The sequence below is a fragment of the Acartia tonsa genome, chromosome 7 (genome assembly GCF_053477335.1).
Source record: "Acartia tonsa isolate MP-2025a chromosome 7, ASM5347733v1, whole genome shotgun sequence".
NCBI classification, from domain to species: Eukaryota; Metazoa; Arthropoda; class Copepoda; order Calanoida; family Acartiidae; genus Acartia; species Acartia tonsa.
Window position 1 is genome coordinate 48046877 of NC_137266.1, and position 72089 is coordinate 48118965.

Genomic DNA, 72089 nt, shown 5'->3' on the forward strand with positions numbered 1-72089 from the left:
CAAGAGCAATTTCTTGTTTACTTAAACTTAACTTATTGAAGGATACCTTTAAATCAATATAAATTAAAGATATACGTGGATATTATGACAGGAGAAAAATTATCAGTAATTTAGTTTGCTTTTTTCCTGTCATCTATTAGTCCTTCACTCAGAAGGGGGGGAGGGATATGAGGTAAAAGAGGGAATGGGTAAGATCATTATTTAGCCTGCTATAGTGTTCACTTTATTAGAGAACATGAAAATCAGGTGTAAGATCCAAGTAATAATAAATCCATTATATAAATACACTAATAGTAGTCCACAAAAGCCTACTAGCCTGATATTATATTTTAATCTTGTGGCTGCGCCCCAGAATATAAGAAGCTTCCTTAAGATGGAAAAATGGTTAGCGATCTTAACAGACAGCCAAAAACTATTTAATCTTTGATATAGATAAAAACCTTCAAGGGATTTATATAAAGATTACTTTACTACTTTATCATTTTAGATATAGAACTATTTTGAATCTGTAGGAAATTTTAAATTGGGTTTACATGCCTATCAATTGACCGAATCATATATAGATATCAGATTCCTAGAAAGTTTCACAGAAAAGGGAAGTCATTCTTTCTATTTTACAATCCTTATCCGCAAATTTATTCCTTCATTCAAGCTATTTTATTAAACAAAGTTGTAAGCTTTTTCTGTCTGTAGCTTAAGATTTAGAAACTACTAAACCGATTATCTATTTAAAGGAAGTTTCACATAGGTCTTTGGAGGCTTTTAGGCTATTTTTGTGCCATTCCATAGAATTATAAATACAAAGCCCTGGGTAAAATAGCCGTTCCTAGTTTTTTTCCTCAATTTTCAGAAAGACATCTCCTTATTCCCTGATTATTAAATAGTTACATCAGAAACAAGATTAATAGCAGACTAGGGTTACATTTTTAGTTTAAGGGATAAGACAATGGACGATAATATAATATACATTTTACACCTTCAATTACCTTTTCTGTTTTTTACAATATAATCATGATAAATAATATTACCCAACGGATTCAGCGAATAAAATATCCTGTTTAAAAAACTTAACTTATATAACAGTAGAGTTCACATTCAAGTGTCATCTCCTTCTATTTTTTATAATGATGAAGCCTTCATTGGCCAATTAAAGCAAGAGGCCATAACATATTTTAATGCATATCCTTTTTATACGAATATAAGTCTATGTACAGTTAAAACACTATAAAATTATTAAAAACTAAATCTTAATTAATAAGGTTTACAGTTCGAAAATTCGCTACATGACTACATTTTATCCTTTGATAAGTTTCTGTAATTTTGTAATGTCAGCATTTTTGAGTAGAGCAGCTTCTCTTTAACATTAATATGTAATTGGTAATTTATTTTGTAAGAGACCACCCTTCCAATTTCCATTTATTAACCCCGGCAAATATCTGTTCAAGCTACTGGTTTTAAGCAGCTTATATTGCCTAATAAAAAATGACGTCATACAATACAAATGATCAATGATAGGTCAGTATACATTATACCATTGGTTAATACAAATGTATACTGGCCTATCATTGGTCATTTGTATTGTAATTATTAGGCACTCTAATGCGCTTTCTAATGCGATAACATAATTTTCCTTGTTATCACAATTCCTCATATATCTGAACAATAGATATATTTTCAATAGATGGATACTTCTTTTTTCACAATTCCTTTAATATAAAACCTTTCAAATTATGAATTGAAAATTTTATAAGAGAATTGTCATGGTCACTTTTTGTAATAATCTGCGTAAATGTAGTTTCCTTAATATTGTTAATTTTCGGCGGCTGCTAGTATAATAATGATAGGCTATTAATTGGCCTTGTTACTGCTCCTTTTTATTCAAACTAGGCTGGGCATGGCAGAAACATATCATAATAATCAAACAGCCTAAACCCATTCCAAACCGTTGAATCTTCTCTAAAATGATGAACTCAATAGGTTCAAAAAGCCTTAATACTTTTTTTAAAATGGTGATTTTAAATGAACCTCTATATCACATTTTTACTTCCCTTCACCCTTAACCTCTTTATTATTTGCCTCTTAATTCTCAGCTACAAGTCATACATACATTTTTTATGATCCTATAGTAACTTTGCTTATTCGTTTCACATATCAACAGCAAATTTCTTTTTTTTTTTATTCAAATAGAAAAAGAAATATATATTCCTTGTTTAGTAATTAATTTAAATTTATTAAAACAGATTGCTTAAATTTCAATATCATATTGTTTTATTTTAAATTGATTGGAAGAGTTATGCTACTGATGAACATAGCTACTCTTGTCAACTGAATATTTGTATAAATCTAGATCTATCTTAGTTGTTTTACAACTATTAAACTAAAAACTTCACGGAATGAACTTATTTTACAACAAATTTTACTAAAGTCTGAATGTTACTATCAAATTTTTATCATGCTTTCAGATCAGAACAGTAATTTGACACAGCAAAAATAAATCCTTTCTCGTAGCAAAGCTACTCTATGAATCATTTTATTTGATGTCACTTTGTTGGTATTATATTTAGTACTAACGGCTTCGCCAATAGCATCTTGTATTCAAAAGGTATTAAAAACCATCTCAAAACTATTTTTATGTGAGGCTTCATAAAAATGAAGAACTTAATCGTTTCAGTACTTATCAAAATCTTAAGGTTTAGACATAAAAATCTTATAATTGAAACAAAATGTAACAAGTTACATTAAAAAAAATATTTTCAAATTTATTTCAAAGTTAAACATCGACATTATGGCGTTTAAAGAACTATATTATCGATACGACAGTATATCATTCCAGTATAAAATATGACTAACATCCAAAGTCATCTTTTTTAAGCAACCATCTGTTTGAAAATCTGTGCTACAATGGAAGAAATACTTTTCAGCTTTTTTATCCGTTGCATGTTTATTTCATAATAAGATTTATTTTAAAGGATTCTTTGTATTATGTAAGAATTATTAAATTTTTAGATAAGAAGTTCATAATCTATAATAAGAAAATAAAGCAAAAATTATGTAAACCTTTATTGAATTTATGTTGATATATTTGTTTATGTCGACAATATGGCTATATGGTCAGTGCTGACATAATATCAGGGATCGGAAGCCTCACGTAAGCCGCGTGTAAGCCTCAGTGAAATCGTGATTTTATCACTATAAAATTCAGCTGGATGTATAAAACGGCTCTTTAGTAGACAATCCTTCTTTCTTAATTTTTTTTTTCTGCTCACAAGCAGGTTTAAAACTGAGGCTTATGCGCGGCTTACGTGAGGCTTCCGATCCCTGCATAATATCTACATATAATAACAAAAAAAATCAAAAGAATATTTCTTTTTATAGTAGTTTGTCTTTAGCTTCTTTAGTAAAGCAGTCTCTTTTTATAACCGCCTGTAAAACAGTCACTTCTTGGTCGTTTTTAACTTATTATGAGTGAAAAAGTAAAATATATTGATTAAGATAAATGGTTTTTAAATATTTCTTTTTTCTATTTCTAATTTTTCTAATTTTATTTTGCTATTTTTTATCAAACATTGGTTTCTAATGCTAGAAGCTTTTTATTATCTTTGTATTTATTGTATATCTTGAAAATAAAAAAAAATTTTGGCCCAACGAATATTCAAATTAAAATTTTAAACCTGAATAATTTAAGAAAACAGGCTTATAAATATATTGATTGCTAAGGTAGATTTAAGTATAGTCTCTAAAAGTTATCGAATATCTCCAACAATATATTGAAAAAAGGTCCTTTATAAAAATAATATTCAATATTCTCCCTGTAAAAGTGAATCAAGCAATTGTAGCGTGGTCGTTTTAGCCTCTATGAAAATTTATACTCAAATATATATTTCAAAATCCTCTTAGAATTATGAAAGTCTGTGGTGGTATTTGTATCCTGAGACCCCGTTGAAAAAAGTTACTCTATGAATGTATTCCTTGGCCTTGTTGCAATCTGAAGGCTGGATATATGCCATTTATAACCACAATATAACAGTAGGATTTCTATATCCTCTTGTCTGTTACTTTACTCTCTATATTTGTTTCTTCCAGGGTTCTAAAGGGATAAGACAATGGCCGATAAATTGATGTACATCCCCAATGATTATACACAAAATTAACTCTTCTGATTATTAGAGGTAATAAACGTTTGGACACTCTTAATGAATCTACCAATCAAAATTCATTAAAAGTTTCCAAAGTTTTTAGGCCAATAAATAAGAAAACGTTATTGTAAGACTTTGGGGACTAGTGTAATAGACAGCCCAATGACCCCTCCCTCCCTGTGTTTGTTGGTCCTTGTTGCAATGTTTATTTGTGTTTCTTGGTAAAACTTTACATGTCTATTGGGAGCAGGATTCAGGGACACTGTGGAATAAAAACAGAAAGTGGTATATTTTTTCGCGTATTTTTTTGTAAAGTTGGGTGTTGGGGTGTAGTCAAATGCTCTTATAAGGTCAAATTGTTCTTAATTAAGCTTTTACCTTTACTATGCATTTGATAAAAAAAAATTAATTCAATTTGACTTAATAAACGCACTTGACTGGAAGTTTTTACTAAAATTTACGGAATATTGCGAAAAAATAACGGTCTCTGTTCAAATAACATTGTACAAATTAAGATCTTTGTTTTATTAACACTGTACAAATCCAGCTTTAAATAGTTTTTTTTTGTCTGACCATTTAGATCTTGATAAACTTTAAACTGATTTAGAAATCCATATTAGGGAAATGTTACCTAGGTGCAAGGAGAATACTTTACATTTTAATAATTATGGGATGGTTTTAGGCTATTACTGTCCCCTTCAAATAGAGATACCATAGATGCCAGACTTAATCTATATTGGCTAATTTCAATTAAACTCAAGTACAGGGAAATTAAAGTGGAGTTACAAAATTCGATAATTATTTTATACATCAGTTCCATGAAATAAAAATTTTTTCCATTGTTCATATTGCAATGTCAGAGAAAATCTATATAAAATGAAAGAGAATACGAAACTAACACAAAATTAAAGAGATATTGATGGATAGAAAGAGAATAACAGAGAGAGAGAGAGAGAGAGAGAGAGAGAGAAAGAGAGATAGAGAATGAGAGGGGGAAAAAGAGAAAGGAAGTTAAAGAAATAGAGGGAGAAAAAAAGAATATTCAAAAATAAAATAGTTTTTTAAGCCAGACAAAGATATGAGCATTGAAATAGAAGCAAAATATCCAAATCTCTCCTTTTGACTTAAATTTCCATAATACTTGTCCTTAAATCTTGCATGAATGGGAGTTAGATAGAAGATATAAAGTGTGCCTTTGATTGACAAACTTTCAATAATAGATGCATATCACACCTTGCTGCAGGGCAATGCACGCTTCGCGGATTTATTTTGGCACTTTCTAGGGTTGAATGTGACTTTACAGAAATTGAGAATATATGCTAAGCAGCATATTATTAGCAAAAGAAAAAGAGCTTATTGGCTTTTGTTATTTTTACACATTAAAGACATATTTCAAATGATTGGGGGGGGGGGGGGGTGAATGATCCAGGCATTATACGCGATTTGCTACATCTTTCTGTTGTAAATATTGGCGGGGGGTGTTAAAGTTGCAAGGTTGCATCGATGAACATATTCATACAGTTATCAGTTTTGGAACAACTTTTTTTCTAAAGCGTAGCTCCTATTTGATTGCTTTTTTTTGTTTGTACTATTGTTCATTTCACGTTTCTTACAGAGGTAAAACATGTTTTAGTTTCAAAGTTATACAATTGAGAAATTAATTATGTAAACTTACCCCCATGTTCCATATCTAACCCTTCCACCCTCCACCCCAATTTGGTAAGTTTTTTTTGACATAACCTTATATAAAAGTAACAAGATATCTGTCTCTGTATGTTTAGGCCAGGGGAAGGTTTATAAGGTAAATCCACCCTCCCAAGAAAAATTAGCCCTAGACAAAAATTATACAACCAATAAAAAATAAGGGCGTAGCCGCTAGGTTTTAATAATTAAAGAAAATAAAACTTTGACCCAGAAAATGAAGAGTTGGTAAACATAACTTTAAAAGAGAATTTTATATTTAAACTGCATTTTGTCAAACTTCTTATTAATTTTTAATTCATATAAACTTTTAAAAAATGTTACTGTGTACTTTTATATATAAATTAATTTTACAAGGAAAACAGACATTATAGAATTATTTGATAAGATTATTAAAAATATTTTTCTTTACAAAAAAATTAAATTTAACATATTTATGAAAGAAAATTGTAATTATTGATTTGTATTAAGAAATATCCATATTTTATTATAGCTGTTACTTTGGAAGGAAGGGGACAATGGGCTGTTGATTAAACTAGTCCCTAAAGTTTTATAATAACGTTTTCTTTTTCGATGGCTTAATATCTTTGGTGACTTTTATTGAGCTTTTATTGGTTGGTTTATAAAGTTGAGTGTCTAAACGTTTCAACCACCAATTGTAATATACAGAAGGTGTAGTTTTGTGTATCATAATAGGTGATGTACATCAATTTATTGGCTATGTCTCATCCCTCTAGATCTCTATTACCCAAGTTTCTACGGATTAGATAGAGACGTTACTGCTTTTAGCTACTAGGGAAAGATATAGATCTGCATTTAAACTTAAAATACTAGCTTATTAAGGTTTCTCATATTTACCAAAGTAACTGGACAAGTTGGAGAAGTGGGAAAGAAAACCCAAAAAAAAGAGATGGATAATCACTTATTTTGATGACGTCACATGGCTGATTTTTGAGACACTTTGTCCAGTTACTTACCAATCCTCCTTTGTGAATGTCCCAAATTAATTTATAATAGAATAAAAAATAGCTAGTTTTTAACCTATAAAATGATTCCATTAGCTTCATATCTAGTTTTATTTTTGTCTTTTTTTATGTTATTTCACCCTTCCTCTTGTGATATTAGCTGTGAAAGAAATTGGCAAAAAAAGTCCAATCAATTGGAAAATTTCCTTACAATAGAAATAATAAAATTAGAGCATTAATTGATAATCTATAATTTAAAAATCTCAAATTTGAAATTAGAGGGACATTGCATCTAAAGTAGAGATAATTATCGCGACAGTAGACAGTCAATGAATATAAAATACAATGGATATATTGACAGGGGATAATCTAAATCTGTCGTCAAATTAATCTGTTAGATTGATAATAAGGACCTTCTCTATTGGTCACCTCGTTCATTCATTAGGATAGGAGGTTATATGCTAAAGGTGATTTAGTTTACCCAGCTGGAAGTTCATTAGTCTTAGAGTACATGAAAATCTGGTGCAATATCCAAGTAATTATAAATCGATTATAACAATACTTAACTCTCTAGTTTCTGTTAACTCTTTTATTATCACCTTGGAGCAACTTTTGCATTATAAAGCAATAGAGACAAGAGAGAGAGAGAGAGAGAGAGAGAGAGAGAGAGAGAGAGAGAGAGAGAGAGAGAGAGAGAGAGAGAGAGAGAGAGAGAGAGAGAGAAGAAGAAGAGAGAAAGAGAGAGATGCAGATATACAAATTTATGATAACTGTCAATCTTTAATACTTTATCTACTCGCCCTTTTTCCCTTTTTTTCTTTTCTTTTTCTTTATTTGTCATTTACTATTTGCATATTTTTTTTACTTTTCAGTAGATAAGCTACTCTAAAATTCCAAAATGTCATTTTTACGGCTCTAATTTGGGATACAATGTTGAAATTTCTTGTTAACATTCCCTTCATTAAGAAGCATATTTATTATAAAACATCTATGACAGTAACTACTAATTTTAATTTACAGAAGGGGTTATTCGTGTATCATCATTTGGGATACAATTTATCGGCCATTGTCTTATCTGTTTATTGTTTATATTGGACTTTTACTCTTAAGGATATCTATACCAACTCTCTATTTATCCCCTTTTTCACTTTGTGTGTCTATTTATCTATGAAACTAGGCCATTGATTCAGTTTTCATTTGGTAAAACGATACCCATTAAGAACTTTTTCATGGTTAAGAACATCAATTGGGACAAATTTTCTCTTGTTTAATTGACGATCATTAAAAATGGTTAGAAGAACCAACTGGTTTTGAATAAATTGTTATAAATAGACTCTGATTTCTTTGTTTATTGTGGATTTTAAACTTACAAAAATATTACTTGAAATTAAATGGTCATTCAATAAAATTTTATATTCTTTGATATAATTTAGTTATCTGCAAAAAAAATACTTTTCTACTTGTAATTGCTCCGAAACTTATAGACACAATTGTCTTTTACTTTAATTCATTTTTTATAATAATTATCTCTACCGCTGCGTATAAGATTTTGTAGAACTTTTAAACTGCATTTTGTGTTTGTTTAAGTTTCTGGTAGCTAATCAATAATGAAGGCTGTTTACATTAACAATTAAACATTACTTCTAATAGTATAGAAAAGCTACTCTATTATTATCATATCTGTATGTCCATTGTCCATCGTCCCTAATCTATGACTTACTATTTAAGATAGGTGTGTGAAATCTTATGTTTAGATTCCCCTGAAAAATGAGCGTCTACAATTTAGACCATAAGTTTGTATACAGTATTTTATTACATGAATGTTGCATCATATTTTCATGTATTCTGATAAAGTAATGCTCGCAGCTGGCTAGATTAACGATACCCCAGTATCAACGTCATTTACCCGATCCCCTCCCTTTCTACTGTATAAACGAACTGACTAATAAATGAGGTCCATATTAGCAAGCTAAGTTGACGTTAAATTTTCCTCTGTTAATATATCCATGTATAATTATATTCTATATCCATTTATACAGTCAAGAATGTTTGAAAATATAACTTGCAGATAAACTTCTTAACTGTCTTGTCAAGATTTCTCTAATTCACTCGGCTCCCACAAGTGGACTGGCTTCTAAAATTTCTTGTGAATATTCTCCAGCTATTATTACATGTTTTATTTATCATCATATTCAACTGAATCAAATGCATAACACCAATTTCCTTTTTCAGATTTAAAATGGTAACAGATGAAGGTTAAAATGGTGGAAATTTGTGCATGCAGAATCCTAAATATGTATGTCTAAACAAATTTATGTCAGGGCAGACTAAAAAGCATAAATGTGAGACAAAATGCAGGAAAGACAGGGATTTACTTTCTTAAAATAATTGCTGTATAGAGTACTATTATATTTAATAGTAACCTTGCAATTTTATACAATTTGAAGTTAAAGAGTAATATTTTTTGTACTAGTATACACATGGAGGGAGGGGATATTAAGCTGTTTTTCCTATTCCCTGGCTCAAAAACTTTAGGGGCTTTTGTTTTGATTGGTTGGTCATTAAATTGAGTGTCACAACGTTTCAACCATTAATTGTAATCTACAAAAGGTTAAATTTGTGTATTCCTATATCTGTCTATTATGCAGAGAAGTGTTGGAGATGGTTTGACATGCATAAATATTCTCCAAGCCTTGGGCCTATGTATGCTAGGCTAAGCTACACCACCCACCTCTAGGCATAAAGATGAAGTGTACATAAACAAATTGCAATTGGTCCCAGTGCTGTCAAATATTTAATCTTATATGTTGGAGTGAATTATGTAAAGTAAACTTTTGATATCAATTTTGAATTTTAATAGAAGTAAACTTCACATAATTAAATTTATTCTATGATTTGCTGAAGTAAAGGCTTTAAGATTCAGTTAATGAAAGAAAGGGGCCTTGTTTTAAAAGGGGGATAGGAAAGACTAAAATTAGCCTAAAACCATTCTTAAGACTTAAATGTAAAATAAAGATATTCTAAAACCATCAGCCTCTGTGAAGCTTCTCTAAAATCGAAAACTAATTCGGTTAGTAGTAACAAAAAGCTTACTACTTTATATAATATGATTACATGGCTATAATATAATCATATTTGCTGAAGCAGTTGACTGTATGTATATTAAGATACCTGAACCGGCTAAAATAATTGTTTTTCAATTGCAGTTGGTTTAAGGCTATTTTTGTGGGGAGGGGGTATGAATAAGGCTGAATAAAAATACATATCCCAAAAATAAAAATTAAATATGATAACAAAATATACCTTACTTAAGATGATAAACTTTATTTAGATAATTGTTTTTCAAAATACTTTCTCTCTATATCTCTATAAATATTTTACTGCATAGTAAAATTGAATTAAATAAAAAGGGTAAGCTAGGTTTTAGTATATGGACAGCTTTCCTATATTTTTAAAAGCAAATATTTTCTACATTAACCCTTAACGGTCGGGGGGGGGGGGCGTTGAACGCCCCCCCATCCGTTTTTTTCTATCTCATTTTCTGTGTGTGAAAGATGAACAGCCCAAACTGCTTGACTTTTTAAGTATGGGTATGACACATAACTGAGAGTTGGAATTTTTTGAATATCTCCATCCTGGCGGGCACAGGATGCCAGCAAACCTGGCAGGGTCATCCAGGTAAAGAGCAAAAATATTTTTTTGACTAAAACAAAGCATTTTATCATACCAAAATACTATAAAATCCTCTAGTAGTACATCCTTATATGAAATACAGGTGTTCATTCACTTTCAGGTTCCAGGTATGATCCTGCAGGTCCTGATCCTCCAGGTCTCCAGAAATCTTTAAAAGGCTCCTGTGGCCGCAATTTTTGACTTAGAGACTTCAAATTTTAAACTTAAGCTTTTCTTACATGTCTACATAACGTATTAAAATTTCATGAAGATCCGCCGCCGTTTTCCCGCCGACCGCTGACTGCGGCGGCTGGCAGCTGCCAAGTACAGCTGCGGCCGCTGAAATTTATATTTTGATATTTCTAATGTAAAATTTACATAAAGATAAACATTTTCTGGAAAAAAATTTTTCTTCTAGCTTCAAAAATAAAAAAATTACAGCCGTTTCAAATTTTTAAGTAAAAAAGGACCTAAAAACAAAGGTTGTTAAATAAAAGGGTGAAGGAAGCGAAAATTGACTTAGACTTATAAAAGGTCGGAAATTCATTATCAAACAGGGGACTTGCACAAAAAAATTTAGCCCTCTAGCTCTAATAGGAACTGAGATAATAAGGGAGGGCGTTGAACGCCCCCCCCCCCCCGACTGATTAAGGTGCGGCAAGGGGCCCGACTGTAAAGGGTTAAGAGTTTGGACAAAGCCCAAATTGCGTCAAAATTGTGTCACAAATAATCCATGTGGCATTATAAAAATGAGGAAGATGAGAGGAGAAGTGGGAAAAAAACCTAAAAAAGAGATGGATGATGGATAATCCTTCATTTTTATGACGTCACATGATAATTTTTGGCACAATTTGTTAGAGTTTGTTCTTATAATTGTAAGTCAATTTAAAACATGTTATTTTTGCTTTTTGGGACCTAATTATAAATGGATTTACCATTTGATTTTGTTTTAAAGATTCATATAACAATCAGACATATAGTTGAAATTATATCCAGCTGTAAGAACTAACCAAAAGGGTAAATATTCATATTAAGAATCTTGTTTATAGAGCAACAATACTATTTATATGCATTAAGAAATTTGTTTTTGTCGTCTTGTATAATTTGCTGAGCTTTGCTTTTATGAATGTTATCATACTTGCTCTAATATGGACACCAATTTTACATTCAGCTTTTCTGTATTTTATAATAATGCACTTTCAATATGCAGAAGAAAACTGACATAATATTCTTTATTCTTAGATTTATTACATATTACCAGAGAAACTACTGTACAAGTATATCTGTAATTTTTGAAAATAGAATTTTAGAAAATGTGTAATTATTTAGATGTTCCATCAGATTTTAATGTATTCTAATAAAGTGATATTCCCAGCTGGCTAAAACAACGATACCCCCCATCCACACTCTTTATTGGATGAACAAACTGATTAAACATGAGGTCTATATTAGCAACTTAAAATAACATCAAATAATATGTTTTTACGACGTTCAAAAAGGTGTTTATAGCTGATATTTCTTCGACATGATGTGATTATCGTAGATTTATCTTTATATAAAACTTCATCTTTTAATATTAACAGCAGTGAAATATGGAAGCATTAAAGAATGGACTGAGAAACAAACATATCAACAAAGTGAAAAAGTGAATTATTTAAAATCATATTTTTGGAATAGGTATGAGTAGATTTACACTAAAATTTTAGCTTAATTTCAATTTAAGAAAACAAAATAATATTTAAATATCAAGGGGTTATTTTTTTTGTGGAAAGGGGCTTTTTCCTAGGGGCGATTTTTCTTTGAAAAGTGGTATTAAAAAAGAGATATAAACCTCCATTTGATTTATGAGACGTTTTATTGTAAAGGAGAACCATATCGTTTCATCGGCACACATACTCACTTCCTATTACTTTTTTATAAGTATTATAAATCTACACCTATGTAACTGAGATGTCACCAAGAATGAAAATGTCCCGACTGTTGAGCATGGAACGCCTGCTGACAACCCTAACTGTGATCCTCCTCAATATCTCCAGCCTCAACTGTTACACTCCTGAACTATATAAGAGTTACAGGTATCTGAGATAGATAGATTAGATATGTAGATAGATAGATAGATAGATAGATAGATAGATAGATAGATAGATAGATAGATAGATAGATAGATAGATAGATAGATAGATAGATAGATAGATAGATAGATAGATAGATAGATAGATAGATAGATAGATAGATAGATAGATAGATAGATAGATAGATAGATAGATAGATAGATATATAGATAGATAGATAGATAGATAGATAGATAGATAGATAGATAGATAGATAGATAGATAGATAGATAGATAGATAGATAGATAGATAGATAGATAGATAGATAGATAGATAGATAGATAGATGATAGATAGATAGATAAAAAAAAGTTATTTAGGTAGATTGGTAGATTGAAAGATAGTTAGATAGACATATAGAGTAGCTTTGCTACCTATAAACCAATAATCAATTTTTCCTTATGACCCAAACTTTATAAAAAATAAAAGCAATAAAAAGTAAATCGTAAAGTTGTTAAGAAGTATAATATTATTGATTTTTTATTAAACAAATACTTATCCCCTAGAAAGAGATAATTATTTGTTAAAGTAGTTGGAGGTTTGTGTTTGTGTCGTTGTTTCGTTTTGGATTCCTTTTTAAATTTTCTGTAATGGGGGGCCGGGGGGAATTGTATTAGTAAGGGATCTTAGGGATAAATCGATGTACATCCCCTTACATACAGTTAAAGTTGCCCCCTCTTTAGATTACAATTAGTGGCTGCAACGTTTGGACACTCAACTTAAAGTAGTCCTTAGTTGTTACACCAAAGGAAAGAGAAAACGTTATTATAAAGGGTTTAGGGCATCTTTTAAAAGTATGCGAACCTTTATCCCTCGAAAAAATAGCTTGGACCAAACTTAACTACCTTATATAACTTAAGAGGGGGGTGGAAAGAATATTAAAACAAGAAAAATAAAAAATGGCATCTTTTGCCTCAAGTCATTTACGAGATCTTTGCTGTCATGGGTTTCTTGAAGTTACTTAACCAATTTTTTTATCTTTCCTTTCTCTTTGTAAGCTCACCATAACTACTAAACAAAGTTGAACTATTATTAGAAAATAAGGTGATTATTTCGTCTTCGTATAGAACAGTAAAATATATTTTATTAATTTCGACTAAAACAACTTTTGTAAACCTACTATGAACAACTCATGTTTTTCTTCAATGAGAGTCTTTAATTGGGGTTGTTAATTAATGAAAATTAAAGGGTATAATTGTTTGGTAAACAATGATGACAGGATCAAAAGATTGTTATATTGTAGATGTTAAGTTGTAAGAAAAAAGAGAGAGTATTAGCAATCAATCATAAAAATCACAAAAAAAATATTAGAGAAAAAACTATATATGTTTTTGGAAGCATAACCGACAGACCGACGGTTCAAGTAAAACATATACTGGATGCTCATCGATACAGGGAATCTTTACCCAAAATTTTAGCTGTTATCTTATTTAGCTGCTGAGAAAATAACTTTTCCCCATAGCGTTACTGACGTATTGACAAACAAAGTAAATTACATGTTTTCTTTTAGTCGGTTTTATATTGACACCGATTATTAGACTATTAGTGGGCTCATTATATCACGATATACAATTATTAGTATAACAAACTTATTAAATAAAAAAGTGCTTTTGGTTGTAAAAAGTAGAAAATTAAGATTGTTTCAGTCAATAAAGAAGTGGTTGACCTTGGGAAGTTTCTAAAAAGTTAAGTTCTTTCATTAAAATTAATAAACATCTAATGCCTTCATAATCTTAACTATGTCCTAATATTTACAAGTTACAAGAGAAAGAGTTAAGGGTTTAATTAATGTATTAATCCAGTATGGCTTCGAAACCGATCAATATCCGCTGGATTAGAACAGGTTATCAGCCATACTGAAAAATCATGTATAGCATCGTATTACAGACAATTTTTCACGAATATTAAGATAAGAATTATATATACCAGTTTTGTTATCTCTGGCCCTTGGTTCGTTGCAGCTAACAAAAATGGTATGAATTTTATGATTTTTATTGAATTTTCGTGGGAAATTGTCTGTGATACAATGCCAAAAATATCTAGTAAATTGACCTAAGCTAGTAAATATATTATTTTTTATTGCATTCTGAATTTTAATTAAGAAATTAAATACAGAATTTTTAGCATAGACGTCTAATGGATAAAGGGGTGGTTACAGCTCTTAAATTGAAACCTTTCATTTTACCCCTCTCAAAATAAAAATATGGACGTCCTTGATTTATAGGTATAAAGGATATGCAAGCTTTCATCATATTCTAAAAATGGTAAATACTCAAAGCATTCTTTATATTCAAAGCAATAAGAATAATAGCAAATTTCGAGAAAAAAAGCAACAAAATTAAATACTTTTACGTCTATTTTGAATTAAGTGAATGTAACCCGTCGCGACAAACAGTAAGCAATGAAGCATGCTTATAATGGAATACTTATTTTTTGTACGTGAATACAATATTACCAAGTTTTGTATTGTTGGAAAAAGTAAAAATTAGTTGAAGTAGTGTCAGGTAAATGCATTTCACAATCCATTTGTTAAAGCTATTATAATATAATCTTGTAATCTTTCAAATAAGGTAGTATGGTATTTTGTCTGAAGCTTGATATTTCGATAACTACAAAATTAATTGAGTTCTCTATTTTAGCGAAGCTTTACAAAGGTCCTCTAATAGTATTAGGCTTTTTGTTTTCAAATTTAAGTCTTCTCTCTGCTCTTTCGAATACAGAGCCCCTAGATGTTAAAGTCGTAGCTACTAGTTAGTAACACAAAGTATAACACTAAATCCATTTTCCTGTCATTATATTTCATTCTTTTGAAAGGAGGACTTTTTATTGATATAATAAGATTGCCTTAAACGAAAACAAAAGTCATACTGATGTTCAGCTGAAAATTGTCTTTTAAAAAGAAGCTGTGAATTGGAAAAAAATGGTTTCATTGGCTGAACTCTCATGCAACAACTGTATAATCATGAAACAGTGTTTGCATGTAATAATTTTAATACCTAACATTTAATACTTGAAATAGAATCAAAGGCAGGTAGTATTGTATGCAATTAACGTAGATTTGTCTACATGACATTCAACTTAGAATCTCTAAATATATAATTTTGTAGTACAAAGAAAATGGAATGACTAAAATTTAAGAAAATCAGTTTGAATTATTTATATTAAAATGTAGGTTTGATATAAGATGGGATGCTTTTACACTTTATAATTTTTAGAAATAAACCCTTACGGGCCCTTTACTTTGGTGCTCTATTCCTGCGCTGCTGCCCAGTACTTTAATCTAGCCTAACCTTATTTGACCTAAAGTAATAAACAATTAAACTAAAAAAACTCCCCCCCCCCTTACAGTTATTTTAAAATTACTTTCAAAATAAAGAGAGTTGGGGGGGAGGGGGGGGCTGAGGTTCGTGATCTACCAAATTTGTTGAAAACAAGATTAAAATTGTCCATAAATTCCAAACATACATTTAACCATAATCATGAGAACTGGCTCTAATTTTTTGCTTTTAGATGCCAATTAAATGGTTAGTCTTTAATAGTTGCTGAGTTTATCTTCTTTGTTGCTTTTTATAAGGTTTATCAGGTTTTCAGAATACCTTACCCTGTTCTGAAATGATTATGCAGTCATATTTCTTCAGACTAATAAAAGTCTTAACTAAAAAGCAAAGTAATAATAATAATAATCTAAAGTTTGTTGCCTAGTTGTTTTGCACCATAAACTTTGTACTTGACACCTTAATAATACACAAAGAATAAATTATATTCCAACTTTTAAGCTGCGGACTTATAGTTAACAAAGATAATCAAATGCCATACCAATTATTTGGGAGGTATAACTAAGCTAGAAAATTTTGTAGGTGAGGGTAAAATCAAAATAATAAGGTCAGTATCTCAAATAACAGCTGAGTATATCATATTTCAATGAAAAGGTAGATAAATAGTCGGGTGTAAAATAGGATCTTTGGAGTAGATGCTAATTGGTCAAAAAATTGCAGCTTTACTTATTTAGATACTTTTGATATGGAGAAATTATAATATATTTTGGGCAAAGTAGACAGATCCTTAGTGATCTATTCATGGTTACCCGGGCAGAACTGATTAGGATTTAGGTTGTTTTATTGTTATAGTAATTTGAATTGTGTTTTATATTTTGTTTTTTATTTTATGACTATGTTTAATTTTTATGCCCAAATAAATATGTTTATGTTTATGTTTATGTTTAAATTTCAGCTTACTATTTCTAACAGCAGCCGAGCAAAACAAATTTATAGAACAGCCTTTTTAACTGGAACAAGGGACAGACAATATTTTCCCAATAAGGCTCAGTAATTCCCTATGATATGCATACAGGCAGACACAAAAAAAACATTGTGAGGTTTAATGGGTGTTCAATGTTTAAATTTCTTTAGATTATATTTTTTATCTAAGATACTAATAAGCAAACACAAACAAACAGTATTAGACAGCAAAAAAAGTAAATGTACAGTAAAAAAAAAAGAAAATAAAGTTAAAATACAAGAAGTGTGTCTAAAAAGATTGGACTACAATGACAAGAATATTTTATCAATTTCCTTTTTGCATTACACCTCACTTTATACCCTTCCATATTCTTCCCTATTCCCCTTCTTTCCGTATCCACTCCTTCTCCACTATGAATGTAACAGGAAAATAATACTTTAGTGGCAGGTACACAGGGAGTAAGAGTAACTTGGACCAAGATTTAATGAATTCCTTATAAAATGTATATTTATATATAAGCAAGACTACTACATTACCCAAGTGGTAGAGACTCTTTTTGCTTTTTGTTCTTTTGTAGGAACTAGGTTGTTTTTATATTTCTGACGCTATTAGCTGATTTCAAAAGACATAATACAAAATCAGAAGAGGGTACCCATCCTGTGGGCTGAGATACATATAGCTTCTGCCCCTCTATTTTATTTCATGAATTATCTGCGACCCTAGCATCTAGGAGCTCTGTACTTGAAAAAGGAGGGTGGGAGTAGAAATTGCCCAAACCATGCACCCTAAGACATTAATTTATTAGAGTATAATAACTTCCATAGATCTATGTCAGCCTTTTATAAATGCAATTAAGATCTCTATCTATGGTTTAAAAGGATAGAATAAAATGAAACGTTTTACATTTAGATAGTCCCAAAAAAAACTCAAATTAGTAAATTTAAGTCAACTATATGTTGTTTTGCACTAATAGCAAAAACTGACTTATCAATTCAAAACTATAGAACATTGATGTACTGTCAAATATGAATTTATTTTTGTGTAATTTTGCTAAATTTTAAATAGTTAGAATATTCTTTGAATCCCTGCGCGCGCAAAATGCACTGTAAATCATTTTTCACTTGTCAAATTATTTTTCAATAGAAAAAAGTCGATAAAAGATTAAGCTTTCACAAATCCTTTAAAATTTGGGTTAAACTAAAAATAAGAGTTTTTGTTACTATAAGGCTTTACTTTTTCATATCTTTCCCAGTGTATTTTTTTTTTCTGGGGTTTGGGGTCAAAAACATTTTTTTGGGGGGTACCGATGATTCAAATGGGTTTCCCTCTTTTGATGAAATAAAACTAATATATACCAAAATAAGCATTGCAGTATACATGTATCGCCACCCTACCTAGAGAAATCGCCCATAAGACAAGTCACTCCCCTCCCCCCCTCAAAAAAAATATACATTTCCTTTCCTTTTCCTTTTTAAACACAAATTTTAAGTGAATGGTCAACCTTCCCCACCTACATTCATTCAAGTGTCCCTAGAGGTGAATACGCTAGTAGTTTTATAAAGTAATACGTCACTTCCATATAATTACCTAAATAAATAAATCATTAAAAATTGTATTTTTTCAGGCTTGAAAAACTGTGTAAAGGAGATGGAGGCAAAGTGACAATAGGAATAAGAGACGTAGTCTCTTCTTTTTATCTTAATTCTTCTTTAGTACCAGGTGAGTTTTTATAACGAGTGATAGAATGTTTGACTGTCTGTCTTTTTGATTGTCTGTCTGTCTAAAAAGTCTAAATGGTAACAAGAGATATTGTATCTTTTTTTATCTTAATTCTTCTTTAGTACCAGGTGTGTAATATATAATAATTACCATGATTTACGTCTGTATGTCTGTATGTCTGTCTGTTTATCTGACCTCTTTGATTATCTGTCTTTTTATTAAGTTAAATAGTAATAAAAGATATAGTATCTCCTTTTTTTATTATAAATCTTCTTTATTACCAGATGAGTAATCTATAAGAAGTGCTAGGATATATGTCTGTCTATCTCTGTGTCTTTTTGAATGTCTGTTTATACTTTTATTAGATATAAAAAAAACTCAGATTGTAAAATATAAGAGTGTCTTTTTTGTATTAAATGTCAATTTGAAATTTCCATTTTATTTTTGATATTTACACCTAATAATTATATATAACATTTATAAAATCTAACTTTTTTAAGTGACTTTAATATTTCATTTCATATCATTTTTAAAAGCGAAGCTTTTCTATAATTAGGGTCGGTCCGTACGTACGTCCGTCCGTCCGTCCGTCGGTCCGTACGTCCGTAACGGATAGCTTTTTTCGTTAATTTAGGCATGTTAGAATTGTCCTATCGATTTCAAACTTTGTATGGTGATTCCTGCAGTAATTAGGTACGATTTAGAAAGCGTAGCACTTCTATAATCATTACCAAAATGTCCGTACGTCCATTTTAAACATGTTGTTTTTTTAACTTTTTTAACATCAAATTTTATATGATCTAATTATCCGATTTATCTGATTTTTTGTATGCTGATTCCTGGGACAACAAAGTACATTATTATAAGCGAAGCAAATCTATAATTAAGTCCTAAAAATGTAAGTATTTCCATGAACAGTATTCTATATCAAGCAGTTTTTTTAATAAATTTACTTACAATTTTGCATCGACTCTCATACAAATTTATATTCTGATTATTCACTTCTGACACTATACAAGTATTAATGTCCGTTTGTCCTACCGTTTCAGCGCTTCGCTTTTATGGATGTTGTCATCCTTGTTATTGGATGTTTAACTATAATCTATTTAATATTGTTTTATTTTTAGGAGAAACATTTAATTGTCACATAGAGATGGTGGTACGATCATCAGACACAGGTATGGATACATTTTTTATTATCTTCCTTTGAACAGCAGACCCGACAGACCAACACATTGTAATTAAAAGTGGAGCTTTGCTCTCAAATAAAGATGTATTTTATTTAAATTTTACATATCCTATTATATAAAGTAGTAACAAAGCTTTTTTTGTCTGTAGTGAAGGATCTCGCTGACCGCTAAACCGATTTGGTTCTCCTTTGTGATGAAGCTTTTTATAAGTCCTGAGTTGGTTTTAGGCTATTTTATTTTTACAAAAAATTGTCTAAGTATTGTTTTAAACCATTTCCTGCCCTTCATATCCCTTCGAATATAGAGCTCCTAGTAAATTATAAGTAATTTGAAAATTATATTATTTAGGCATTAAAAAACAGTTATATAAAATAAAGCCTTAAACGATTTTTTTTCTAAGAAATATAATTAATCTTCTCTTCCAGATAATTGAAACTGATCAGGAATATAGGAAAAAGACAATACTTTTTATTAAAAAATGCTGAGCAAATGGTCTTCCATTTTTCTAACAAAGCAGTAGAAGGAAATATTTTTCTAGTATGGCCTCAAACCCGATTAACATACTGTAGATTAGAACCGTTTCCAAACCACACTGAACCACCATGTATAGCATCATTCTAATTACAGACAATTTCCCACGAATATTAAAATATAAATCATAAAATTAGCCCCTGCCTTCGGTAAAATAAAAATCATCAATGTAATACAAGGTTTGTCAGCCCCATCATTTGGGCTTTTGAGCAAACAAAACTGGTTTAATCTTATGCACAGAATTTGTCTATAATAAAATAAAATAAATAATTTTAGTTAGTATGAAATTTCAAGATTTAAAACCATAACTTTTGTTTTTATGTAAAATTGAAGTTTTTTTCACTTTAGTAACGTATTCGTATATCCTAGTAATGAAATGAAAAAAGTCCATCAAAATGATTAATTTCTATCTCAAAAGAGTTGATGATCAAATTAAGTCTAGAGAGTAAGGGATAGGTTGATAATGTTAAAATAATAATTTTGTCTGTTTGTAAGTCTATCTGCAATTCCTTAGTGTAACTCTTATGTATTCGTCTCGTGATTTCAATATTAAATTTAAACACACACACACATCAGTGAAGCTTTTTATAGGCAATTTAAAAATTTACGTTATACTGGCCAATCATTGGTCAATAAAAATGTATTCGCTATGATTTCAATTTTCGCAGCCAACTGGCTCTCGGAGCCGGCTAATTAAAGCATAGTGTATACCATTGGAAATTTAGTCTGTGTAATCATTGGTAATTTGTACTGAATAAGGTAATTTTTATAGGCACTATAAACAGCTTCACATCAGTCATAGACAGCGTCATTAGAAAGAGAAAAATGGAATTAAATCTAAAGCAGCAACGCAAATTGTCTTTGTTAGTTAATAGGAAGAACGATAACATAAATAGAAGTTTTGAAAAATTAAATAAGCCAAACAAAGAATTTTAAAAATATGATGAAAATATGAAAGTAAATAAGTGAAGTAAAAAAACGAATCATACAATTTTTACTGACGTACGGTCTTTCGGGCAGTTTTACAAAAAAAAACTTATCCTAAGATGTTTACTTATCCTTATATTCTTTAATTAAAGGAGGGTTGAAATCATCAAAAATCATCCTATATTGTATATTGTTCGGAAATTTCATTCAATTATCAATAATAAATTCTAGAAACTGTTTAACTTTTCATTTCGTGAAAACTTGAGTTCTTTGTTTAATTTAAACCTTTCATTTTATTGATAGAATTATCAAAATCAACATTTCAAATTTTATTCAATTAAATTCGAATTTATTTTATTTTATTTGGTCCTTTTTTAGCAGTTAGTAGAGAAATTACTCTACAATTTAAGATATCCATTTCTGTGAATCTTTTTGTATAGAAATCTATCAAACATATTTTTTTTTAAATTTCCTTCACTGTTGAGCATTTACTGTGTATATAAATAGCTGTCTGTTTGTCTGTAATGCTATAAGGTATTAGAGTTTATGTAGGTGAAATGTAAGTAAATTGCTTTCATTATGTCTGAAAATGCCTTTTAAGCTTCCTAAGGAAGATTTGCCATGTTGTCACCCTTTTTCTATAGAAATTAAATAGTTAATTTTCCCAAGGAGGGTTGGATACAGACAGACCCAAGGACGTCCAACGACAACGACAAAATTTACCCCTTCTAACAGATTTCAGGGGGGGGGTAATTACCCCCCAAAGCAAATTTTACCCCCGGGGTAAAAAAAGCTTGGACGCCCCTGGAAAGACCCCTTCTTCGCACCTCTGCTTATATTGTTTGCATAACTCAAGCCTTTCAATTACATATGTATTTTTTCATATTATCAGGAATCGCTGCTATTGAAATTGATTGTACATTCTTCTTGTGGTATGAAACTGTAATACCCAGGGATCTAAAGGTATAAGACAATGGCCGATAAATTGATGAACTTAACCAATAATGATACACAAAATTCCATCTTCTGTAGATTACAATAAGGGGTTGATACGTTTGGACTCTCAACTTGATAAATCTACCAATCAAAAAGTCATTAAAAGTCCCAAAAGTTGTTGGGCCAACGAATAAGAAAACGTTATTGAAATTTTTGCGGACTAGGGCAATAAACAGCCTATTGTCCTCTTCCTTCCTGGTAACTCCTAATATTTTTATTTAAATTTAGGAATGTTTGTATATTTTGAAGAGATGTTTTTATCAGAGCCAGATATTACTGGATGCAATCAGGTAAATATGTTTATCTTTAGTCAGGTTGCGCAGCATATTATTGGAATTAATATGAATTGATTTTGACGAAAAATCTATCCCCACGAAATTTCTATCCCTACGAAATTTCCATCCTTTACCATGTTTATGTCACAAGCCTTACTTTTTAGAGCAATTAAAAGGAAAATATTCTGGCCAATTGATAGGCTTTTTAGATTGCAATGTAAGAAATTTGCGGGCAAATGTCGTAAAATAAAAGTGTTTTTTTTTTGGTTTTAATGTTGAATTTATAGCGTTCAATAAAAGTCGTTATGTCTGACTTATCATCGACATGGCAATGTTTAAATATCATTTTAAATTTATATAAAGTATTGATAGGACAACACTTGTATGACGTTTATCTGAAAGTTATGTATTATTGAATTTACTATTATCACTAGAGCACTTTCCTGGTTATAAATTGTGGAATGCACCTGCCTTAGTAGCTGCAATTTCTAATATTTTGAGTTATATCGACAGGAATCAATTACATTACCTTCCTGCTGCATTGAAGTTAAACTAATTCTCTTTGATTTAAAAATAAATAGTTAGTTAGAATGAAAAGTTTGTTTTGGCTGCTTTGATTTGAAATTATAATGTTGAAACAAGTTGTATTAATGTAATTGATTTGGTATCCATACATAAAAGCAAAAAAATATCTTATCTCATATCTTGAGAATTGTAAATTTAAATAGAAAAAAAACATTTCTCAATATATTTAGCGGTCTATTTTTGGCTGTTCTGGAATCTACAATATACAAACATAAAAGAATTACTCATTTCATAAGTTAAGCTTTTCATATTGCCTAAAATTACGTTATACTGGCCTACCCTTAGTCAATTACAGTGTTACTGGCCTGTCATTGGTATTTTGGTCTGTGTATTACCGTACCATTGGTTATTTGTATTGTATGACGTCATTTTGTATAAGCAATATAAAGAGCTTCTTCAAAAGTTTAATTTCAATAGTTTCTTTTCTCTTTCTCTATTAGTTGGGGAAGCTAAGCCGTTAACAAATTCTAGAGCTATTCAATTTCTATTTGGACATTACTAATAAAAAATAAACTTGTTATGAAATTGTACATAAACAAATTTTTGTAATTAATTTTGCATTAGCGTAGTTGTGTAAACATTATTTAATTTGAATGCAATTTCCCAAACTTTATACATTTATGCATTTAATAAACATACCAGACTAGAGGTACATAATACACAATATTAAAGCCAAAGAATTATAGATCTTTACCCTAGCCATAGCATCTAGGAGATTTTGGGAAAGAGAGTAGCTTAAAACCTTACCAAGATTTAAATCTGAAAATGAAATAGCCAAAAAACAACACAGGACCTATGTGAAGCTTAACGAAACCATAAAACCCAATTGGCTCAATAGTTATTGAGAACTTAATCTTCAAACAGAAAAAAAACATTACTACTTTATATAATAGGATAGAGAGAAAACATTAATCTAATCTAATACCTGAATTGAACATTAATAACAAGGGCAGTAACCTATGAAATTACTCTATTAACTACAATGTAATCTTTTTAATTTATGTAGATTTTCTGATATTATGCTGTAAACTAAATACTTTGCCATTTCATAATTACAATTTTATATGTAAATGCAGATACTATAAAACTTATTTGTCATATAATATACATTACTAGCAGATACGCCCCTAGAGGCCTCTAGGGTCTCTTAAACCACCCATTTTTAATTTTAGTTTCAAAAAACGAATCAGTGATCTAAAGGGATAAGACAATGGCCGATAAACTGATGTACATTTCCCATGATGATACACAAAATTACCCCTTATGTAGATTATAAGTAGTGGTTGAAACGTTTTACACTCAACTTAAAGAACCAACCAATCAAAATTCAAAAATATATCACGATTATTTAGCGGACGAATATAAAAACATTATTATAAGACTTTGGGGACTTGTGTTATAAACAGCCCAATGTCCCCTCCCTCCCTGAGTCCAAATGGTCAGCTCCCAACCCAGAAGAAGTGTAAAATTTATGGTTGTAATAAAGGTTATTTTGTAGCTATAAATTTTTGTTTTCCTAACATGACCCATGTGTGTCCCCATACTGTTCATACACATCAACCATTTTAACTCATAGCAATACAGGACAATTATGTCCATAACTAGTTCAGAAATAACAAACTAGTAACAATGAAGACTGAAAAGGACAGTAAAATATATTCAAAATCAGTCAATAATTTAAATTTTTTTTTTTTATATTGTACATTGTATATCTTTTATATTTGAGACCGTTTTTGAAAAATTTAAACACCACTTTTCAAAGCGCTTTAAAAAGGTTTAAGGTTAACTAATTTTTAATGTTGATTTTTAAAAATTTTACGTCTTAGTTTGACTATTAAGTTATCTTAGAGTAGATTTGTCTTTGATTAATGATTTATTTTCAAATGTTACCTAATTTAAATTAATTAAAAAACATTGTTTTAGCTTTATATTAACAAAATTATACCAGCTGCAAAGTTAAAAGCAAAAATTCAGATATACTTTTACTGTATATGGATTAGTAAAAAGTTGTGTGTACCAGCCAAGCAAAATAATCCTGAATTAAATTCATATTTGCCAAAGAAAATTGTACAATTTTGCAGTAGCAATATTTTCAAAAACTACAGAAATGTTTCTACTTAAAATATGAAATTATAAATTTAACATAAATTGATATAATGGTACTAAGGAAGAGTTGGTTTAAAAATAGGTTTGTTGAAGAATAAAAAGGATATAAAAGGTCTACTTAAGTTATGATTTTTCAAGTTTATTTTTCCACATGTGTTAAATAAGTGTATAACAGGCAGGCTTAATGGCCAAGAGACAACATCAGAAACTTGTACACTCAGTAAAAAGCTTTGCTATTTATTTTTTTGGCTACATTGACTGGAGACCAATTTTGCAGGAAAGGCATGTTGCAGCAATTTTTTGGCAATTATAAGGATTTCTTTTTACACTTTACAATATAATAATTTACATTTTTTTCTGCTTACTGTGGATTACAATTTTTAGAACAGGAAGAAATGGTTATTTTCTCATTGTTGTTAAAACAGGAAGAAATGGTTATTTTCTCATTGTTGTTTAATAACATTAACAAAGACGATCACATAAGTATAAATTACCTTGAAAATTGTCCTCAGGGGGCAAAGTCCTCTCCACGCCATCTTGGAACCTACTTCTGTTATAAGCATCCTATAAAGTTGTAAAGTTTTTTTGTATTTAGCTTAGGATTTCAATAAATTCTTAAATGAAGCTTTACATATGTCCAAAGGTGGTATGGATTTATTGAATTAAGTTTTCAAATGGTTTTAAGCTATTTTTCTGCTCTTTCCTATCTTTCTAGATGCTTGGAGAGCAGCCACTTGCCGATTATAAAGTAAGAAAGAATTCAACAATTATAAAGTTCAAAACTGAAAAGGATATACATGTTATGCAAACTCTGATTTACTATCAAATGTTTTAGTAAGTTCAAACTGTATATAATTCTTCTTTATAAATAAAACAAATGAAACGTTACTTTTTCCACTTTTTGAAGATGATTAAAGTCACTCCATAGATTGTGACGTCATACGAAAAAATAGCTAATAAGAGGCCAGTATACACTGTAATTTACCAATGGTAAAATTTATTTTGACCTATCATTGTTTATTTTATCTTATGACGTCATAATTTGTGGAGGGACTTTAATCATCTTCCACTTTTTTTACTTTACCTGCAAAAAGCTGATTTTTAAAGACCCAATCCTTAATCAGTCTTTACCTTGTATAGAAAGATATGTATAGTTCTTGCCCCGAAATTATTATACAATTTTTATGTCAATGCAATGGTATAATTTTTTACAAATTTGAGTTATTTTTTGTCTAAAAAGGTCTGTTTATAATAATATTTGGGTTACAAGAAATTTTATTTTGATATTTGTTACAAGAAGCAGAATGTTGCTTACCAGCCCTTCATTGGCATAGTAATGTGAAACATTAAATAGTGTTTATCTAAATTAACAACAAATATCATAACACATGTCAGGATTTCATTGAAATAAAAAGATTTAACATTTAATATCATATAAAAAATAATTTTAAACTAAATTTTTCAAATTTTATAGCTGCTAATTAATGAACAGTGTGTTAGGGGAGATTTTTAAAGTGGAAAACATCAGTTAAATATGCACCAATTTTACATTACACAAGTGACTACGCCACTATAACCTGTATAGGCACCTAATGAGAGAGGCCAGGGGGTTATCTTTTAGTGGGAGGGTAAAGATACCCTCCCAATAAAAGTTTAAAACTTTCACTGGAGCTATACAAAGCTTTATAGTATAAGAGAACCATATTATTTTTGCGGTTAATGAGATCCTTAAGCTTCCAAAAAAAGGCTCACTGCTATTTATAAAAGGAAAACATTACAATCAAAGTTTATAATGATGATACATTCACAGTGAGGTGGGAACACCATATTATATTATGCAGCACTATAATCTAAATATTATGCTAATTTTCATTCAATTCACGTCAGATTCTAACCGCATTGAAGCTAAAATCGTCCCTGCAATTAAACACGAAATCAAAACTAAAACTAAAATGAATTTTTAATAATCTAAAATCTATCATCCAATGATTGAAAAAAAATAAGTTTTGAAGTAAGGTAACTTTACAAAATGTCTCAAAAATCAGCCATATGACGTCATAAAAATTGAGGATTATATAAATCTTTTTTAGGGGTTTTCTTTCCCACTTCTACTCTCATCTCCATCATTTTATGACGTCACATGGCTGATTTTTGAGACACTTTTTAAAGTTACAGAAGTAAGAGTGAATTTGTTACTAAAAATCTCTTAAATCAACTATTTGCCCCTCAAAAAAGCTTTATCTTCTGCTTTTAGGTCTTTTAGTCTTATAGCTAACATATAATTCTTTGATTTTAGTGGTTTTGAGTTAACACTAGCACACTTAAAGCCTGTTTAAAGTGGCTTCATCCCTTTGTTTTGATACATAATAGTAGGCTAGTAAAATAAACAGCCTTTCAAATATAAGAAAAATATCCTATAATATCTTATCATAATAGTTAAATGTGAAAAGAAATAGAATAAAAAGTTGAATTTCAGTATTAAGAAGAATATTATATTTAGAGTAATAGAGACAGAAAAAGAAAGAGAGAGAGAAAAAGAAAAAGATAGCTTAGACAGAGAAAGAAAGGAAGAGAAAAAGACTAGATATATAGATTGATAATGAAAAATTGGGTATCAAGAAAGAGACTAGACAAGAAGAGACAGAGAAAGAGAGATAGAAAGATAAAAGATAGATTGATCGAATTAGAGAGTGAGAGAGAGAGTGAGAGAGAGAGAGAGAGAGAGAGAAAAAGAGAAAAAGAGAGAGAGAGAGAGAGAGAGAGAGAGAGAGAGAGAGAGAGAGAGAGAAAGAAAGATAGATAAATGATAGAGAGAGAGAGAGAGAGAGAGAGAGAAAGAGAGAGAGAGAGAGAGAGAGAGAGAGAGAGAGAGAGAGAGAGAGAGAGAGAGAGAGAGAGAGAGAGAGAGAGAGAGATAGATAGAAAGAAAGAAAGAAAGAGAGAAAGAAAGAAAGAAGAAAGAGAAAAAAGAGAGGGAGAGAGACAGAGACAGACAGAGAGAGACAGAGAGAGATACAGACAGGGATACAGAAAGAGAGAGTGAGAGAGAAAAAAAGATAAAATAAGAAACAGAAAGATAGTACATTTTAGATAGAAAGATATAGAAAAATTTTCATTAATGTAATAAAAAATAGTTGGTTTTCCAGCCAGAATTTTTATAACAATATTTTCTTTATTTTCTTTCTAATTATCTTTTTAATATAAACACACAACTTTTCAGAAATATAGGAACCAAAAAAATATTTGAATGAAATTTGTTTTTGTTTTAGTTGTACAAGTGGCTATAATAAAATTCACATGTTGTTTATTAAAATACACCCCACAAAAAAATTATGAGTAGTAGGAAAATAGCCTAAAACCAAACTTGGATTTAAGAATTTAATAGCCTAAAACCATGCAGGGACCTATTAGGATCTTTCATAAAATGTAGAATTCAATTGGTTCAGTAGTTATAAAATATCTTTAGCTACAGACAAATGTAGGATATGAACAGTTAAATTTTTAACTTGTAATTTCACAAATAAAGTCAAATACTGTTATAAAAATGCTTCTTTTCAATATTTCAGCCATAAAAAAAACTTTTAAAAATTCAATGTAATTAACATTAAGCCAATTAAAATTGCTTGTCCATCACATGGACAAACATCCATCTAAATTATTATTAAATGAGATACCTATCATTTAATCACTAAAAGAAAATGTAACTTAGTTGTGACAAAAGAAAATTATTTGTATCTCTAGAAAGCTAGTATTCTTATAAATAAACAATATTTTAATCCTAAATATATATTTTACACTATCAAGTTGATTATAAAAGACAAAGAAACAAGAAAAAATATTTTCAAAGCATCAATATTAGACTAGAAATATTGTATAGGGTCTTATGCAAGCAATTTAACTTAAAGGTGTAATAAAGAAAAGATTGTTTCAGTATAAATGATTATAACTGACTTTTTTATGACATTTACCTTGCAGTTTAATGATAATGAATTATGTTATATAATGCACGGATCAAAAGGGATAAGACAAAGGCCGATAAATTGTATACAATGACACAAAACTTTTATTTTTTTATTTGGTGACATTGTATAGACTCATAACAGAAATACTTTCTTATTGAGATTCTTGTTTTTGTTTGTTTATTTGTCAATAGTAAACATAGAGATGTTATAAAAGAGTCGAATGTTTAGAAATTAGAGTAAAACAATAGAAGGGGAATGGGTGTAATAACTGTATGTCTCTACCCTGGGGACCATGTGCCGACTTTCAATTGGGTCATCGAATATCAACCAATATCGTGGGGAATATTAACATAGCCAAGTCGCTACAAAAGAGCAGAATGCAATTTGCTAGCAAATGATAAAGGTCCCAATCAGGGGGATCCAGGACGATGTCTGGTTATACATCTATATTTATAGATGTATTATTTAGATATCTCTAGAATTAGAAGACAATAAAACATAATTGAAATAATGACTAAGCTTGGAGTTGTAATAAAAGAGTAGAATATTTGAAAAATCTAAAATTAGACGACAATAAAACTAATTAAAAATAAAGACTATTCTAGGAGATGGAATAAATGAGTAGAATAATTGGGGAATTCTAGGAATTTGAGACAATAAAACTAAAAAGAATTGAATAAGATAATCCCTCCCCCATATACTTTGTTTTAATTTGTAATTCTTGAGTAATGGTACCTAACCTGAAATGATTATCAATGATTAAAAGTTTTTTTTTATTGGTTGTAGGTTTCAATAAAATCATATGATTTAGTAATGAATTTTGGTGTGTTTCTAATTTTGTTGCATATAGAAGTAGGAATACAAATATGCAATGTAGCTCTAATTACCTAATCTAATAAAGATATACACACACTTTCTCTTAGTAAGGTAGCTAAACAGGAAATAATGTAGATATGGTTCTCTACTAATTAGATTCCTAAGAATGTCTTTCAGCTGGGTATCTAACCATGAAAGGGAGTAATAAAAGGTTCTTATGGCCTATTATATTCTGGTAAGCCGAGCGTTCTCGGCCCACGGGGTAACGAGTTCGGATTCAACGAGCCCTAGCCTTTAATTATTCTACCAAACAAACAAGCAGGATTCAATCATACAGAAATTATATATTTAAACTGAATAATATTTACAAGCAATGTTTACTATATATATACAACAGATTATAACAATGGTTAGGTTTGAAGGGGGTGTGGGACGCTAGGGCTTAGCTCCCGGCGGTAGACAGGCTGTGGGGGTAGCGGTGGTAAAAGGGGAGGCAGCGCCTCCCGGTTATATAAGCGCGTGAGGGACGCGTGATAGTTGCATGTTTGAGTCCCCTCCCCACATTTAGGCAGGTCAGTTTGACCGCTGGGTGCGGGGTCAACAGCGGTCATGAGATAGATGGTGATATAATAAGATTAGTGCAGGGGGTTTGTTATCATAAGTCACAGCGAAGCAACTCTGTAAACGGCCTGTCCGTCTGGGTGTCGTATTACCACAATATCAATGATGCATATTTTTATTTTAATTGGGTAGCTAAAAGAATTTTTTTTATAAAGGTTGTTAGTTTTTTTAAAAATACACAACCCTAATATTAGTTAGGTATTTGATTTTTTTATCATCATTAAAAGAAAGATCTTAGTGGACTATTGAAAAATAGATCAACTTATGTTTGTAGCTACCAAACTCGTGTCTTAAACAAATAGTGTTTATACATAAAAGTTAGTTAAATTTGTTACTTGAACGTTTTTAATTTGTTTATGTTAGACTTTAACAATAAGCTTGATAAAGTACTATTGTAAATACTCTTTACTATGGCGACTTCGCCCCTAGCATCTAGAGAACAGATAAAAAACCTAAAACCATTGTAAAGTGTCAAAAAATGTAGAAAAAAAGGGTGAAGGGGTTAGATAACTGTATGTCCCCACCCCGTGGACCCTGTGCCGACTTTCTATTGGATCTTTGATTAACAGTTAATAGCATCGTACAGCCAAGTCGCTACTAAAGACTTAAAAGTAATTAGCTAGCAGTCAAAAATGTCATCAAGACTGGGGCCAGGTAGTTGTCTGGGTTATACATCTATACTTATGACATTTATTTTACATTATATAAACGCTTGAACAAACAAACAAACAAACATGGTAATACAATTTGTTGTACAATGTCAAATTATACACAAAATGAAAATCTCTAGTAAAGGTACAAGTATAGAGTCTTGCCAATTGTAAGAAAGATTATAGGTTCGAGTCTCATGTCGAGTAAAAAAATAAACGATAATTAGATGTTTAGATGTTTTCTTATTCATTGGTCTAGCTACTTTGGGGACTCTAATGAATTTTCACAAAGTTGAGTGTCCAAACGTTTTAACCACCAATTGTAATCAACAGAAGGTGTAATTTTATGTATTACTATTATCATTGGGGAGGTTAATGCATTTGTAGGTCGTTGTCTTATACCTTTACATCCCTTTACAATGGGTTAATGTATTTTACCATAAATATGCAAAGTTAGTATTTTAGGATCATAAAATAAAAAAGGTTGGTTATCTTTGGAGTATTAAGATGAGTGTTTGAAGAGACATGAAGCCTATCAAGTGGCAATATGAAGTGAAAAAATCACCAGTTTGATGTTTTGTACTTAAATCTCATTTTTTTCAGGATTTCGTGCAATTTGGTCGAGATATTCTGTTTGTTACTTCACATCTGAGCAAGAAATACTGCGGCAGACAGGAAAAAGGTAACCCTGCAGGGATAGGTTAGGAATAATGACAGAATTAGGTCAAATTTAAAGACTAACGGGAAAGAGTAGCCCCAATGGGGTAGGTTAAATCCGCAAGGTTAGGTCAGGTTAAGATACTCACGGGAAAGGAAGTCATGCAGGGATAGTTTGGGCATAATGACGAAAAAAGTTAAATATGCAGGGTTAGGTCAGGTTTTTAGACAACCGGGAAAAGGTATCCCCAAAGGGATAGGTTAGGCATAATGACAGATATCTAATCCAACCATTTAAATCAGGAAATCTGAAAAGCATATTGTTTTATTTTGAATTTGAATAATTTGATTTATAGATTGTTCCCCCCCCCCAAAAAAAAAAAAGAATTCCTCTTAAAACCAGCCTAAAGCCTACAATACAATGTTTACTTTAACTTTCAAAACTGGAGGTTTTAGACTTCTGGATTTTTTATATTATGTTTATTGTTTATGTATCTTGCCCCTGGTGTGTTCTTGTTCTTATATTGAATTCACACCCACAGACATTAGCAGATAAATAATACAAAAAGTCGTGTTAACTAATTATACATTATTAGAGCTGAGGTGGGTTCTTAAAAAACATTTACCCCACTAAAATCATTTTGGAACATTATAACCAGTGGGGCAAATACAAAATTTGATAATATTGATTCTTTAAAAACTTTTACCCCACTGTTTATAATGTTACAAAAAATACAAAAAAATCCCAAGCTTAAGGACAGCTTCACATTGTAATTTTTTTAAAATTAAAACTAATAAATCGAAGTAAAAGGAATTAACTGCTTACAATTGACTCAAAAAAAAATTGCTCTTAAAAAAGGGAACAAATTGCTGAGAAAAATTGTCTTCACATGTGAAGTATAGGCCTATACAAAATGGCGGCAATCAATAAATATCAGGGGTGCCAAATTTTATTTGAATTAAAATTTTAATTTTTTTTGTCCTTGTTGGTATTTGTTTTTTTTTAGACATGTTTTTAATGCTTAATTTAGTTATTTGAAAATTTGAAAAATCTCTGAATAAAAAAAATTCCAAATTTAATTGTGGCTACCCAACTTAAAAAACCTTACCCCACTTAACTTTGGAACACTCTTTGGAACATTAATTTGCCCCACTATTTTTCTCAATTAATTTTTTTTTTAAGAATGAAAATCACATTTACCCCATTTGATGTTCCAAAAAAATGGGAAAAACAAGAGGGCAAATGAGTGTTCCAAACGAGTGTACCAAAGTTCAGTGGGGTAAGGTTTTTTAAGAACCCACCTCTGTACTATTTTTGTCTACTTAAATATAAAAGGTTTTTAATTGATATTTTAATATTCCTAGAAAATTGTTTGTAATACGTTGCTATGCATGATTTTCAGCACGGCTGGGAAACGGTTCAACTCAGGAAGAAAGGGGACAGTGGGCTGTTTATTACAGTAGTCCCCAAAGTTTTAATAACGTTTTCTTGTTTTTTAGCTCAATAACTTTGGGGTCTTTTATTGAATTTGATTGGTTGATTCACTGTGTTGAGTGTCCAAACAGTTTAACTAATAAAAAGAGTAATTTTGAGTATCTTCAGAGATGTACATCAATTTATCGGTCATTGTCTTATCCCTTTAGATCTCTGGGTTCTAATCCAGCGGATATTAATCGGATTTGAAGTCATACTGCAAAAGATATTGCTAGTCAATAAATCAATTACATAATAGAAAATTTCCTACATCAAAGCTTTTAAAACAGTTAAATCTGGATTTTCACTTACTTTTATTCACCAATTGTTCCAGAAATTAAAGAATTTGTCAGAACAGATAGATAAAACTTAAACACAAACTTATTATCTTTTTTATTATTTTAGTTACTCTGGCCAAGTGTGATAAGAACAGGACAGCAGGAATGCCTTCTCCAGCTTTAAACCTGGCTGACAGGTAAATAATTGTTGATTGATTTGATTGGTGGATTGATTCGAACCCGCGGCATTAGCGTTAATATTTGTCGTTATTTGCTTGTCGTCGGTGATTTGTCGGGGGCTAATGTCTTAGCCCATAAACATTCAGTTTTTTAGTTAGACAATTATAATCAAATGAGAATCTAGCCCCTATTCTTAAAGGATGGATTGACTAATAATTTATAGAAGCTTTTATTTTTATCTTATTTTTTGTTTTTCAAAATAAATAAATATATGTATATTGTATACTTTTATTTTTATTAATATCCAAATGAATGCACAGTGTAAAGAGATATTCAAGTACCCTTATATTCTTATTAGGTAAATATCAAGGATGAAGGGGATATTACACTGTATATTATACTAGTACTCAAAGTTTAATGAATATATCCTTCTTAAAGACTTTAAACATTTTATACTTTTATCAAATCTTGATTGGTTGGTTAAAACAATCAGTCAACCATTTTAATTTACTGAAGAGGTAATTCTAATCATCATTTGGGTTGTACATTAATTTAGTATCATTTGTTCTATCCTTTTAAATCCCTGAGTACTGAATAAATATACACATATACACAAATATATTTAATAAACAAAATATATATTAATATATTATTATTTATGTGTAAAATGCATGAAGTAAAGAGTTACACAGGAAGTGTTTTTATGCTGAAACGAAAAAATATACATTAAATGAGCAAACAAGCTACTTTACAATTTTATCTGATATTTAGTTCTTTTTTAGGAACCTAAATTATTATTTTAAACAGCAAATTGCTAGTGTCTTTTAAAATGGAATTTGGAACTTCTATTTATTAATTTTGGACAACTTTAAAGTATTGCAACTTGTAACACAATGTATTTATAATGAATTTAAAATGTTAGCATATTTGGTTTATTGAAACTTTGAGAACACTCTGTATCCATATTTGATGGTGGAAGCTAGAGAATTGCTGGGTAGTATACTCCCTAGAGAGAATAAGGAGCACTTTTGGGTGTTCCTTCCATGTAGTTACATAGTTATCTCCATAGAGAATATAAGGAGCTTTGATGGGTGTTACTACTATGTAGATGGTGAAAATTTCCCTAGAGGGAATAAGGAGAGCTGGTTGGTGTTTCTACCATTAGGCTTTCAGTATTTCTCCTAGAGAGAAGATGAAGTAATAGTGGGTGTTCCTTCTATACAGCTGTATTTGTGATTATAATACAATGTAATTACTTTATACATAAATGTATAACATTGTACCAACATGTAGCTCTCTGTCCAACTTTTGAAAACTTAAAATTATATCAAAATTCAAATTTACACAAAAATATCATATTCTAAAGTGAAATTAACAACTTAATTGTTGACAACAACAACAAAAAATTATATTTATTTTATTATAGATTTTCCCAAGTATTCTAATTTTCATTTACTCCCATCTATATCCACTCATTCAATAACATTTTTGTTCTTTTATCTACCTCTTTTATTTAATCTGAAAAACACCTAATTATGTGGTAGATTTTAAACCTATTACTAGATTTATTGTCTACCTTATTTTGGTTTAACAAAAGTAATTTCTTATCCTGTTGTAGTCATTAGCATTATTAATTATTCATAAAACAGCATAGAAAGGATAAAGAGAATTAGCAAAACCAATTTCTTTTGTACTCAATAAGGAAAACTAAGATATAAGAATAAGCATGCTAACCCACCAAAAATAAAAAAAAATTTAATATAAATATTTTTTAGTTACATGGTAGTTTAATTTTGCATTGTTACTGATAAACAGTTCTTCTAAAATTCTTAATATAAAATTCTTGCGAAAAAAGAAGTCTTAAAATATTCACTCGTACTAACTTTACTTTAGATTTAAAAAGTTTAACAAAAGTTTCCTTAATCCCTTTCCTTTCAAAGATGGACTTACCCAAGACTTCAAGACTTTTACATCAACCTTATTTTAGTTCAAATGTCTAAAAGTTGAAAAAGAGTTTAGAAAGAAATTCAAATAAAAAGATCTAACTATTATTTGTTTGGAATTAAATTAATAAGTTGTAAGGATAACTAAAATAAGGTTTTCAAGGAATAATTATGAATAATATCAAATTTAAGAGATGAATATTTCAGTGTTAAAATAGTGGCAAAGAAAATATTATCTTACACCAAAACTACATATGCTTTGTATCTTGAGCAAATCTTTAAAAAGTTCTGTATGCAGAAGTACATTCACCATTACAATTACTATCTTGACAAAGATTTCAAAGTGAAACTTAAAATTTAGTTATAAATTGAATTAATTTATTTAGAAGTACAGCAATATACCTTTTTTAAAGCTTAAGACTTCTTACAGAATAGCTATATTTTCTTCTGCTATAAAAAGGGTCAATGAGAAATAGGAAAAGAGATGCTCCCTTGAAAATTGAATAAAAATTACCTATAATTAAATTAGAACCTCTATTTTACTCTTTTCTAACTTATATCCAAGCCAAATAAAACCAATCATATAATTATTAGTTATTAACATAAAGGTGAGTATCTTTTTGTAATAAAGAAATCTAACTATTGTTGGACATGGTTCTAAAATGTATATATAAAGAGATGCATTTGTAAAAAGGATGTATGTGCATTCTGGCGCAGTTTTTGGCAACCACACAGAAAGTTGGCAGGAGAGCCACCAAAAGAAGTACACAAGGTGTAATTTTATGCTTTAATAAGAACATAAGAAAAGATTTTCTAATAGTATATACATTTTATTGTGAATATTATTGCAATAAGAAAACAGTACTTTTATCAAAAGGTAAATTTAGCATAAAAAATATAATATATATCATTTTTGTCCAACAATAATAAGGAACAGCACAATTTTCTATTTGAATTACTAAGCTTTTAAAAAGACAGTATGTACATATGATGGAAATATAAAATGTTTGTAAATTTGTTTGTGATACAGACGCATTTTAACAATAATAGTGCTACTACAATTTACTCAGAGTAATTAGTCATTAAGATATAGTAGAGAAATTTTTAGAAATTTGATTGTTCATTTGTCATAACAATAAAATATTATTATTATAAGTAAAAGTTTCAGATGCATTTTTGTAGTTGGTTATTTACTTTAACCAACATGGTTTCTTCATTATGTTTCCTTTCCTCTTCAATCAAGACAGACCTTGAAATTTTTACTTTTGTTAGATAAGTAGCATCTCTTAGACCTTTTATTTTTTAAAGTACTTATTTTTATAACATTTATTTATTTTTACAAATTAAGTTGTAATTTTTTTCAAACACATAATAAAAATATATCACATTAGGATAAAAACTTTTTTCATCCCTATTTGTTTTGCTAAATGAAACACAATTTTTCTTCTATTTTTAAGATTTTTTATCATGAATAATTTGTTACCAGAAATGATCATATAGCACACATATGTTATGTTAAAGTAAATTGTATTAATGTGTAAATATATTCAATAGACTTGCCTTAATATGATTAAGCTCTATTTGATTACCTAAATAAGGAGAGTAGTAATATAATATGTTCAGGAAAGCAACAATTTTTAGATTATTTATTTTTGTTTTCTTTATAATAACAAGGATATAACATTCATAAAAAAGACAAGAGTTGTTCAATATAGTTTGTTGTAATTTTTTAGCAAGACCTATAAATTTTTTTTACTGTCGCCAGAAACTTAATAATTCATGAATAATATTCAGTATTTCCAAAAAAATCTGCCAGATATAAATACAAATCCAGCAATGCAATTTTTTAATATCTACAGTCAAAGCAAAAATCACTAAAATGTTAAATAAACACAGCCATATCCAATTCTTACTTTTTAACATCTTAGCAATCACAATCTAAACTAAATCCTAGCAGTCTAATTTTTCAATAATCTGTACCTAATAGGCCTAAAAACATGCTATTTAAAAAAAAACTAAAATATTAAATAAAAACAACATATAATGAGTAGCCTCACACCTACTGGCTCATTTTTTGCAATCTTTTCAACATGAAAAAATGTCCTGTGTTTTTCTTTGAAAAAGTTTTGCAAAAATTTGAAGAAATCTTTGAATTTAACTCTGTGTTGAACAATTTTTCCTAGCCTGCACAGAATGTTGAAACAAATCAGTAAATAAAATACTTTTTCATTAGAATTTCATAACAAAACAGAAGAGACATAATATTAAAAAATATTAAATATTGAAACAATATACAAACTTAAAAGTTTAATATCATTATGTTCAGAATGATCTTTACAAGACATAGACCATAGATCATGTAGAAGGCTTTTAGGAGAAGACAGGTTTTAAGCTTTTAAACATTAAAATTGAAGAATGTATTTATCAATGTCATCAATTGCACTCCCTCAAAAATACTAAATTAGAAAGTGCATCAACTTTTAAAGATAAAGAAATACAATTCTGAACATTTTCTTTTTAAAATAAGATTTTGGTTGTTTTGGATAAATGGTTCAAAATTCGCACACAACCTTTCAAACATCTCCACAAAACTTTGTCTATTAGAGTGATTCCTTGGGATACCTGTATACTTGATTTACAGCATAATATCAAGATAGACTAGACAGAAGATCAACAGTCTTTCACATCAATATCAAGCTTGTATTTTTAGGATTGTTAGTTTAGATACATGGAAGTTTATAGAATTTTCTTAAATTTAAATGAAAATGTTATTATGAAAAGATTGTCTTATTTTAAGGAATAAAAAAATATAAATCTCAAAATTCATTTAACACTGATTTTTTTCTTTAAACACATTTGATGATCTGTCTTATTTAGGTGATGATGTGTCAAATTAATGAAAATTTTAATGCAACCAATCATTTACCAAAAAAAACTCTAGAGAAGCTTTCTTAATAAAAATCTTACAATATTAATTATGCAATGATGTTGTTAATGATGTATTTATGTATGAATAATTAGATATGGATTATCAACCCATAATTTTTATACCATAAACTACTCTTTTAATCATTATGTGTTTCCACAAGAATAATTGCTTTATTTTTTCCCTTAAATTGTATCTAATATAATATTTCTATCTTAGATTGCCATCTATCTAAATTGACAATCTGTCTAAAGTATAATTGTATAGGACTCCAAATATCTACTATTATTATATTGTCAACATGTTAATTACACAGCAAATAACTACCCATTTATTTATTAAAATGTGTCTATTATACTTTGCATTTTAAACTGTATATTTTTTCTATTTATCTTAACTATATTTCACTAACTATCTATCTTTTTCTCAAGTATATCTATTATTATAAAACGTTATATTACAATTCATTTATTAATATTTCTACTATATCACTATAATTGTCTTTTCAAATAAAAACTTCAATGCTACATTTTCTATTAATCTAAACATAAATATCTTTCTATCTATAAACTAACAATCTATCTATCTATCTAATTTAGTATCTAATATAAATGTATATTAAACTGCATATCTATACCATCAATTTTCATTTTAGGATCTATTCTGAGGAAAGAGACAGAGAGATGGATGTTTGGATTAGGTGAGTATTAGACCTTCTCAATATTTACAATTTGGGGTTTTCATTTCTAATGTTTGAGAAACATAGCCTATAAGAACCGATCTGATTGAGTCCTTCATTTTGTGGCAGCTTTACATAGTTCCCAGGAAGGTTTCAGCCTACTTAATTTTTAGATTTATGCTTCAGGCTATTTTTCTGATTTTCCCACTTTCCTAAAATTCTATCACAGCTTAAAGATGCTAGGAGCCCAGCCCCTAGTGATATATAAATTTAATTACCAATTCAAGTATTTAAATTACATATGATAGCCTAATTTTCAGAATTTTCTTTAAAAAACTGTTATGAAATGTCTAGGACCCCTCCTGATATTGTTAAATGGGACATCTGACGAATATTTCTTTTTCAATGATTTACTGACACTAACTGTTATTTATACTAACTGCAAACTATCATAGTGTTATCTTTTGTAATGAATATATTATTTCTAAAATTTGCTTTAACAAAATATTTTGTTTAAAAATAAAAAAGTTTGAATAATGAACAAGCCTAATGTATAAAGATGAGATATTTTGTTAAAATTAGATGGATATTTTATTTCCATTTCCCCAACCCAATCTTCAACTATGCTCTTTAATATCCGAGAGGTATATTGGTACGTCTCAAATTTTGCCATTATTAAAGTTTGACTTCATTTTTGTTTTAATCAATGGGACTCTTTACACAAAAATTAAAACTATATTCTTTTATGAGGCTTATTTCAATAGGTCAAAACTAATAAGGAAGTTTTAACAGTTTAAGCAATACCTTAAAAAGACAAAAACAGAAATGTTTAAAATTGAAACAAGGATGACAAAATCCATAAGTAACGAAGCACAAAAAATCGTGGATGGGACTACGTAAAAGTAGATTTAAAGTATATTTATTAAAATCAAGGATAGATTTATTGGGGTAAATAAACACGAAACCTTGTTTTATTTTGTATGATGAGGACGGTCAAAGTAGATTACATAAAAGATGCTCATAGCAATGGACAAAAAATTTTTGATACTGATATCCCAAAAAAGTTTGAAAATTGGACCAAAAACACCAAAGATATGGGGAAATATAGCATATAAAAATAGCCAAAAACCTCATAAAAGGCAGTCTGACCGCCATGGTTGTTTTCTTAAAACGACAGAAAATTCAATTTGTATATCCTTAACTTTAAAAGTTTGGAAAATCGGACCATATACATCAGAGAAAAGGAAAATACTTGAAAAATTTAAAAATAGCCAAAAACCTGCAAAAAGACAGTGGGACCATAAACACTGAAGATATGGAGAAAAATGTGAAAAATACAAAAATAGCCTAAAACCTGCTAAAAAGCGGTTCTACCGCCATTAATGTTTTATACTTAATTGTGCTCATTAATGATGGGAATGTTGTCAAAAAAATTCAGCATTCTATCTTTTATAGGAGCTGAGTAAATCCCATTTCCCCAGTTTGTCTCTGAAAAATATTAAAATAGCCAAAAAAACCTGCTAAAAAGGGGTCTGACCGACATAGATGTGTTATACTTATTTATGCACCATATTAATAGAAATGTTGACAAGAAATTTCAGCTTTCTATCTTTTATAGGAGCCGAGAAAATTACGTTTCCCCCACTTTGTCTCAGACAGACGGACAGACGGACGGACATTTCGAATTATAGAGTAGCTTCGCTACTAAAAAACACATCTTTAGAATTGTAGGCTGTTATTTTTAATGCTAAATTATAATTTTTTATAGTATATTAATCTTTTTTCACACTACAAGGTTTTAGTATAATCATGATTTAAGGAACATTATCATATCTACACATAGTTTTTGCTGTTGTAATTAAGACGCCAAAAATTGAATGCTAATATTTGCATTGCCAAAATTTGAGATTCTCTGGTATATTGAGCTTCCACACATACTTGAAAAGTGTCCAAACAATATAACACATAAATATACACAAGATATCAATCATCGTTATCTAACAAGGATGATAACATCCATGAAAGAGAATCTCAACAAATTAGAAGTTCAGACAATGAGTTTTAACAAATACGTATGTATAACCTATATATAATATTTAACATTATTTTGTACAATAATTTCATACCAATATTACTTAATTACTTACTGATTAATATGGAAATACATACATATTAAGACTTGATTATAAAGTTGCTCCGCATATAATATTGTGCCTAATAGTGCTAGGAATAGATAGGATCTTTAATTTAAAATCTTGAAATGCAAAATATTGTTTAACCAAACTTGTATGAATGTTCTACTTGAGAAAATTTAAATTTAGTGCTCTCTTTATGTATATAACATACAGCTTCTAAGGTTATTTGATATCATAATATCACAGTCCAATACGGACTTATATTAGTGTGAAATCAATATGATACATAACATGATAAAAAGACTCTGAAACCCATGTAAGGTCTAAAGTATAAAGTACACCCTCAATCTCAATTTGATAGGCCAAACCTAAGAAGGGTGGGGTCACATTTGATTCAACTACAATATACCTATTCTTTACAAGTATTATAGACTGAATAATTTAAGATTAAAATGTAGAGTTGCTTCGGTTTCAAATGATGGTTTTAAAGAATAAAACAAAAATAAACATGAAGCTCCCCTAAAATACACATTTAGGTATTCGTTGTAGTACAGGGGTCTGTCAATGGAGTTTCTAAGATCTTCTTTTTGATAAAGATTTGTTAATACAAAAACTTTGAATTTTACTTTTTTTGTACTAAGGAAAATGACAAATGTTGTCAAAAAAAGGTTTAAATCGGCATGTTTTATATTGACGTATGGACTTTCTGTCAACGATTAAAGAGTTGCTACACTTTATAATTAATACCTATCTGAATCATCATGCAAAGTTTTAAATTTATAGGTCAATTCTTTGTCTAAATTTAAGAGCAACCCTTTACGGACAGACGGACGGACCGACCCTAATTTTAGAAAAGCTTCGCTATTAAAAACCTATACCTAATGTCATGCGATCCAATGTATCTAACACAAAATTGTGCTTGCGTTCAAATTTTGACATTTACTATTCAATGGTTTCACAAATATTTCAACTAGAAATGTTCATATTACTACAATGAAATAATATAACTTTGTAGGCATACTTATCTGCATATATACATAAATATACAGTTTGATAAATACGTGTATCTATCCTATGACATAAAGCAGTAAGGTTTTTTTTTCTGAAGCTTGAGATTTAATTAATTACTGAACCGATTGAGTTCTCTTTTTGAGAGAGGATATACATAGGTTCCTGGATGTTTTTTTGCCATTTTTTTATATTTAAGACTTGGTATAGTTTTAGGCTATTTTTTTCCTCCTCCATACCCCTTTAATGCTAGGGACACAGCTAATAGTCTATAATACAATGACTGATGCTTTAAATCTCGGTAACAGCTAAATTTATTTGGCTCCACTCTTCAAGAACTATGGATATAGTCCTTGGTGGTTTTAGGCTATTTAAATTTTAAATGACTATCTACCACATGGATAAAGTTTACTTGTTGAGCAAATAGTAAATATACCAAACATTCCAAATATAAAAATGAATATATTTTAGATTGAGTCTTCCTAAAGAATCAAATATCGCCAAAACCCTTACTTTAGGTAAGTAACCTTTTTTTGCAGCAGTGAAGATGCTCTGTAAGTAGTGTATGTCCGTAATTGATTAGAATTAGATAAACTTGTAAAGTAAATGTCATATTTAGTGATTTTTAACTATACATGTCCATTCTTCTTTACAAAACAGATGAAATATATATATATATACATATATATTCTCAAAATTCAATTTGAGAATCTAAAAATTAATTTTAAATGAAACTATTTTACTTTTAGTGGTGACGCCTTTCAAGAAAACATGTAGCGCTAAAGATACAGATTACAGGTAATTACATGATGACTGCTGTAATGTCGATTACATTAATCTACAACACTTTCTCGCCAAAATAAATACCATTTTCCTAAGTGAGAAAGTAGGATTGACGGTATCATTTTCGTAAGAGATTCTTCGAAAAGAACATAAATTTGGAAAATTCGTACAGTCAAGGTCTATTCGTCATTCCAAAAAAGTGGGGATTTTTGATTTCAGCACTTAAAAATTCAAGATTCAAGACAATATTGTCTTATGGGTATAACCTTTGTAACAATAAAAATATCTTGCTTAGGTTAATTGACCTATTCATGCTCTTTGAGGTTATATATGGTTGTATTATGCAAGATGAGCCACTCCTGAAATAAAAAAAAGGTGGTGTCCAAGCCCCTTATCCCCCCTATGTGAATGCCCTTTTAGATAGGGACAGGATGTAAGGCTCTACATGTTGTCATCTTGATAATGTGGTGTTTATACATTTACAATTTTTTTAAATAGGAAAATGATAAATGTGATTGTAAATTATCTTACAAAAATCTTGTTAAGAAAATATTTATTTTAATACAAAAATACAGTTAACTTTAAGTCTAAACTATGATGCCCATTATTTTTTTTCTTGGCTGTAATGAAATCACACTAAATCTGAAATCATTAGTAATATGAAGAGTATTCCATTCAGATCAGCAAAATAATAGTTTAGAAAATATTCTATCATTGTTTTAATATTTAGCAGTTACTTTCCAAAATGTTATAGGTTCTTTTTTGCTATATTTATATATTTATATTTTCAAGTTTGATTAGTTTTCATAGAAGTAAATTTTTTTTTCTTGTAGTTCAAAGCACATTTAGTTTGTAGTAAGGATAAAACACTTCTATCTATTCATTCATCCATCCAATCATATATCCATCCATCCATCTATCCATTCATCTATCTATCCATCCATCCATCCCTCCATCCATCTATCAATCCATCTATACGTCTATCCATTAATCTTTATATCTATCCATCCATCTATCTATCCATCCATCTATCTATTCATATCTCTATCCATCCATCTATCTATATATCCATCCATCTATCTATCTTTCTATCTACCTATAATCTAATCTATATATCTATCCATCCATTTATTTATCAATTTATCAATCCATATATTTACCTATCTGTCTAGCCAGCTATCTATCTTTCTATCCATCTATCTATCTATCTAGGAAATGTGGCAACAGCCCCCGGTGTATTCGTAAAGAATTATTCTGCGATGGAAGAATTAATCTTATTCTACTTATCTACCTATCCATCAATATATCCATCTCTCATCTATATATTCATCATTCTATCTATCCATCCATTTGTCTATCTATCTATCTAGGAATTGTGGAAACAGCCCCTGGTGTATTCGTAAAGAATTATTCTGCGATGAAAGAATTAACCTTATTCTACTTATCTACCAATCCATCAATATATCTACCTATTCATCTATCTATTTGCCTATCTATCCATCTATCTATCAAGGAAATGTGGCAACAGCCCTCGGTGTATTCTTAAGAATTATTCTGCGATGAAAAAATCTACTGTACTCTATTTATCCATCTATCTATCCATCCATCTATTTATCCATCCATCTATCTATCCATCCATCCATCTATCTATCTATCTAGGAAATGTGGAAACAGCTCCGGTGTATTCGTAAAGAATTATTCTGCGATAGAAAATTAACTGTACTCTATTTATCCATCTATCTATCTATCTATCTATCTATCTACCTATCTATCTTTCTTTCTTTCTACCTATCTATCTTTCTATCTAGGAAATGTGGAAACAGCCCCCGGTGTATTCGTAAAGAATTATTCTGCGATGGAAGAATCAACTGTGCTCACTCCAACGAGAGCCCGGAAGGTGATACGAAATATTATTTTTAATTATCCGCAAATTTCACTTCGACGGACCACAAAAAGACACAAAAAGACACAAAGAAAACAATCATATGTTTCATGCGTGTTTTGGGTTAAGTAAGGGTTTTATTTAGTAGTCCTTTAGAGGCTCCAATCACGTTTTTATTCATCGATTTTTTGTATCTATGGATAAAACCAACTAAAGTTGGATTGGGTACGAAGAAAAATCTAAAAAATATTTATTTTCTATAATCTCTCTATGAATTATAGAAATGTAGTTTTATTGACCACAAAATAAAGGCTAAATTGTAAATATTTTCATTTTATTTGTATCTTTATCTATATTTCCAGCTATCTACCTATTATAATCTAAATACGCCTATCATTCTATAGATGAAAGAAACTGTAGCTGGATTGACCATGAAGTTAAGGCGCCTGAATCTTGGTCTATGCCATTTCTAGAAGGTAAGTCTTCATACCTGAATGACAACATTTAGCAAAGATAAAAGAATATGGTATTTAAAAAAGAACTTTAATAACTAATATGATTCATAAAATATATGGAGTTATTTCATAAATATTTAAATAATATCTAATCTTTTTACTGAACTTTTTTTATGTATTATAATTTTTGTTTTCCAATTTAAAATAATTGTTTTTACCTTTTTGGAAAATAATATATATGACCTATTCATAAATTTTTTATATAAAAAAAAAGATATTTATTGTTTTTGAATTTTAGATATTAAAAACAAAAAGACAACAATATTTTAAATTTTTTTTTAAACGCGAGACCTAACAGTGTGTTCTAATTGATATTTTTATAAATACAATAAAAATTTAATTGAAGTTATGATACTACAGCTTTTAAAGTTTTTTGTATGATTCATTCAACTTAGGTACCTTATTTAGAATATCCTTGATTATTCTATTTGTTGTTGAACCTTAAACTTTGAGTATTACATACATCTTCAAATTCATTTATAATTTCAATTGTACAACCCAGTCTATATCTATCAATATGGGATATGGGGATAGGTATCAAAAGGTAAAAACAAAGTTAATATAAATTTGCTATTTACTTTGAATTCAGCCAATAGTGTAGGATATAAACATAGCCGAGTACCTACAAAAGAACAATAAGCAATTTGCTAGCAGATTAAACGTTTCTCCGCCACTTGGGCCAGGTAGTGGTTGGATTATACATCTATACTTAAACATTTATTCTTCAGTCCGCCTGTTTGTCCATTCTTCCATGGAAGATTGTGACTGTAACTCTTTCTTATTTATTAATGGTTTTTAAAAGATTTAATCCATAAATTGCTTCAAGATAATTTTGCAAAATTTCATTATTGACAATTTTATATTGCCTCATTTACAAGGAAATTTTACAAATTTTGTTTGCTTGTTTGCCGTACTAATAAACATAATTGTCCTGATTTCAAAATATCTATCCCTATATTTCTGTATGTCTTTGTATTGTATGTCTATCTCATTTCATAATGCACTTTCAATTTACTTTCAACAAACTTATACTCAGGGATATACAGGGATTGGACATTAGATATTAATAATGATTAATATTTACCACAACTTTTGATTTTGGAAGATTACAATTAAAATAAAGGCAGGGATCTAAAGGGATAACACAAATGCCAGTTGATGAACATCTGCAATGATGATACACAAAACTTTTCATTATGGAGACAACAATTAGTGGTGGAAACGATAGGACGCTCAACTAAACGAACCAACTAATCAAAATTTAATAAGAGTTTCAAAGGTTGTTAAACCAATGAATAAAAAACGTTATAATAAAACTTTGGGGACTAGTGTAATAAACAGCTAAATGTCTCCTGCCTGACTGGGGTGATGTGGATAAAATTTATTGCTATTATCCCTTACCTCTCTGTATATACCTTTCTCTTATATTTACCTCTTAGACTTTAACTATCAAATTTCATTTGTTCTATATTTCTCAATGTCTCTCAAAAATTGTTTTCCATTTTTTAGGACTTTTTTCACTTCTCTTTTGACTTTTCTATTTATTTTGTGTCTCTTTTTTTCATATTGTCCATTTACATCTCTCTCTCTCTCCTTCTTTTCTTTTGCTATCTTTCTTTTTCTTTTCTTTTTCATTCGAGTTTCTTGAACTATTATTTCTCTAACTATTCTTTTCCTCTAATATTAATATTAAGAAGGTATATTAATCAGAAAACACACTTCAAAGGCTTTAGATTAGATGAAATATATCACAACAAGGACAATATCTCTCATTGCATAGAGCAGCAATAACACTGTGTTAAAAATTTAAATAAAAACATGGATAGTTCACTATTTATTTTACATAAATTGATTAATTACTTCATAATTTTTTTGTAATTTAGTTAACAATTTGCCAATTAAAGGAGTTTAAGGTTTAGGTGTATGACTCAATTACGAATGATAATTCACATATTTGAAGACAAGCGCACCTAGTACCCATACATTTAGTCTTGAAAAATACCAACATACTGAGGATCAACAGTCATACATTAGCTGCACCTCTAAAATATTACTAATATATCTTGTTTTACAACAAAGGATTTCAACATTATTAATATTCATCTTATCTTCATAATTAAATAGTTGTAATATGGATTCTCTTTTATATAAGTTTTATTTATTATTTTTTGATCATGGAAAGAAAACAGTAGCGGGTTTTGTTGTTTTTTCTCAGTAGCTTCTCTCCAATTTCTATATTTAACCTACAATAACATATCAAAAGCTACTGTGAAAATACGAAAATACTTATTAACAAATTTGAATTCCTCAATGTGTAAGGTTCAAAACCTAGCAAAATCTTATAAATAGTTTCTGGTAACGAAATGAAATTTTTTCTTTCTATATTTTTTTATAATAAACCTATTATTACACATTATGACTTTTTTTATTTTAGGATTTCTTTTTCTTGGGCTGGTTGGTCTGATTTGCCTAGGCTACTATGGATTTACTTTCTTCAGGAAAATTCATCATAAAATGTTTACAGAATCTGTAAAAATCTAGCTCAATCTACTTCATATATGTTATTTGGGCTTTTGTAATATCGACGTAATTTGATCTATTTAGTAAACTATAGATTTTAAGAGGAAAAATATTCAGGTTATAGAGTAGAACTGCTACTTTAGAATGATTTGTGTAGCATAATATTGCAGAAATGCAAAAACATCTATGACAAAGATATCAGAAAACTTTATCAATTTCACTTCTAGTTTACAAAACTTTTAGTCCAGCACACCCTTTACATTTCCCTTTTAACCCAGGTCTTTCTCTATTCCATTACCCTTAAAAATATGCCTAAGTTTAGGGTCAGTGCAGTTATATCAAGAAAAATTATTTGAAAAATAAGTCAGTTAAGGAACAGAAAATATAGTTTTAACAAATTAAAAAAACAATTTATGCTCCAAAGACCTCCAAAACAATAGTATCTAAAATTATATCTGTCAGAGTGTATGTGTCTTTTGCACTTTCCTTAACTATGATCCAGTCATTAGTAATGTGATGTCTATCAGTATCTAAGTGGTAGGATGAATGTAGGTTTGTCAAGAGGAAATTTTGAGCATATTGGCCAATTTTTATCAGATTTTCAAGTGTTAGAAAATGATTTTCAGGATATCTGTTTGAATTTATGTTTAATAGGCATATGTTTTCATGAAAACTAACCTTGTTACCTTGGTTTTACCTTCTCTATTTTAAAGACTGATTATACCTTATCCTTGAATTTTATGTTTTAACTTTGTGTGAAGAAAGGCTGTATAAGCATATCTTCTGCTGTCAAAAATTATAAAAGATTGTTTGCTGCAGTAATAAGTCAAAATGCGGGGATTTCAGAGATATGGATTCAATAATAACCACTCAACTTATTTACAAAATTATATTTCTTCATTTCTAATATCATAAGTTGAAAAAAGAGGGTAATTTTTACGTGTATTGTCCATACAGTTGTATGTTGTGTTTAGTCAAATGCGCTTATTAAGTCAAACTGTTCTTAATTTTGACCAAAGGTATCTATTTAATTAATAACAGTTTGACTTAATAAGCGCATTTGACTAAACACACAACTTATGAGAAATACACGAAAAGATTATCTTTTTTAAATTAAATGCAAAGTGAATAAATTTATTGGAGCTATTCTTTCAAAGAAAATAATGCTGTTGTATTTTAACTGCTGGAAATATTAGTCATTATTAAATTAAATTGTATTGCTTTTATAGAAAAGACTTCAATTTGAATATCAAAAAGTAGATCCTCAGTGTATTTTTTTAAATACTGACATTATATTTTTTTGGATATGGGTATTCTTTATAATTCTGGTTAAAACCATCTTCCTAGTTGTAACACCTAGATTCTTTTACATACAAGAGACAGAGTAAGAGACAGAGATACTGAGAAGTATTTAAGAGCAAAAATACAAATTAATACAGTAATATGTCATCTAAACCATACAATAAATATTAAAGATAATAAATGTCTTGTTACTAAACTTTTTTTCAATTGATAATTAGTTATAATAAATTTGAATCTATTCTGTTTCTAAGAATGTTTTTCCAATCCTTTTCTATAAGTTAAAATATTACTACTAAATTGCTTTCTTTTCATACTAAAAAATAAAAAATTTATGGTATAGATTATAAATGTAAATCTGGATGGTCTTGATACAAATATAATAAGTATTGAATAACTCTCCACATTTTTTACCAGAGGAAGCTTTTTTACATGAGGATGAATAGTTTTAGATAAATAAGTTTCATATTTAAGAATAATATTTCATAGTCGCCATGATTATCATCTTAAATCTTTGAGCTGGCTAACATGATGAAACCCCCATCCACCACTTTACCCCCAACCACTTCCCTCCTACTGGAGGAATGTACTGACCAATAAACGAGGACTATAGAAGCAACATAAATATAAAACAAAATTTCACCTGTCATAATATCCAAGTAATTATATATTGATTAATTTAAGGCCCCATAGGGCTTACAATATATTGGGTTATTTTTAAAATTAAAACAAGGAACAGACAACTATCCAAGTACTTTCTATTGTAGTTATGCAAATGTATAAACTGTGCTAGAATTGCATATAGCACACACAACATATGTCTACCCACAAGTAAATTTATTTCCTCACTTGACCTAAATTCAAAATCCTTTGATTCCATTTATTCCAAACCAAACATAAACTTTCAACATATGAGTTTGTGAGACGGAAATGTTAAATATAAACTTGACATGTATGTAAAGGGTGGTAAATAAAAAAGCTTGATGAATCTCAAGACTATGATTTGGAACCTTTTTCTTGTGAGAAAAACTAGTTAACTAATCAAGATTTAATTAAAAGTTTTTTTCTAGATCTTATGAAACAGCATATAGTGTCCAATAAAAATGACGTCATACAATACAAATGACCAATGATAAGCAAGTTTACAATTTACCATTGGTAAAATACAATGTATACTGGCCCATCATTGGTCATTTGTATTGTATGACATTATTTTTTATTGGACACTGTAAGCTTTTTCAGATTTTAATATTTACCGTTCCCTTGTTGATTGCATCTTAAAAACTTATATTGCTCTTGCCATATATTTATATCATTTCTATATTTAAAACCTTTGTCTGATTTAAAACCAATGTAGGTAAACCATAGACGTCCAAGGGGGGGGGGTAATGGGATGATTACCCCCCAAGTGAATTTGGATTTTTAAATTTCCTCCCCCCAAATAAAAAAGCTTCCCTCTATGATATAAAGATTACCCCCCCCCCCCCAAATGAAAAAGCTTGGACGCCCCTGAGGTAAACATTTTGGCTATTATAGCTTCATTTTTTTTCTAAATATCTTTCATTAACCATCCTGTATTTTGTATATTTAGTAGCAAATAAATTTGTCCAAATATCATGTTTCATGTCAAATTTCAGTTAAATTTTCATGTGGGTTGAAATGTTTTGTTACAGGGTTGTTGGATGTTACATATTTGTCAACCATAGCTGGACATATTCGCACACTCTTAGAAATTATTTTTAAAATAACAAATCAATTGATAATAAGCCAACAGAAAAGATAATTTTAAGATATTAAAACGATATAGAAAAAAATTGAAAGTTTGTTGGTAACAATAAAAACATAGAATGGTTTATATAAAGCTCTTATTAGTAATTGTATAAAAATTTTTACCTTACATAATTTATTTGTTTAGCCCATTAGTGCCGAACCGGGCATCAAAACCCGGTTCCGAAAAATGGAATAAAAACCGGTTTCCGGCTTCATAATTGCATCATTCTCAGAATGAAACCCCCCTCTACTACCCTGACTTTCATTTCCCCCTGGAGCAGGCAGTTTAGCTTACTTCCGTTTGCTGGTATAGCTCAACAAAATTTGAAAATCATGAAAATTCAAAATAACCTTCTAACTTTTTTGTTTTTATAGTAAAGTCGCTGATTTTTTTTGTGAAATCTAATGTTTATTGACAAGTACATCTATTTGTGAATTCGTTTTATTCAAATTATAATTTTTTATATGATTTTTTTATCGTTTTTTTACGCCCTATTATGACCCGGTTCGGCTTGGCCATAAATACCCGAAAATTTTAAAACCCGGCTCGGTTTCGGTTTTTATTACCCGGTTTTAACTTTTCAACCAATAAAAATAACAGTTTACGTCATTAGTAAGGGTTTGAGCCACCCTAATAACCCTAGTAATCTCTATAGGTGTCACCCAATAGTTTTATGCTCGTTTTCTGATATGTAACACCCAAATTTTATATGTTCTTTTTTTGTAGTGTGTGTCTTTTAAAACTTCGAGCAACGGTTTTTTTTACCCGAAAACGGCGGCACCTATAGCCGAAACACTAAATTTGAAATAAATCGCTTCGTATTATACTTGTAGCTCTTTAGATTACATGAGGTTGTGTAGTTTTCAATTACGGATCGTATCAAAGTTCTAAAAAGTGTTCATCTCACTTTTGGCGTTCAAAAATTACATTTTTCGATTTTTGGTCAAAATAACCGGGTTTATACAGGTCAACCGGGTTTTAAAACTGGGGATAAGCACCAAAAACGGGTGTTAATGCCTGGTTGGTATTTATGGCCAAGCCGAACCGGGTTTTTTTGCAACTTTCCTGTGCACGCCACTAGAGCAAAACAAAAAAATACGAATTCCGTTTTGACCATTATAAAGCTTCCCTGAAACTTACAGCTCGATCGGCCCATAAAAGTGGCGCTCGGCACTAACGGGTTAGATTAAATGAAGAACAAAATTAGCTTTTGATAGGTTATTTTAGGTTAGGTTAGGTAAATGTTAATAATTGCCCTGCATGGTTAGAGCCTCCACTCCCAAAAGAGGCTAGAAATAGGTGAAAAGATACTAGGAAAATACAATGAAAACTGCTACTTGTTTTTTTTCCATGATCCTACTTTTTATACGGAAAAAAGTTCAACAATGACGGATTAATTTACTATTTTAACAGTTAGTTGATACACATAATTGCATGTTTCATAAATGTTAAAAATTCTAAAACAGAAAATTTAAAATGAAAATTTGATGATGGAATTTGGACAGGAAAAATAAACCAGCCAAATCTGAAGAATTACAAATCCGGGATCAACATGATCTCATACAGTTCAATGCGGATCAATACAGAGAGGTAAGAATTATATCACTTCTATATAATAACATATCTTTCTGGATATCTATGTATATATATTATATACTTAATCCTAGAAATCCACATAATTTTATATTATGATATTTATCAACTTTATAATATCTATATTTTAAATTTTTTCAACATTTTCTAAGAACATCTATCTACAATCAATTCTTTTATTGTATGAATCTTTTTATTTCATTAGTGTTACGCCCTTAGCATCTAGTTGCTCTGTATTTAAAGAATTAAAAAAGAGCCTAAACATTTCTAAGACTTAAATCTGTAAATGAAATAACCTAAAACCATCCAGTCTAGTATAAAATGAAATCTAAGCATCAGACAGAAAATCTTAAGTTATATAAAAGTATTGCAAAATTAGTTTCTATATATATATATATATAATTTTGTTTAATGTTTCTAGGAAGCATCATTAGCAATTATTTGTTAATCTATTCTAGGAAACAGACACTGTAGTTCCTGTACCACGAGCAGACCCAACATGTCCCCCTCTACCACTTCCACCACCTTACTCACAGATAGAAGAACATGACATTGTACCTCAATACAGCTATACAAATAGATAATTACAACAGTAAATAGATAATAATATTTCCAACCTTGAAGGGTTAAATGTTTTAACTAATCCTAATTGAACAGTCAAATACTGCCAGTACAGATTTACAACTGAACGGTAAAACAATGAAAGTGGTTCTCAATTTGAACTAGTTTAAGCTCTATAACATCATAACAAATCAAAACATCTAGCAAAAAAGTTATTATGGTGTTTTAGTATCATAAAACCAACTAAACACAACATAAAAAATTATAATTAGTGAAGGGGAAAAATCTACCAAACGTGTTACATAAAAATTAATCTACCAAAGTGATGCATAAAATATAAATATTTTATCAATTATTAATGTAAACTATATTACCAAATTTATCATGTACATAATTTATTTACTTTGAAAATGAAATTACTTTTTTTCAATTTTAACCTAGCTTTATATGTAATTTATATTAAAAATTAATTTATTTGTTTTAAGATATTTTATTTATTTAGCTAAACAAACTGAATGTGCTTTCTTTAGATTTCATATTTTTATTTAAATTGTTTATAATTTCTTGCCTTAATAAACTGCTCACCTCATACTGAATTTAAATATACAAATTATATTATTATCAAACCATGCAAAATATTATCGTAATTTAAAATAAATTTTAATTTTAAAGCCCTATTTAAATTATTTTGAATTGAAAGTATATTATTGTTAAAATCCACTATAATTCATATCAAACATGTATATTATAGCTATACATTTAATAGCTATAAATGCTTAATATTTATTAAGATTTAATTTTTTTGTTAAATTTTAATGGTCATCTTTAATAGATTATACTGAATTTTTAAAGAAAAGTTTTGTTTATCTTTCTAAAATGTCTGAAAATTAAGTTAAGAAAAAAAGTGTTTCTATTGCATTTTTGCATTTTATGCAATGGGTTTGTTGTTTATCTTTAAGAAATTCTAAATCATATTTTACACAAATATTTTAAAAGTTTTCAAATTAAAAAATGTTATCTATTAAAAGTTTTTATTGTTATGAAATATTTGTTTATGATCTCACTTTTTTTAGTAAGAAGTTACAGACTATTCTACATTTCCTAAATTTAAATGAATAGTTTATGTTTTCAAACAAGATAAAATATATTTATTTAGATCAGCTCTTGATATGAAAACTATCTTCCTTGTATTTTTAACAAAAGCATAAATTATAGCTTAATGCTTACTTGGTTTATGGAATAAGATTCAAAATAAATTGATAGAAAATCATAAATTAACTGAACTAGCATAAAAGAAGTGTATTTTTTTTCTTCAAAATGGCAATTATATATTAGATGGGAAATAGGAAATTTTAAATTTTATGAAAAGTCAAATTTAATTTTTGTCCATGTACCAAGATTGCTACTGATCTCTACCACCAATGTCTTACAAACCTTGGAAAATTCTAATGTCAGATCATTTTTTGAATCCTATACTTGTTTGTAAAGTAACAACATGTGTATTTTCTCATATATTTTTGTACAAATGTATTAATTCAGTCAAATTATGTAAACTTATATTTTTGTAGTAAAGCTGTATTCTTATTATCTAATTAGCAAGGCATAGTAATAAATAACATGCTGCTTTAAAGCTAGAGACTTTTAGACAAAAGTCATACTACCAGATGGTGAGTTGCCTTTTGCTTTTGAATTCAGTAAATTATTTTTTTCTCACATGGGCGATTTTCAGTGATTTTAAGAAAAGAAGAACCATGTGACACCCTCCAAAAAGAATATAATTACAATTATATTTAGAAAAAAATATTCACTGAATGTTTTTAACAATCAATCAGGATTTAGTAAAATTACCAAAAGATTTTAAGCTAATAAATGATTGATTGGTTAATAAAACTTTGAGTACCAGTGTTATTTACAATCCAATGTCACTTCATTTGTGTCATATTTGTCATTTTGCTTCAACTTAGAAGAAGCATAAAAAATTTAAATTTACAGCTTTACTACAAATAAGAGAATTGTTATTATCTCTGACCCCTGATATCTAGCTTTTTACCATTTCATATTAATAACAAAGACATTAAAAAAAATATTATTTAAAAATATTAAAATATTATCAAAACTCATAAAAAAAATTAAAAAGGATATCTAATGGCAGGTTTTTACACATAAGAGTTGTAGGGTAAAATGTTTCAACAATTGTCCCTAATTCCTGGAGGTTTTAATTTTTCTTCATAGGTCTTTGTTATTTGTTTGGAATTGCTTTATATTGATGTACCCCTGAATAAATTGTTCTTATTGTTAAACTGCTAAATAAATGCTGAACATAAAAATAGTTTTGAATAGATTTAATATATCGGGTTAATCTAATAAAATATGAATTAAGGAAAAGATAACTGCTCAGTAAAATTTCAGGTTTCTCTTTTTTTCATAATTTGACATTTCTATTGCGAAACCATTTGTTTTTTCATGTATGTTTCAATACAATTTATGTAGTCATCTTGAGAATGTTGTCTCTTATAAAATAACGATCTTCCCAATCCTCCGCCCCTTTACCTCTCCCCCTCCCCTACAAACAAACCAATAAATGACAGTGAAATGCAACCTAAATTGATGACAATTTCCCCCCTGTTTTAATATCCATGTATATTTAAATCCTTTGATATAATGCATGCTTCACCCACGAATTTACTCACTTTTTAGAGAAAAAAAATAGAAAGTGAAATAAAATATTTAAACTGACATAAAGACTATTTGACGTGAAAGTAAATGGAAATAAAGTTGAATTTGATAGTTTTCCATTAGATACCAAGAATTACTTTACTATTTCTGATCACAGACTTGGATATATTTTCCAATTTATACGTCACAAATCATCAAATGTACATTGTTACACTAAGTTACAGAAATGATATACACAATTGGACGTCCTTCACGGTAATAAGTAATTAGTAAGTCATTAAAAAAATTCTCTAGAAAAATCTACCAAATTATTTTTAAAATCTACAAAACATCATTGAAACTGTCAACTACAACTGAAATATATATCTTATGTCTTGCCCCCCCCCCCCCCAAATTAATTTCGTTGTTGGTATAAGTTGGATTTTAACTATATGATAATCAAGACCCTTATCTCTGTTCCTAGGTTTAAATTCTTCATATTGAAGAGATACTTTGATGTTAATGCAATAACTATAACTTTATACAATAACAAAATATATCTGATAATGAAAAGTAAACGAGTTAGCGGGTTTTGTCGTATTTTCACAGTACTCTTTCTCCTATTTCTAGCCTGCGGGGGCTCTAACCCTGCAGGGAAATCATTAACATTTACCTAACCTAACCTAAATTAAAATTACTAAAAATAAAGCTAATATGAAAATGAAACGAAAGCCGCTACTTTGTTTTCTTTCAATGATCCAATATAACTTTAGTAGTGCATCTACTCTACTTTTAACTAGGCTAAATTATTCGTGATTGAAATAGCATAATACAATTTAGACTTTAAAACAAAGAACGTGCAATTAAATTGTTGGTCGGACATGCTAACACTGGCAAAAATATTTAGACAGTGGCAGATAGGCAGTCAAAGGGTCAAATTAAACTCTCAGGCCAAAAAAATTCACTTTGTAGAAGTTTCGCTACTACGAATATTTTGCAGTTTTCAAGGAATATCTTTTCTACTGAAGAGTGTTCTCTCTAAAGTTCATGAATCTTTAATTCACCTTTCAAAGGTTAACAGTCAAAGGGTTTTAGCCAAATAAGGGATAAGACAATGGCCGATAAATGTATGTATATCCCAAAAAATGATTATGCACAAAATATAGATTACAATTAAAGGTTGAAATGTTTGAACACTCAACTTAATGAACTTACCAATCAAAAGTCAATAAAAGTCATCAAAGTTATTAACCCAATGAAAAGAAAACGTTATTTGAAAACTTTTGGGATTAGTGTAATAAACAGCCTAATGTCCCCTCCCTCCCTGGGTTAATGCACAGTTTCAAAAAACTTATCCTTAATAGTGAGGCTACATTATACAGATGATCTATTATTTTGGTCTATTACATTTTTAATCTACTGCATTTCTGTATTATTAATAAGTAATATCATTGGAATGATCGATTCAAAATTTTAGGAATGTTAGGTATTATTCTTGGACTAAAACATGACATTGTTTAACAACCCAATAAGAAATATGTATAAAAACAAGGATGACAACATCCATAAAAGCGAAGCTCTGAAACGTTAGGTCAAACGGACATTTAGACATGTATAGTGTCAGAACTGAATAATCAGAATATAATGTATAAGAGTCGAAGCAAAATTGTAAGTACATTTTTTGAAAAACTGCTTGATACAGGATAATGTTTATGGACATACTTACATTTTTTAGGACTTGATTATAGAGTTGCTTAGCTTATAATATTGTTCTTTGTTGTCCCAGGAATCAATATACCAAAAATCAGATGAAACGGATAATTAGATCACATAAAAATTTGTTGTTAAAAAAGTAGAAAAATCAACATATTTAAAATGGACATACGGACATTTTGGTAATGATTATAGAGTTGATATGCTTTCTAAATCGTACCTAACTACTAAAGAAATCATCATGCAAAGTTTGAAATCGATAGGACAATTCTAAGTTCTAACATGCCTAAATTAACGAATTAAAGCTATCTATCTCGGACGGACGGACGGACGGACCTACCCTAGTTATAGAAAAGCTTCGATTTAAAAATAATGAAATAACATATTTACCACCCTTAGAAGCCACTAGTATTTTGTATTTATTTATGATTTTAACAATTGTTTAAATGTTCATATTTGTGAATTGACCAAAAATATTTGTGCACTGCAAAGGTATATAAAAAGTATATCTAGAATAAAATTGATGTATAATAATCAATAATGTCATCTCTTGAAACAAAAAAGGGAAATATGTTCACAGATAATGTCCACAAAAACACTAAATCAGAAATATAGGAATAACGTCCATTGTGTACAGAAAGAGAGGGGACGTTGGGCTGTTTATTACAGTAGTCCCCAAAGTTTTATAATAACGTTTTTTTATTGTTGGCTTTGGGGACTTTGATTATAATATGATTTGTTGTTTTATTAAGTTAGGTGTCCAAACGTTTCAACCATTAATTGTAACCTACAGAAGATGTTTTTTTTGTGTATCCTTATCGGGGATGTACATCAATTTATCGGCCATTGTCTTTTCCCTTTAGATCCCTGATATTTAGTTACATGCACACACAAAGATAAAATATTTTCTTTTTACTTGGCAATAGAACCATCATTTACATAAAAAATAAATCAGAACACCCTAGTTTTCCCCCATTACCTCCACCCCCTTCTGTGTTTACTTACAAATTTATCCCATTCCACCCTTTGGTTGCAATCATAGAGTAAATATCAATAAGAACAATAGGAAGCTTCTCTATACAGCACGTACAGAAAAAAATTGTCGTTTAAAATGACACTCTAGATTATTTGGTTATGAACGTCAATACAACATTTACAATTTCTTTTTTTTTAATATACTCTATGTCAGAAAGTATCGTCCTATTGATTTAAAACGTTTTTATAGTTATGTATAACTGGGCAACGTTTATTTTTGCCACTTTTGCCTCATTATGCCTTTAAAAAAGGATATTTTTCTACTCTTTAATTAGTTTCTCTGAGAAAAATGACACTTTACCATGAATATTATCGTTCCTATAACATTATCTTTTTGTTAGTTAATGTTTTATCTAAATTTTTACATATAAATAATTCATTAAAGTAAAAGAATAGAGGGTCATGAGCTATATATAACATTCCCCTATAGAGGGGTCTCTGTTCCGAGTTAGTATTAGATCTTTGAAATCAGATAATAGAGTTGGAATTGTAAACACAGCCGAGTCGCTACCACAATACAGAAAGCAATTTGCTAGCAAACATAATTGGTCTTCAGCACTTGGGTTAAGTAGTTGTCTGGATTACACATCTATACTTATACATTTATTTATAATACAAAGTTTTATTACTCTTTAATTGCATTGTTGATTTTAATAGCAATAATTCTCTTTAACCCTACTGGGTTCGTATGTCTTATTTAACGGGATTGGCATAAATAATGAAAGCTTCCCTTCTGTCAAAATTGTCATTCATGTTTTAATTATTTAAAGACTGAGTGAACTATACATTTATATTTTCAAAGTTTAATTTTATTCTTTAAACATAATTCAAAGTTTCCCTAAAAGTTAAAATTCTTTGTTTTCGTCTACAAATGGTAGACATTTCCGGTGGATTAAGACTTATATTATGAAATTCTAATCATATAATCATATTTTATGGTAATAGGTCTTTACTCAATACCAGCGGCCAAACCTCTAAATTCTGTATTTGAATGGGCAGCAAGGGACTAGATAGCTTAAAACCTTCCAAAGACTTAAATCTGAATGTAAAATAGCCATAAATAGTAAGATTAGTGGGAATGCTTAGTCCCAAACCAGAAAAAAGTGGTTTTAAAAATTACCAGAATGTGAACACATTCTAACCAATAAAATGGCCGAATTGGTTCTTTTCCTGGGATCTTATTGGTTCAATTTGCTGATCTATTGTTTCATGTGTATAAAATTCACCCCTAAAATAAAATCATTAAACACTAACAACACAAACAATAAATGTTAAAGAATTAAAATAACCGAATCTTTGACCCTGCCCCTTCTTCTAGTTTTAGAGAAAAGAACTACTTTAATTTGACATGAAAGAAGTCACTTAATTCACAAAATAAATGGCATAAACAAGAAAGGAATAAGTACTATAGTAGGAAGAAAAAAAGGTTTTTCAAGAAAATTTAAAAGTTTATTAATTACGACCCTTATAGAAGCTTCTATGGGCACTGGAGGAAGGGTAATGTCAATGCAATAACAAGTATAGCTTCAAAAAGAAAAAATAACAAAAAAACTTTAGGGGGGGGGGATACTTTACATTGGCGATTTCTCTTAGTAGGGCGGAGGTACCAGGTACATCCCCAACAATGTAAAGGAGAACCATTGGTACATTTCTGTTCCTCAGTTTACGAAATTTTTCGCTACACACACACTCAGACAAACATCCTACTATTTTATTTAAGGATTATCAGAATTGTTCCATATATAGCAGGGAAAGAAACTAATTTTAAATTTCTAACAATAAACTTGCTTTATTTTAACAAGAATAAAATTGTTTAAATGTTTGCAGTAAGATTAGAACATTAAAGTGAAGTTAATATACACCGTCCAATCAACCATCAAGAATCCATAGTACATCACAAATGATTAAACAATTATCTTTCCAGTATGACTTCAAAACCGATTGATATCAGCGGAATTAGAACTAGCTCTTATCCATTCTTAAAAATGGTATTATAGACAGTTTTGCAAGAATATTAAAATTAAAATGATAAGATATTACCAGTTTTGTTAGACTCGTTGGGCCGAAGGCTAACAATACTGGTTTAAATCTTATATTTTTTTAATATAAGGGAAAAGCTCTCGTCTAAAATACGATGCGATAAATAAGTGTTTTTTAGAAAAGCTTTGCTTTAAATAAAATAAAGTAATTCAAAGAAGAAATGAAATATTCTAACATTTCCTACAAATTTCTTAACATAATAAATCTAGTGAAGAATAAAAGTGAAAAAATTGTAACGCGTATACACAAATGTTTTTTTAGGCTTTTTTTCATTAGCGGTGGTTTAAAATATTTCTAGTATAAACAACAGTGAATTAAAAATATGTTTTTACCTTTGTTGGAGAAGTAATTTACCATATGTACATATAAAAATAAAATTTTTAATGAAAACGAAGCAGATAAAGACTACATATGGACGAAATTAAAATAAATTTTATAAGAAAATAGGATAACCAAATTTTGCCACAACGTGTATTATTTCACGGCCAAATGCATAACAGACAACGAACTTTTAATCTAGATTTCCTAACTGGGCATGGTAATGAGTGACACCTGTTATAGGCCAAGACATCTCACTTAATCTATTTATTTATGTCTCGAATCAGACATAGAATGAATCATTTTTAACATTTTAAAATACAATTTGAGATTCGAACCCATCACCTATTTGAAAAAAAAACAGATGGTATTTATTTAAACCACGACTGTGTCATAGTGGTATAAATGGATAAGACAATTGCCGATAAATTTATGTACATTGTACTGTACATCCCCGAAGATGATACACAAAATTACCTCTTCTGTAGATTAAAATTTGTTGTTGAAACGTTCGAACACTCAACTAAATTAACCAAACAATCCAAATTTACTAAAGTCCCCAAAGTTTTTATGCCAACGAATAAGAAAACGTTATTATAAAACTTTGGAAACTAGTGTATTTAACAGCCCATTGTCCCCTCTTTCTTTTTGTCGTGGTTTAAATAAATACACCTATTAAAAAGGAGCTACAAAATTCGCTGGGGCAAAAAAATAAATATTTTGATAATATTTTCTTAGTAAATTTGTTAATATAACAAGACTTGTAGAGAATTCTTTGAATAGGAGAGAAACTTTTTATTTCAATAGTAAAAGTTCAGATGAGTTTATTCCTTCCTTACAACTAAAGATTGACAAAATATAAATAGCATAATAAGGCTTTTACTTTGTTTACCCATTAAGATTAAAATTAAAGAATAAGCAAACAGAAGAACATTTAGTTTATTAACTTAATTATAATTTGGTAAACATACACTTGGGACAGAAGTTTAGATAACAATCATCAAAAATTATTCAAGCATTGTAAATTTTTTTAAAGTTTAAAGTAAGATAATGAATAACTTTTACTTTAATTTTCTTTTCTTACTTGATTATGTTAGGTAACAGACATAGAAGCAGTAGGAACATTTATATTTGTCTTCAACAACTAGAATAAACCTTTAAAGACCTACCTTTCGATTACCTCTTACGGGCGTGGCTGCTATCCGTCAGGTCCAACAACCAAGGATATCTAAGTGGAGCCAAATCTATCCTTTTCTGTCCAAAAATCCCGGGTAGTAGTTTAAGTAACAAACAATTCTTGATTGCAGTACAATTGTATGAGAGTCCTCACTGTGCATGGTAATAATTTGCGCCTGTATTAGGCCAAGGCATTCCCCCTAATCTGTCTATTAATGTCACACTTTAATGATATAGTAGCAGAAGGAATCATTTTTACCTTCTCTAGTTATGACACAGTGTTTAGTCGAGATTTAAACTCATCAACTCTCCGACGACAAGCGGATGCGCTATGTGTCATGCTACGTTCGCGGATAATTAAGAAGTAATCAGGTTTCCTGGATTTTTTTATGTTTTGTAAGCCAACTTGAGTTGTATGAGTAGTGCAAATGCTATAAAATAGTTTTATGAGTTTACAAAAGGACAAATTTTAGATACAACAAAAATCATAAAAGGATAGAAAATTTATATTTTTGTAAGAGGTAAAATAAACCAACGATGAATTTGTTTAAAATAATAAATTTGAAAATATTTTTTAATGATAATTATCTAAACTAAGTTATAATTATGAATATTCAAGAAAAATGTTGAACGCTTCTTTTGAGGAAGAAAAAATACTTCACTAAAAACCAGTTCCGTAAAATTTGTTTCAAATTGGATATAATGAAATATTGAAAAAGGTATTAATATCCGAACCATTTACCGGTCATACTGAAAGGCCGTGTATTGCATAATATTACAGTCAAAACTAATTTTAATCTTATAATTTCTAATTCTAATATCAGCTGTCTATAATAAAATGCGAGAGATAATTATTAACGGTTTTACTATTTAGAAAAGTCTAAGAAATTGGACATTTATCTTTATAAATAAATATAAGCATTTTTAGATTTTCTAACAATAGAAAAAGCAGACAAATAAAACTCCTTCCATTTGTTATTGAAAAGAAACAAATCTAATTGATTACAAATTTATATAGATTGTAACTTATACACCAATACATTGTAGATTCAACAAAAAACCAAGGATTACATCCATTTGTAGCGTAGCACAAAAAGATTTATAGACCAGTTGTTCATTTGTCATAACAAAAAAATATGCAACAAAAAAGAACACAGTAATAGTGTCTGACTGATTATGACGCAACAAAAAAAAATAGCCAATGAGAGGCCACTATAAATTTTACCATTGGTCAATAACGGCCTCTCATTGGCTAATTTTTTTTTGTTACGTCATAATCAGTCAGACACTATTACTGTGTTCAACAAAAAATTAAGAAAATATAAGGTTTTTTTCTGTTAAAGCATGAAGAGAGAGAAGGGAAAACGGGCTGTATATTACTCTAGTCCACAAAGTTAGATAATAACGTTTTCATATTGGTTGGCCAAACAACTTTGGAGAATTTCTTCGAGTTTCAATTGGTTGGTTCATAAATTTAAGTGTCCAAATGTTTTAACCACTAATTTAAATCTACAAATGGTTTAATTTTATGTTTCATAATTTAGAATGTACATGAATTTATCGGCCATTGCCTTATCCCCTTTCGATCCCTGGATTATTGTTTATTAACTAAGAATATCAGAAAGCTATCTTTAAAAGCAACAGTATTATACCGTATGTAAGTAAAGTATATTACATTTATGGGACAATTAGTGTTACATAGACATTAACAAAGCATTTGACGGGAAAAAATTCTTACATCCATCCGTAAGTAACTTTAATTTTGGCTTATAAAATCATCCTCTGTATTTCTAACTTTGCAGGTTAATTCTATGTAGGTATGGTTTTCTATAATGATGCATAAATAAGGTTGACAACGTCCATAAAGCGAAGCTCTAAATTCAAAAGGAAGGATAACCGAACAATAACTCTAGTATAGTGTCAGAACTTAATCAGCAGAACATTAATTTTAAGATTAAACGAATTTTTACAAAACTTTGTTGCAAATTTGCTTAAATACAGGATACAGTAAAAGGACATACTTTCATTTTTAGAATTTGATTATTGATTAGATTGATTAGATGCCTTGCTCATAGTATTGTACCTTAATGTTATATTCCAAAAATCAGATGAATAGGTTAATACATTAAAAAAAATATTGTCTAAAAAGTTTAAAATCAGCATGTTTTCAATCTAATTTAACACATTTAAGATGGATGTAGTACTGTAAACTCTAAAAGAACACAACCAAATAATGTAATATGTATTGACTTAAACATATGTAGATTGTTGTAAAGCAAGTAAAACATTGCATGAGTTGAAATAAATAACAAAAGGGAATTGTATTGTAAATTTTCAGGGGGTAAAAGGGATAGTTAATTGAGTCATTTGTATTGACCTCTTGTGGGCATGGTGACGCTTCTGGTACAAGTCCTCTCCACGCCACCTTGAACATACTCTGCGTTTGAATTGCAGTATAGCGTGCTCAATCAAGTAAGTAACACCCATTAGACAACCAACTCTTTGATTGCACGACCTTTGTCTAGAAGTCCTAACTGTGAATGATAATGAATTGCGCCTGTTTTGGACCAAGACATACCCTCTACTCTAACTATGTATGTCACGCACCGGACATAGTAGCAGAATGAACACAGATTTTAAAAGTTTAATTTTAGCCTTGTTCAACATAGCAACATTTTTTAATGTCTTCTGTTATGACGCGGGGATTTCTTACTTGCTAACTCAATAAATTTAAATATAACTGAACATAAGATTATGCGAGAAAAGTTGTATTGATCTACCCGTGTTAAATTTAGTAGAAACAAATGACTTGATCAAATATTCAAAGGTTTGCAAATATATTTATTTGCTGAATATGTAAAATTTACATGCACACTGTAAATGAATATCAGAACATTGTAATTAATATTTTTAAGCTGTTTAAAAACTATTTTAAAGGGGCTTACATGTATATCGTACAAAGCAATGGATTCATTATTACTTGGATATAACAACAAATTAACATGTACTCTAATAAAGTGAAACTTGTAGCTAGCTAAAAAAACGATCCCCTCTCCACCCAATTTACCCCATCTCCTCCCCGCCTACCGTACGTACGACAATTTTTCCCCTGTCATAATATCCACGTATATTCTAAATCCATTAACAGAGCTTATTTATAATATGTACATAAACAAATTGTAATTTAGAAAAAGGCTTAAATTTAAGAGTATTATATTTTTTGCAGTGTATATATATTTAAACACATACAATACTCCTAGTCAATATAGGTTTTTCTTTTCCAAAATGGATACGAAACCGATAATATCCGTTGTATTAGAACCAGTTCTTAGCCATGCAGAAAAAGCATATATAGCATAATATTATAGACAATTTTGACGAACAATAAAATGAAAATTACAAGATAAATACCAGTTTTATTATTCCAGATTTTCAGCCACTTGAGATTAACAAAACTGGTTTTAATCTTATATTTTTTATTTCAATGTCCCCGTAAAGCAATCTTTTTACGACGATGCAAAAAAATAGAGTAAATTTTAGTTTTCATATAATTAATTTGCAATGTTTGCTGCAAATTAAGGATTTTGTGTGAATTAAAACCTAAAGCGAAAACATTTCATTGAACAGTTTTTGAAGCTCTTTCGGCACCAAAAGAATAAAAATTAAAATAGGAACAAAGATTTATATTTTGTTGAATTCGATAGGTGTATTGTAAAATTATAATAATTAAAAAAATATGTTAAACAGACGCAATAACATATACAATGTATCTTTAAATATCTAAAATAAGTGCCAAAACAGCAAATCTAAGCCCCTAGATGCTAGAAACAGCGTCGATAGACTATAGAACTAGTTAGTTTCTAGTATAGGACTGAAACATAAGAATTTAAAACTGAAATGCCAAAAAAAAAATTTGTTATTGACCTTCGTATTTTTTACGATTTGGATTCTTTGTTCAATAACATCTTTTCTGTGTATCTATTTTGTTTTAAAACCATATTGTTCAGAATATTTGTCTCTGGTATCTAATTAAATAAATGGCCAGACCATTGCAAATTAAAATATTAAAATTCAATACTTTTAATTTGTGTTTTCATATCATTTAACAAATTTTTGTAATTCTATGTCTCAAGGCTGTAGTAAAAAGGGACCGTATTTAGCTTTTTTTTTAAAGAATAGCTATTTATCGCATCGTATTATAGACAGCTTTCCTCGGATATTTTACATTAAAAGGTTAAAACTGGTATTAATTTTATGATTTTCATTTTAATTCTCGTGGAAAATTTGTCTACAATACAATGCTATACATGCTTTTCAGTATGGCTGAGAACCGGTTCTTTTCCCGCTGATATAATCGGTTTCAAAGCCACACTTGAAATATTTTTTTCATTTTTTGGGGGGGGTTGCATAGGTAAGGAATCCTTTGGTTATGGTGTATTTATTTCCAGTAAGATCTCGTAAACGTCTGGATTGATATCTTCACTTTTCTCGGAAAATATTTGTATTGATCTTAGACAGGTTTTAGTCTATTTGTAGGAAGATTGAAAGATTTGGCCCGAAGTATTAAAAAGATAACCCATCTACTCTAATAGCATAAAACCTGCCAAATAAAAAAACACAAAGGTTCTCTGAATAGATCAACTAAATAAATAATAAACCTCTTTTATAAAACGAGCAAAGTACCTTTAAATAAAAACTGACTAAGCTCTTGAAACAGCAAAATATTTGATTCTTTAAAATAATCATCTTTACACTGTCCCTTTAATTTTCTATTACTCTTTCTGCATAAAACAAAAAAGTGTCAAGGTTCTAATAACATGGATAATTAGTATGAAAAAAAAATTTTATATAGAATATTTGAAATAAAGAAGCATTATATTTGACCGTTTTTCTTCATATAAAACTAGTGGCAACGTCAATAGAGACCTATAGGGTCACTTAAGAGGGTGGGGGTTTAATTCGACCCCCTTTTTAATTTCAAAAAGAAAAAAAGTAAAAGTGTTATAAACCTTCCCAGTACCTATGAGAAGGTACAGATAGCGAGATCTTTTGCAGAGATCCTGTACTTTAAATATGGATTTAAGTAAACCAATGCCTATTTGTCGTTTGAAAGTTTTGACATATATAAATTTTTAGACTTAAAAAATTAAACGATGTTAAAATAAGGGATCTTGGACAAAGTAGCTTCAGACAAAGTAGCCTTGGACAAAGTAGCTTCAGACAAAGTAACTTCCGGACAAAGTAGTTTCCTAAGGAAAAAAACCTCCACTGTTAATAAAGCCCACTGGCCTGCCTAGCCGCGGGTGCTCGGCCCTCTAGCCTATAACCTAACCTAACCTAACCAAAAAATTGTAAAAACATTATTAAAAATTGTAAAAACAATATTAAAAATTGTAAAAATCTAGCAACCACTTTTTGCAAATCCACGAAAATCTAAACAACCTATGACGTATTATCAGATGATGATATTTTTCTTAAATAAATGTTCGGAGGCTAATATGGGTTAGGTTAGGTTATAGGCTAGGGGGCCGAGCGCCCGCGGCTAGGCGGGCCACGGGGACGAGCGCTGCAGCCATAACCTTATTACTATTGGAGACTATTTTGTTTAGGAAGCTACTTTTCTTAAGTAAATGTCCTGAAGCTACTTTGTCCGAAGCTACTTTGTCTGAAGCTACTTTGTCCAAGATCGAAAATATCGCCCAATCAATTCGCAACTACTACTAAAGCAGTTTTAAAAATTTTGACACACAGACAATAAACTGTAAAAATACCAACAAAATTTATAATCCATTTACCTGTCTGTGCCAAAGTGCGTGATATTTATTCAGTGGTGCACTTTTTAATCTGTTTTGTATCGATGGTCTGACACCTTTTTATACAAAGTCTATGGTAATACATTTCAGGGATCTAACGGGATAGACAATGGCCGATTAATTGTTGTGCATCCCTAATGATGATGAACAAAATTACCATTTCTATAGATTTAAATTAATGGTTGAAACGTTTGAACACTCGACGTAATGAATAGACCAATCCAAATTTACTAAAGTTCCAAAAGTTGTTAAGCCAACGAATAAGAAAACGTTATTATAAAACTTTGGGGACTAGGGAAAAAACAGAATATTGTCCCCTCTCTCCATGAATACATTTTTAGAAAAATCCCACTGATATGAAGTGGAATGAAAAATGCTCCCCCTCTCCTTGGGGAAAAAAAGTAGTAGGAACTGCATTAACATTGTACATTCCCACCCCTCCAATCACATTTAAAAATGTAAACTACACCATTCTAAATGCGTCAAATATTAGACTAAAACCATCTAATAGAAAAGTTGAGTTATACTCATTCGCTTATTTTTTTTTATTTTAAGTGGTTGCTTTATGATTTCAATTTATGCTCTTGAGTCTGTTAATTTAATTGATTTTATTTATAGGAGAAAATTTTTGGAGACTGTTTTAACTTAATCGAACAGTATTTATTAAACTTACGATGTCTGTTTGTACCGAAAGATCTTGGTAACCTGCTGGACTAGCTTCGAAGTAACGATGGCCCGGGCTAGCAAAACTGGTATTTATATAATTTTATTTTGTTATTCGTAGAAAATTGTCTTTAAAACGATGATATATGTACATTTTCAGTGTGACTGTAAGCCGGTTCTAATCCAGCGAATATTTATCGGTTTCAAACCAATATTTTGTATCTTTTCTCTTAAAATTGTATTTAAGGTGGTGGGACGGTCAACCACCTTCCCCCATATAAAAGTCCTCTGGACGCATGGCTGCTAGTTCTGAATTTAATGTAATATGTCACTTAAAGAGTTGATTCGCTGCCAAAAAGTGTACCAAATAAATTTACTGTATTTACCCAGGGAGTAAGGGAGGGGACAATGGATCGAATATTCAATTTTTAGGAGTCTCAGACTTTGGGGACTGGCTTAAAGGGAACATGCAAGAATTTAGCAGTTTCTAACCAATCTTGGGGACCAATTATGAATGACGTCACGCAAAATCATGCATAATCTCGCGGCAAACTAGCGCGTCAACAAAAAGATAAACAATAACAAGCAGACAGAATATTTTGATTTTGAAAATTATTTTGTAAATTGAATCATTACATTTTTTATATCTAATTCTTGTTTAATGTTAATTCATTCCGATTAGTGCGTTGTAGAAAGAAATTATATTAAGATTATTAGTTATTATGAGCAAAGCCTTCCTATAATTAGGTCCCGCACATTTGTACGTCCGTAACGGTTAGCTCTTTTCGTTACTTTAGACATGTTAGATGTTTCTTATTGATTTAATGTAAAGGCAAAAGTTTTTTGTCTTTAGCTTAATATTTATGTAATTAATGATCCGATTAATTTCAAAATTTTAGGGAAAATTCACGAAGTCCTGAGTTGTTCAAGGTTTGTTTATCATTAAAATCTCAAGATGGTGTTATTTTATTTTTCTGTCCTGGATGCTAGGAGCGCAGCTACCAGTTATCCTAAGATATGTTACTTAAACCTTAAGATCTTTAAAATTAAGATGTACTTATGTTCTCAACTATTTTATTTATGTAGTATGAAATTTTGACGCAAGGTATCTCATTTTTATTTCGTTAAATGAAATAACTTTAGTTAAAAGTTCTGTAGGAAGGTAATTGTTTTAGCAAGTTTTGTAATATAATTATTTAAAGGCTTTTTCATGTCTAAGCTTTTTAATAAATACAATAAAAAAATTTGGGTAAAAGAAGTTGTAAAAGTATAATGGTATGTTTCCTTAATTATCCGAAGTTTAAATAATAACAATTATGGAAATGAATTGTAAACAAGGGTTTTGATCTCTAGAATCAAAGGCTTGTAGTAAAGCTTCAGTTTAAGGATGGTGCATTTTGAATTAAAAACAATTCAAAAAGTCAAAAATTTCCACTAAAGGTTGCTATATTGCAAATACTTGTCTTATCTGGAAATATCTGGGTTTTCAACCTTCAAGGGTCACAACCATAAAATTGAATTATCTGCCCATTGTCCCCTCCCTTACTCCCTGGTAATTACCTAACCCTAATATTAATTGCACCGAGTTGAACAAACAGAGAGCTTCAGCCATTTCATGAAAATAATAAGTAAAGTTTTACATTTGTCGTTTCATTTAAAGCAAGGTGGTGTAAAGATAGATAAATGAAATACAATAAGAGATAGAGAGTTTAGCTAGATTAAAAGATATATAGGTTAGATAGATAGTAAGATAGATATAACGTAAGATTGATAGATAGAAAGATAGATAGATATACAGATAGAAGGATAGATTGATTAGATGGATAGGAAGATAGATAGATAGATAGATAGATAGATAGATAGATAGATAGATAGATAGATAGATAGATAGATAGATAGATAGATAGATAGATAGATAGATAGATAGATAGATAGATAGATAGATAGATAGATAAATAGATAGATAGATAGATAGATAGATAGATAGATAGATAGATAGATAGATAGATAGATAGATAGATAGATAGATAGATAGATAGATAGATAGATAGATAGATAGATAGATAGATAGATAGATAGATAGATAGATAGATAGATAGATAGATAGATAGATAGATAGATAGATAGATAGATAGATAGATAGATAGATAGATAGATAGATAGATAGATAGATAGATAGATAGATAGATAGATAGATAGATAGATAGATAGATAGATAGATAGATAGATAGATAGATAGATAGATAGATAGATAGATAGAAAGATATATATAATGTATGATAGAATGATATATATGAGGTAGTTTAAAAGATAGGTTAAAATATAAGATAAAAGGTAGATAGAAAAAAAGATGGAAACACAGTTAGATAAGATAGCTAGAAAAATAGATAGAATGATAGATGGATAAATGAGAAATAAGCAGGGATCTAAAGGGATAAGCCAATGGCCGATAAATTGTACATCCCCAATGATGATACACAAAAGTTCCCAGAATTGTTGAGCCAACGAATAAGAAAACGTTACAATAAAACTTTTGGGACTAGGGTAATAATCAGCCCATTGTCCCCACTCCCAGGGAGGAAGGGAGGGGACAATGGATCGAATATTCATATTTTAGGAGTCTCAGACTTTGGGGACTGGCTTAAAGGGAATGTGCATGAAATTAGCAGTTTCTGACTGACTTTGGGGACTAAAATATGAATGACGTCACGAGAAATCATGCAACATGACGGGGCATTCTTATAAAAACTAGCGCAATAAAAAAAAGATAAACAATAAACAAACAGACAGAAAACTTTTACTTTCATTGTTTTAAAATTATAATGATTATTCAAAACCAAAAAATAATTCTGGAATATTTGTTTGCAGTTAATAATATGATAGAAATTATTGTAATTATTTTATAAATTCATAATTAAATTGCTTTTAGATAATATTCATTAATCAAAATTAAAATAAATGCGTCATAAAGAAGCTACGCTAATCGAATATATTTTCTGCTGTTGCTTATAGCTTATAGCTTATAAATTTAGTGACACGTGGCGATTTTTGGTTTCCTTTTTTCACACAGTGCCTTCGAAGGTGCTTTGACTTTAGTGTCAGAACCTAAATTGGGACATAGTGCATTTCATTACCCTAGGTTAGGTAACTTCATTTCACTTTTCAATAAAATCTAAAATGCAGCGGTTTTTGAGAAAATTAGATTTAAAAATTTCAAGTTCAATTTTCACCCACTAGGAGTTACCGCATAATCATGACAAGAAAAGCAAA

General features: G+C 29.5%; 1 protein-coding gene across 1 annotated transcript; it reads left to right on the forward strand.

Annotated features, from left to right (window-relative positions):
• The first annotated feature begins 12055 nt into the window (after positions 1 to 12055).
• On the forward strand, positions 12056 to 55733 carry LOC145323883 (uncharacterized). Its single transcript, XM_080166473.1, has 15 exons — positions 12056 to 12151; positions 12425 to 12549; positions 18449 to 18543; positions 19671 to 19721; positions 22416 to 22477; positions 31806 to 31884; positions 33739 to 33808; positions 39316 to 39360; positions 42954 to 43000; positions 43232 to 43280; positions 45074 to 45162; positions 45552 to 45623; positions 48097 to 48157; positions 52755 to 52842; positions 53304 to 55733. The coding sequence occupies exons 2-15, from the start codon at positions 12425 to 12427 to the stop codon at positions 53427 to 53429; spliced, it is 1059 nt and encodes a 352-aa protein (XP_080022599.1). The 5' UTR covers positions 12056 to 12151; the 3' UTR covers positions 53430 to 55733.
• Positions 55734 to 72089: the final 16356 nt, after the last annotated feature.

Bases quoted from the DNA above. Each gene is read 5' to 3' on its own strand.
- LOC145323883 (XM_080166473.1), top strand. From the start codon at position 12,425: ATGTCACCAAGAATGAAAATGTCCCGACTGTTGAGCATGGAACGCCTG. The intron at 12,550-18,448 runs GTATCTGAGATA...GTATTTTTTCAG, and splicing joins GAACTATATAAGAGTTACAG to GCTTGAAAAACTGTGTAAAG. The intron at 33,809-39,315 runs GTAAATAATTGT...TTTTCATTTTAG, and splicing joins GCTTTAAACCTGGCTGACAG to GATCTATTCTGAGGAAAGAG.